The 72,089-nt window shown below is 35.3% G+C and overlaps 1 protein-coding gene and 1 long non-coding RNA gene across 2 annotated transcripts; both read right to left on the bottom strand.

Annotated features, from left to right (window-relative positions):
* Nucleotides 1–19,439: 19,439 nt before the first annotated feature.
* LOC129907292 (uncharacterized) lies at nucleotides 19,440–20,550 on the bottom strand. Its single transcript, XR_008771002.1, has 3 exons — nucleotides 20,323–20,550; nucleotides 20,126–20,266; nucleotides 19,440–20,063 (listed from the first exon to the last, which is right to left on the bottom strand). It is a non-coding gene; the product is annotated as an uncharacterized LOC129907292 (long non-coding RNA).
* A 36,081-nt stretch (nucleotides 20,551–56,631) lies between these two features.
* LOC129913041 (uncharacterized protein K02A2.6-like) lies at nucleotides 56,632–70,552 on the bottom strand. Its single transcript, XM_055991403.1, has 2 exons — nucleotides 64,502–70,552; nucleotides 56,632–64,367 (listed from the first exon to the last, which is right to left on the bottom strand). Exon 2 carries the CDS (start codon nucleotides 63,828–63,830, stop codon nucleotides 62,049–62,051), a length of 1,782 nt encoding a protein of 593 aa, XP_055847378.1. The 5' UTR covers nucleotides 63,831–64,367; nucleotides 64,502–70,552; the 3' UTR covers nucleotides 56,632–62,048.
* Nucleotides 70,553–72,089: the final 1,537 nt, after the last annotated feature.

Below are 72,089 nucleotides of genomic sequence, written 5' to 3'. Positions count from 1 at the left end.
TAATTTTGTTTGGAAAGTTGTTCATTTGCAGAATTTCTCTAATTATTTTTATGTTTTCATTATGAAAATTCGTGTCACTGATGTCGATGACTTTATCTATAAGATTTTTTGCTGTGTTTACTTTGTATTTCATTGGTTGTGTAGACATAAAATTTATTATTCTACCCGATGACATGGGTTTGGTGTACCAATCAAAAATTATTCTGTTGTTTTAACGGATTAGTTTCACATCTAGGAATGGAATCATATTTTCAGTTTCCATTTCAAGCGTGAAATTTAACTTGGTGTGGTACTCATTCAGTGTTTTGAGTATCATGTTCGTTTCTGAGTTTTTGACGACTGCAATTATATCATCTACGTACTTAGCTATGAATTTTATTTTTGTATTGCATTTTAGTAATTTGTCTATTGAATGGTCCAGTACGATATCTGCGATGGTTGGAGAAAGTGGGTTGCCCATAGGCATACCAATTGTCTGATTATAAAACGTATTTTCGTATCTGAAATAATTATTGTCTGTAAAACAAAACTGAAGTATTTTAAAAAAATTTTTTTTTGGTATTTTTCAGTGGGTTCCATGTTGTTGATAGTTTGAAGCTAGAATCGCGGTTGAAGTTTTTGTGTTTTTTTATTTCTATAGCTTCTCTTACTATCCTAGGAACACACAAAATATGTGATCCTGATCACTTACAAGAGGAATTAGAGTACGTAGACATGACTTTAAAAAAGAATGGTTACAGCTCAAAACAAAGAGCATGGAAATCCAAATCAAATGAAGCACAAAACACGCCATTCCAATTAGAAAAGCGAGCTTTTCTTCCCTACATTAAAGAGATTTCGGGTGGAATTGCAAGAATTTTAGGAAAATTCGGGATAAAATCCATTTTTAAACCACCCGCCAAAGTTCGACAGTTCTTAAGAACACCAAAAGACACAATTCCTCTCCAAAATCCTGGAGTTTATTTGGTTCCTTGCAGTTGTGGTTCATCGTATATCGGAGAAACAAAAAGAGCGATCAAAACAAGATTAAATAAACACGTTAAAGCTATTCAAAACAATGCAGTCACAAAATCTGCAATATGTGAACACATTGCTTATAACGATAAACATTTTATTAGGTTTGATAAAGCTAAATCGATTGCCGCAGAAAAGTTTTATGTTCCTAGGATAGTAAGAGAAGCTATAGAAATAAAAAAACACAAAAACTTCAACCGCGATTCTAGCTTCAAACTATCAACAACATGGGACCCACTGATAAGCAAGCTTAAATCAACAAGAACGAACATACAGGTAGCTGACGTCGTGAGCGTTGTGTGTACACAAAACTACACAAGTTCAATTCAAGAGGAACCAAACCCGTCATCACCCACTGCAATAGAAAATGCACCAACAACTACACACAGGTACAACTTGCGTGCGCGATCGAGAACAAACAACAACAATTAACAACATCCATCAAACCCACTGTAATCCCGTGACCACGAAGTTTGCAAGTTCTTCGAAACGTCGGGACGAAGAAATAATTTAATATTTCTTATAAATAAGCGGTGAGTTTCGTTAAATATTTAATTAAAATTAAAATGATTGATACCCGCGAAAATCATAATTTAAAATCTTATAATAAATTTTATGTCTACACGACCAATGAAATATAAAGTAAACACAGCAAAAAATCTTATAGATAAAGTCATCGACATAAGTGACACGAATTTTCATAATGAAAACATAAAAATAATTAGAAAAATTCTGCAAATGAACAACTTTCCAAACAAAACTATAACCGATCTCATCGACAACAAATTACAAAAAAAAAAAAACAAAATAAAAACTATAAAAACAATATCACAAAAAGTAAACCTTGCAACCCTAAATACTTCTCCCTCACATTCATCCCACTCCTTACTGACAGCGCTTCCATCCCAAAGATAATTGAGCGCAGTATATTTCAAGAAAAAGCGCAGTAGATTGCAAAATACCGCAGTAGATTTTTAAATATACAAACAACATTCAAATCACAGAAAAATATTTTACTACAACACAAATTAAACAATTAGCTCAACTTAAAAAAAAAAAAACAAAACAGCTCTATCTTCGGTTCCACGTCATTTCACATCATTTTGTTCGCCCGAAATCTTAACAGGTATTGCGAGTTTCACTTTTCACCAGTAGCCAAAATAAAACTGAACTAAAAGATGTCGGTAACTTCACGAATTACCTGAAAAAGAATTAAAAATACGGCTAGTTTCCCGAACATGAACAACTTTTCGCCCGCAACTCAGAAGTAACAAGTGAAATTCAATTTTTCGTTTGGAATTTTGTTCACGTAAAACTCACGATAGGGCTGCTTTTGAATTGTTCAGTGAATACATTTAGAGTGAGTTAACGTGGCTCAGTATTTAAAATTTTGAAATGGACATGGAGTAGATTTGTTTTGCTGCGCAGTAGATTTTCATTTGGGCTAAAACGCAGTAGATCTACTGCTAAAGGAGTAAGGTGGAAGCCCTGCTTACTGATAACCTCTCCCTCAACCAAACAATAGAAATTGATCGAGAGAAAACAATATTCGCACACAAACCTAACTCCACATTACACACAATATTCACTAATACCAAACCACCCATCAAAATATCCGAGCAACATGACGTGGTGTATGAAATCCCATGCAAAGGAAATTCTAATGAAACTTGTCAACAAATATATATTGGAACAACAAAACGCGCATTGGGAGTGAGATTGTCAGAACATAAAGCTGACATAAGGAAAAAGAAGACAGCTACAGCAATCTCACAACATATGCTAGATCATCAACACAATGCAGATTTTGAAAACGTCAAAATATTAGATAGAGAAAGAAGAATGAACACAAGGTTCACCCTAGAAAGTCTTAGTATCCAACAAAAAATGAGTGTAACGATGAACCACAAAGAGGACATTGATGACATAAGCGCTGTCTACAGTATTGCCATATCATAACCTAATCTTAATAAATATTCTTTAAGTTTGCATTTGTCAATAAGAAGTGTTTTATTTTCTGTAAAGTTTTAAAAGTTTATTTTTAATTTTATTTTATATAAATTGTTCTTCAATGTAATTTATTAACAACAAAAGTAAGTGCAATAGTTATCAAATTGTTTAAATAATTTAAATGTACAAATTATTATTAGTTTTTCATTCATCAAACATTTCATTGTTAATTATTTCTTTACGAACTAATAAATCCCAACCCCCTGATGAAGCCGGAAAAAACCGGAGAAACGTTGGGAAAAAGAATGAATTAGTTTTTTAATTGATTGCATTTTTTCATATCGATCATCAAGCCCAATTATAAATTATCAAAAAGTTTTTTTCTTCACCACTCATTTTTTTTGTATACTAGGCTTAAATGAAAGAGAAACTTGTTTTCATGTTATTGTTGTGGATGGCATTTGAGTTTTTTGTGTATCAGAGAAATTTGTGTAACTACTATGCGGGAAAGTAGGTAGAGGAAACTTCCTACCACCGCCCACCCATTCGTCTAGTGTAGGGTGTCCATCGTATCTCTTTAAAAGAGAGCACTTTCTTTTTACTGCGGCTCTTTTTTTGTTCTCTTTTTTTTTTAACTAAATATTAATTAGAACTGTCATCAAAGAAGACATGTGCCTGCCTTCTTCTTCAGAAGTTTTTGTGTGGACGAAGTTAAAGGGAAACTTGGGAAGCCACCCATACCTCATGGTCGAAACAGAAATCATCATCATCGGGAAGACTCTTGTCGCACCAAAGAACAACATGGTACCTGTACGGATACTTTACATCAAACCGTACCAAATCAAGCTAAAAAAATTAGAAATTGTTGGGCAATGTAAATCTGTGTCCGCAATAACTAATCTCAACGAGGTGGACAAACAGATGATTGTGAACTCGGAGACACTAAAGACTCAAATTCTCAAATCAGACAGCTTGAGTCAACATCAGCTTAATGTTGCTGGAAGGCTTCTTAATGCTGATATCCGCTCTTCACCCAGCGGTCAGTATGGCCGAACATAACTGGTGCAGCATCGAATCGATACAGGAGACGCTAGACCGATACGCCAACCAGCAAGACGTCTCGCCTTGGCCAAACAAGGTGAAGTTAAAGAAATGATATCGACAATGAATAAAGGCGGGCTGACCGAAAATTCCAAAAGCCCTTAGGCATCGCCGGTATTGCTCGTCAAAAAGAAGGATGTAGGCACTCGATTTTGTGTCGACTTCCGCAGGCTGAATGATGTGACAGAGAAAGACAGCTACCCACTGCCAAGAATCAGCGATACTCTAGATGCAATGGAAGGAGCACAATGGCTTTCGGCCTTGGACATGAAGAGTGGCTACTGGTAGTTAGAGATCCATCCAGAAGATCGGGAAAAGACGGCTTTCTCCACAGGAAATGGTCTGTGGCAGTTTAATGTCACGCCGTTAGGGCTATGTAATGCTCCAACTACCTACTTTTGAGCGTTTAATGGAGTGTGTTTTAAATGGATTAACCTGGAAAACTTGATCGTTTACGGTTAAACAGTTTATGACCATTGTGAAAACCTAAAGGCGGTATTCCAGAGGCTACGAGAAGCACATCTGAAGATGAATACAGAGAAATGTGCACTTTTTAAGACCGGGATTAAATAATTGACTTAAAGACTGATGCTGAAAAAGTTGACACTGTCCAAAAGTTGAACAACCCCTCAGGACAAGCATCAACTTCAGAGTTTCCTCTGTTTGGCAAAGTACTATCGACAATTCGTGAAGGATTTTCCAAGAGTCGCCAAAAGCTTGCACCAGCTTACGGAGAAGGGAAAACCCCTTAAATGGTCAGGTGAGTGTGAGAAAAGCTTTCAGGAACTGAAGCTACGGTTATGTAACGGAACCTATTGTGTTCGAATAAGTATACATCTTTTAAAAGGATAACATTTCGAATCTCCCAAAAAGGGGAGGTACTATAACCCTCAAAACAGTAATACCCACGCACTATCAAATATCATTACTTAATTGTTGTTTACTTATTTTCCTTCACTCCTTATACCACCTTTATGGCCCATAGGCTACCGGATCCTATAGGCCAATCCTGGCAGCTGAAGTGGGTGTTCTTGTTACTACGGCTTGGCATGCTTGCTAGTGGTCAAGGCTTAACTCTTCGAAACGGGTGGATTCTTGCCATAGTAACTGAGAACGATTGTTACGTTGTTAATCATGCCGAATTATTGTGAGATATTAACGATATAAAAAAAAAATTGGTTCGAATAAAAAGAAATCGAGACCCAAAATTCATCCAATTGTGAAATAAAAATGGATTACTATTCATGTTTTGATAAAGCGTGAAATGAGAGAGAAAAATGATGACTTGGCAGCCCTGACGAGTGGTAAGGACTTTGTTGTGATAGTCCTTAAAGAAGCAAACCCCCCACGCTATATTTTAATAAAGCGTCCATGGCCATTGCGACCTCGTAATTCGTTTGCAAAGGCCCCCTAAACAATTCCGTGGTGGCCTAAAATTTTGATTTAAGACACCATGATGCATTACCTCTCTCCTAAGAGGTCCTTTAAGTCCGCCACATCCACCCTAAAAATGTCCTTAAAATTCTATTTTAAGTTTTCTTAAAAAAAAATTCGTTTAACGTTTTTCAATAAACTTCTCATAATTAATATCGAAAATTAGAAGGCATTAAATTTCGTAGAACGTTATAAATCATTTTAATAAGAAAATTTTAAATTAAAATAATATGCAAATGCAAAAATAATAAAGAAAAATATTATATTAATAATTGAAATAATTAAAATTATTTTTACAATTTGTGTTTAATTCTAATTAGAAATGGTTTGTGTATGGCTTTTTAATACTGGCAGGGCAGCTGCTTGTGAAATCAATTTATATTGAAGGTTTTGAATGAACAACAACAACTTGTGTGTGTTACCACCAAGTTCATAGGCTGGAGTTATAGCTATTTCACGGGTCGGTCGTTAGTTCAAGCCTCGCTCGGGCAATTTTCAAAATCAATTGAACATAAGTGACTTTGCACCATTGAAAGGAGTCTGATGATCGGGTTGGTCAACGTGAAAAAGCTATAACTCCAGCCTATGAACTTGGTGGTAACACACATAATTTGTTGTTGTTCATTCAAAACCTTCAATGTAATTCTAATTGTTTTTGTTTTTGTAGTGTATGGTTTTATATTGCTTTTAATTTGTCTTATATTTGTTTTATAAAGTGTATCTCATAAAAATCACAAAAAAAAACTAATCGAACCGACGCCAGTGTGACAATTAAATAAAAAAACAACATACATGAATTTTAACAAAAACCAGTTTCTCTTAAAGCCTAAACCTCCCCCTCAATGACTGTGCACATTTTTATGAGTTGGCACTAAGCACAACAACAAAAAATTACCTTAGAAATTAAGTTTTGTATAATTTTTAGGAGAATGGTCTGATTTAGTGTCAAGTGGATTAGCTTCTGTTGCAAGTGGTTCGTAAAGTTTAAAGGAAAAGTTTATTTTTTTTTTATATTAAATATAATATTTGTGATTTTAAACTTAAGTTTTTTTTTATAAAGTGTTGTGATAAAAAATGGGGGTACTTGGAAGCAAAAAATTAGTGGAAAAACTATCTGTTTTATGTGTTCATTAGACAAAAAGTATAATTTTACAATGTTTTTCAAGGTTGAGACCCTTTTTGTATTAAAGCTGTATATATGTGGAATCAAAAAGTGTTTTGTCTTTTTGCGCACAGGTGCGACACACATACAAAATTTTTCGTACTCTAGGATGCCAACCGAATTTGAAAAAAAAAAACAAATTTTTGATATTTGGATTTACAAAATCAAAATTGAGCGCTTCGATGCTGTGTTTTCCTTCGTTATGGATAATTTTAATAATTTTTCATTTTCTGAAGAGGCAGTTAAGTCAATAAAGGGAACCATCAAAACTTTATGTTTGAGGTTTGACGAGAAAATGGCCAAATGTGGTCGTCATAGAGAACGCTTTGAAACCAATAATTGTGATTGGTTAAATGAAATCATTAAACTGCCACAAATTGTTTTAGATGAAATTCCCTTATCATCTATAACATCTTCGTCACAAACCTGCTACCTGCGCAGCAAAACCATTTGAAATGAACATTCAGCCAAACTTTCGCAAAAGAAAGTGGACCAACAAGCAATGTTTTTTTGGTTAAGTCCGCTACACTCTTGGATCCGGTTTATGGAATGTATCCTACACATCGCTTATAGACTAGATGTTAGATGGGAACACGGCCAGAAAATTTTTCAGAGATGAAGAAAAAACTGCTGAAATTACAGGCATCGATATTGAAATCATAAAAATGTTTCACATTATTTTAGAAGCACTTGGGATTCCCTTAAAACATTTGTAAGAGAAACGAGGGAGCTATATATAAGAAACTATAGCTGGTTTTATATGCCAGCAAGTATTCATAAAGTTAAATATTAAAGACCGTTTTTGATGGTGGTACTGTAAAAGCCAAGGTTATGGAAAATAGCCAAAAAATAAAAATCTAATAAGAAAGTAGTTTTCTTATTTTTCAATTTTCTCAAAAACTAGAAGGCATAGGAACCATATGGTTTTTAGTGTTTGATAATGAGTGAATTGAAGCAGTTGGATTTATCAATCAATTTTGTATTGACATACACAGTCTTTAAAAAATAGTGTTCTATGTGTTTTTTAAAACTTTTTTTTTCCAAATTTTGACTTTGAAATTGGTTATTTCAAAAATTATTTATTAAAATAACTTGATTTAAAAATAAGAATTTAGTATAAAATGTTGGCTTTTGAAAAAGTTATCATTCATAACTGTAAGTGTTGCCATCGTTTTTAAATATTTTTTTCTTAATTTTTAAGGCGGGCTGACCGAAAATTCCAAAAGCCCTTAGGCATCGCCGGTATTGCTCGTAAAAAAGAAGGATGTAGGCACTCGATTTTGTGTCGACTTCCGCGGGCTGAATGATGTGACAGAGAAAGACAGCTACCCACTGCCAAGAATCAGCGATACTCTAGATGCAATGGAAGGAGCACAATGGCTTTCGGCCTTGGACATGAAGAGTGGCTACTGGTAGTTAGAGATCCATCCAGAAGATCGGGAAAAGACGGCTTTCTCCACAGGAAATGGTCTGTGGCAGTTTAATGTCACGCCGTTAGGGCTATGTAATGCTCCAACTACCTACTTTTGAGCGTTTAATGGAGTGTGTTTTAAATGGATTAACCTGGAAAACTTGATCGTTTACGGTTAAACAGTTTATGACCATTGTGAAAACCTAAAGGCGGTATTCCAGAGGCTACGAGAAGCACATCTGAAGATGAATACAGAGAAATGTGCACTTTTTAAGACCGGGATTAAATAATTGACTTAAAGACTGATGCTGAAAAAGTTGACACTGTCCAAAAGTTGAACAACCCCTCAGGACAAGCATCAACTTCAGAGTTTCCTCTGTTTGGCAAAGTACTATCGACAATTCGTGAAGGATTTTCCAAGAGTCGCCAAAAGCTTGCACCAGCTTACGGAGAAGGGAAAACCCCTTAAATGGTCAGGTGAGTGTGAGAAAAGCTTTCAGGAACTGAAGCTACGGTTATGTAACGGAACCTATTGTGTTCGAATAAGTATACATCTTTTAAAAGGATAACATTTCGAATCTCCCAAAAAGGGGAGGTACTATAACCCTCAAAACAGTAATACCCACGCACTATCAAATATCATTACTTAATTGTTGTTTACTTATTTTCCTTCACTCCTTATACCACCTTTATGGCCCATAGGCTACCGGATCCTATAGGCCAATCCTGGCAGCTGAAGTGGGTGTTCTTGTTACTACGGCTTGGCATGCTTGCTAGTGGTCAAGGCTTAACTCTTCGAAACGGGTGGATTCTTGCCATAGTAACTGAGAACGATTGTTACGTTGTTAATCATGCCGAATTATTGTGAGATATTAACGATATAAAAAAAAATTGGTTCGAATAAAAAGAAATCGAGACCCAAAATTCATCCAATTGTGAAATAAAAATGGATTACTATTCATGTTTTGATAAAGCGTGAAATGAGAGAGAAAAATGATGACTTGGCAGCCCTGACGAGTGGTAAGGACTTTGTTGTGATAGTCCTTAAAGAAGCAAACCCCCCACGCTATATTTTAATAAAGCGTCCATGGCCATTGCGACCTCGTAATTCGTTTGCAAAGGCCCCCTAAACAATTCCGTGGTGGCCTAAAATTTTGATTTAAGACACCATGATGCATTACCTCTCTCCTAAGAGGTCCTTTAAGTCCGCCACATCCACCCTAAAAATGTCCTTAAAATTCTATTTTAAGTTTTCTTAAAAAAAAAATTCGTTTAACGTTTTTCAATAAACTTCTCATAATTAATATCGAAAATTAGAAGGCATTAAATTTCGTAGAACGTTATAAATCATTTTAATAAGAAAATTTTAAATTAAAATAATATGCAAATGCAAAAATAATAAAGAAAAATATTATATTAATAATTGAAATAATTAAAATTATTTTTACAATTTGTGTTTAATTCTAATTAGAAATGGTTTGTGTATGGCTTTTTAATACTGGCAGGGCAGCTGCTTGTGAAATCAATTTATATTGAAGGTTTTGAATGAACAACAACAACTTGTGTGTGTTACCACCAAGTTCATAGGCTGGAGTTATAGCTATTTCACGGGTCGGTCGTTAGTTCAAGCCTCGCTCGGGCAATTTTCAAAATCAATTGAACATAAGTGACTTTGCACCATTGAAAGGAGTCTGATGATCGGGTTGGTCAACGTGAAAAAGCTATAACTCCAGCCTATGAACTTGGTGGTAACACACATAATTTGTTGTTGTTCATTCAAAACCTTCAATGTAATTCTAATTGTTTTTGTTTTTGTAGTGTATGGTTTTATATTGCTTTTAATTTGTCTTATATTTGTTTTATAAAGTGTATCTCATAAAAATCACAAAAAAAAACTAATCGAACCGACGCCAGTGTGACAATTAAATAAAAAAACAACATACATGAATTTTAACAAAAACCAGTTTCTCTTAAAGCCTAAACCTCCCCCTCAATGACTGTGCACATTTTTATGAGTTGGCACTAAGCACAACAACAAAAAATTACCTTAGAAATTAAGTTTTGTATAATTTTTAGGAGAATGGTCTGATTTAGTGTCAAGTGGATTAGCTTCTGTTGCAAGTGGTTCGTAAAGTTTAAAGGAAAAGTTTATTTTTTTTTTATATTAAATATAATATTTGTGATTTTAAACTTAAGTTTTTTTTTATAAAGTGTTGTGATAAAAAATGGGGGTACTTGGAAGCAAAAAATTAGTGGAAAAACTATCTGTTTTATGTGTTCATTAGACAAAAAGTATAATTTTACAATGTTTTTCAAGGTTGAGACCCTTTTTGTATTAAAGCTGTATATATGTGGAATCAAAAAGTGTTTTGTCTTTTTGCGCACAGGTGCGACACACATACAAAATTTTTCGTACTCTAGGATGCCAACCGAATTTGAAAAAAAAAAACAAATTTTTGATATTTGGATTTACAAAATCAAAATTGAGCGCTTCGATGCTGTGTTTTCCTTCGTTATGGATAATTTTAATAATTTTTCATTTTCTGAAGAGGCAGTTAAGTCAATAAAGGGAACCATCAAAACTTTATGTTTGAGGTTTGACGAGAAAATGGCCAAATGTGGTCGTCATAGAGAACGCTTTGAAACCAATAATTGTGATTGGTTAAATGAAATCATTAAACTGCCACAAATTGTTTTAGATGAAATTCCCTTATCATCTATAACATCTTCGTCACAAACCTGCTACCTGCGCAGCAAAACCATTTGAAATGAACATTCAGCCAAACTTTCGCAAAAGAAAGTGGACCAACAAGCAATGTTTTTTTGGTTAAGTCCGCTACACTCTTGGATCCGGTTTATGGAATGTATCCTACACATCGCTTATAGACTAGATGTTAGATGGGAACACGGCCAGAAAATTTTTCAGAGATGAAGAAAAAACTGCTGAAATTACAGGCATCGATATTGAAATCATAAAAATGTTTCACATTATTTTAGAAGCACTTGGGATTCCCTTAAAACATTTGTAAGAGAAACGAGGGAGCTATATATAAGAAACTATAGCTGGTTTTATATGCCAGCAAGTATTCATAAAGTTAAATATTAAAGACCGTTTTTGATGGTGGTACTGTAAAAGCCAAGGTTATGGAAAATAGCCAAAAAATAAAAATCTAATAAGAAAGTAGTTTTCTTATTTTTCAATTTTCTCAAAAACTAGAAGGCATAGGAACCATATGGTTTTTAGTGTTTGATAATGAGTGAATTGAAGCAGTTGGATTTATCAATCAATTTTGTATTGACATACACAGTCTTTAAAAAATAGTGTTCTATGTGTTTTTTAAAACTTTTTTTTTCCAAATTTTGACTTTGAAATTGGTTATTTCAAAAATTATTTATTAAAATAACTTGATTTAAAAATAAGAATTTAGTATAAAATGTTGGCTTTTGAAAAAGTTATCATTCATAACTGTAAGTGTTGCCATCGTTTTTAAATATTTTTTTCTTAATTTTTAAGGCGGGCTGACCGAAAATTCCAAAAGCCCTTAGGCATCGCCGGTATTGCTCGTAAAAAAGAAGGATGTAGGCACTCGATTTTGTGTCGACTTCCGCGGGCTGAATGATGTGACAGAGAAAGACAGCTACCCACTGCCAAGAATCAGCGATACTCTAGATGCAATGGAAGGAGCACAATGGCTTTCGGCCTTGGACATGAAGAGTGGCTACTGGTAGTTAGAGATCCATCCAGAAGATCGGGAAAAGACGGCTTTCTCCACAGGAAATGGTCTGTGGCAGTTTAATGTCACGCCGTTAGGGCTATGTAATGCTCCAACTACCTACTTTTGAGCTTTTAATGGAGTGTGTTTTAAATGGATTAACCTGGAAAACTTGATTAGTCAATTTATATGATGTCATCGTTTACGGTTAAACAGTTTATGACCATTGTGAAAACCTAAAGGCTGTATTCCAGAGGCTACGAGAAGCACATCTGAAGATGAATACAGAGAAATGTGCACTTTTTAAGACCGAGATTAAATAATTGACTTAAAGACTGATGCTGAAAAAGTTGACACTGTCCAAAAGTTGAACAACCCCTCAGGACAAGCATCAACTTCAGAGTTTCCTCTGTTTGGCAAAATACTATCGACAATTCGTGAAGGATTTTCCAAGAGTCGCCAAAAGCTTGCACCAGCTTACGGAGAAGGGAAAACCCCTTAAATGGTCAGGTGAGTGTGAGAAAAGCTTTCAGGAACTGAAGCTACGGTTATGTAACGGAACCTATTGTGTTCGAATAAGTATACATCTTTTAAAAGGATAACATTTCGAATCTCCCAAAAAGGGGAGGTACTATAACCCTCAAAACAGCAATACCCACGCACTACCAAATATCATTACTTAATTGTTGTTTACTTATTTTCCTTTACTCCTTATACCACCTTTATGGCCCATAGGCTACCGGATCCTATAGGCCAATCCTGGCAGCTGAAGTGGGTGTTCTTGTTACTACGGCTTGGCATGCTTGCTAGTGGTCAAGGCTTAACTCTTCGAAACGGGTGGATTCTTGCCATAGTAACTGAGAACGATTGTTACGTTGTTAATCATGCCGAATTATTGTGAGATATTAACGATATAAAAAAAAAATTGGTTCGAATAAAAAGAAATCGAGACCCAAAATTCATCCAATTGTGAAATAAAAATGGATTACTATTCATGTTTTGATAAAGCGTGAAATGAGAGAGAAAAATGATGACTTGGCAGCCCTGACGAGTGGTAAGGACTTTGTTGTGTTAGTCCTTAAAGAAGCAAACCCCCCACGCTATATTTTAATAAAGCGTCCATGGCCATTGCGACCTCGTAATTCGTTTGCAAAGGCCCCCTAAACAATTCCGTGGTGGCCTAAAATTTTGATTTAAGACACCATGATGCATTACCTCTCTCCTAAGAGGTCCTTTAAGTCCGCCACATCCACCCTAAAAATGTCCTTAAAATTCTATTTTAAGTTTTCTTAAAAAAAAAAATTCGTTTAACGTTTTTCAATAAACTTCTCATAATTAATATCGAAAATAAGAACGCATTAAATTTCGTAGAACGTTATAAATCATTTTAATAAGAAAATTTTAAATTAAAATAATATGCAAATGCAAAAATAATAAAGAAAAATATTATATTAATAATTGAAATAATTAAAATTATTTTTACAATTTGTGTTTAATTCTAATTAGAAATGGTTTGTGTATGGCTTTTTAATACTGGCAGGGCAGCTGCTTGTGAAATCAATTTATATTGAAGGTTTTGAATGAACAACAACAACTTGTGTGTGTTACCAAGTTCATAGGCTGGAGTTATAGCTATTTCACGGGTCGGTCGTTAGTTCAAGCCTCGCTCGGGCAATTTTCAAAATCAATTGAACATAAGTGACTTAGCACCATTGAAAGGAGTCTGATGATCGGGTTGGTCAACGTGAACACACATAATTTGTTGTTGTTCATTCAAAACCTTCAATGTAATTCTAATTGTTTTTGTTTTTGTAGTGTATGGTTTTATATTGCTTTTAATTTGTCTTATATTTGTTTTATAAAGTGTATCTCATAAAAATCACAAAAAAAAACTAATCGAACCGACGCCAGTGTGACAATTAAATAAAAAAACAACATACATGAATTTTAACAAAAACCAGTTTCTCTTAAAGCCTAAACCTCCCCCTCAATGACTGTGCACATTTTTATGAGTTGGCACTAAGCACAACAACAAAAAATTACCTTAGAAATTAAGTTTTGTATAATTTTTAGGAGAATGGTCTGATTTAGTGTCAAGTGGATTAGCTTCTGTTGCAAGTGGTTCGTAAAGTTTAAAGGAAAAGTTTATTTTTTTTTTATATTAAATATAAGGCTCCCGGAAATTACGCCATAGGAAATTACGCCAGATTTTTTTTTTGGAAAAAACGCCAGAATATTTCTTTTGGTTAAAATTGGAAAAAGCACCAGAAAATAATTTGGAAAATACAGCAGAAACATTGGAAATTGTGCCAGACAGCTATGGAAAAAAAGTCGGAAAATGAAATGGAAATTAGGCCAGAAAATATTACATTCTGGCTTAATTTCCACATTTCATTTTGGAAAAAGAACCTGAAAATTAATAAATAATTTCTGGTCTAATTTCCACATTTCATTTTGGAAAAAAGGCCAGAAAAGTTTTTTTCAATTCTAACAAAAAAAATGGATAAAAGTAAGTAAAAATACAACTAGCTGTGATCTGGAATAAGCGATTGTGTACCTACTTACTAGGGGAGGGGATTGGGTCAACAAATTAACGGCCGGGGGGGGGGGGGGCGCGTCGCGGGGCGCGCCGGGGCCAGGCGTTGCACCGCGTCGCGAGTCCGGCTGCGGCGGCGCGCCGCGCGGCGGGGGGGGGGGGGGCGCGTCGCGATACGCGACGCAACCCGCACCCGCCGCAAACCGCCACACCCCGCTGCGCACCGCCGCGCCCCGCACCGCGAAAACCCGCTGCCCGCCGCGCCCCGCACCGCGAAAACCCGCTGCCCAGCGCGCCGCAGCGGGTTCGCGCGGCGCGCAGCTGATGGCAGCCGGACTCGCGACGCGGTGCAACGCCTGGCCCCGGCGCGCCCCGCGACGCGCCCCCCCCCCCCCCCCCCCCCGGCCGTTAATTTGTTGACCCAATCCCCTCCCCTAGTAAGTAGGTACACAATCGCTTATTCCAGATCACAGCTAGTTGTATTTTTACTTACTTTTATCCATTTTTTTTTGTTAGAATTGAAAAAAACATTTCTGGCCAATTTGTTGCATCAAAAAAGAAGTAAAAACAAATGTTTTTTATAATTTTGTCTTTTAATTTGTACCCTACTATACAAAAATTAACATTTTTTAAGAAAAACTTTAACAATAAACTATATTACTTAAAATAAAGTATAAGAAAATTAATAAGATTAACAGATTTTTTTCTGGCTCTTTTTCCAAAGCAAAAAAAGGAAAAAACGCCAGAATTTTTTCTGGCTCTTTTTCCAAAACAGAAAAAGGAAAAAACGCCAGAAACTTTCTGGCTTTTTTTCCAAATTTTTTTTTCTGGTTTTTTTTCCATTTTATAAAATGGAAAAAGCACCAGAATTTTTTTTTGGAAAAAATGCCAGAAAATCGGAAATATTCCCAGAAAAATTTTGCACTTTTTTCCTAGGAAAAAACGCCAGATTTTGTATGAAATTTTTTTTGGCTTTTTTTCCAAAAAAAAATCTGGCGTAATTTCCTATGGCGTAATTTCCGGGAGCCTAAATATAATATTTGTGATTTTAAACTTAAGTTTTTTTTTTATAAAGTGTTGTCATAAAAAATGGGGGTACTTGGAAGCAAAAAATTAGTGGAAAAACTATCTGTTTTATGTGTTCATTAGACAAAAAGTATAATTTTACAATGTTTTTCAAGGTTGAGACCCTTTTTGTATTAAAGCTGTATATATGTGGAATCAAAAAGTGTTTTGTCTTTTTGCGCACAGGTGCGACACACATACAAAATTTTTCGTACTCTAGGATGCCAACCGAATTTGAAAAAAAAAAACAAATTTTTGATATTTGGATTTACAAAATCAAAATTGAGCGCTTCGATGCTGTGTTTTCCTTCGTTATGGACAATTTTAATAATTTTTCATTTTCTGAAGAGGCAGTTAAGTCAGTAAAGGGAACCATCAAAACTTTATGTTTGAGGTTTGACGAGAAAATGGCCAAATGTGGTCGTCATAGAGAACGCTTTGAAACCAATAATTGTGATTGGTTAAATGAAATCATTAAACTGCCACAAATTGTTTTAGATGAAATTCCCTTATCATCTATAACATCTTCGTCACAAACCTGCTACCTGCGCAGCAAAACCATTTGAAATGAACATTCAGCCAAACTTTCGCAAAAGAAAGTGGACCAACAAGCAATGTTTTTTTGGTTAAGTCCGCTACACTCTTGGATCCGGTTTATGGAATGTATCCTACACATCGCTTATAGACTAGATGTTAGATGGGAACACGGAAAGAAAATTTTTCAGAGATGAAGAAAAAACTGCTGAAATTACAGGCATCGATATTGAAATCATAAAAATGTTTCACATTATTTTAGAAGCACTTGGGATTCCCTTAAAACATTTGTAAGAGAAACGAGGGAGCTATATATCAGAAACTATAGCTGGTTTTATATGCCAGCAAGTATTCATAAAGTTAAATATTAAAGACCGTTTTTGATGGTGGCACTGTAAAAGCCAAGGTTATGGAAAATAGCCAAAAAATAAAAATCTAATAAGAAAGTAGTTTTCTTATTTTTCAATTTTCTCAAAAACTAGAAGGCATAGGAACCATATGGTTTTTAGTGTTTGATAATGAGTGAATTGAAGCAGTTGGATTTATCAATCAATTTTGTATTGACATACACAGTCTTTAAAAAATAGTGTTCTATGTGTTTTTTAAAACTTTTTTTTCCAAATTTTGACTTTGAAATTGGTTATTTCAAAAATTATTTATTAAAATAACTTGATTTAAAAATAAGAATTTAGTATAAAATGTTGGCTTTTGAAAAAGTTATCATTCATAACTGTAAGTGTTGCCATCGTTTTTAAATATTTTTTTCTTAATTTTAAGTAATTTTTTAGAAAATTGCCCCTCCCTCTTAAATGGGGGGAAATTGACTCCCTCTCTTGTAGTAAAAAATGCTTGTATTTACCTCCTCTACAAGAATTCGTTACAATTCTTCACCTTATGAGTTATCGTACTTTTGCCCAAAAATGACCCCCATTAAACCTCTTTTGGTTAAAAATACGAAAGCATATTAACAAAATCGTTGTTTAATTTGATTTTGTATATATACTCGTATGATATAAATTTCTAAAAAAAAATCCTCGAAAAGTTATAATCTGTGAGCGTTATTAATTAAATCCCGCTAAATGTGCGAATTGTCACACTGTGACGTCGCGTCGTATGCAGTGTGTGTCTATTCATGACTTTTAAATTCTAACGATATTATCCTATGATTTGTTATTTTTACCAAATTTTTTAGCCTTATTTAAGGCAAACCACACACGAAATTTATATTTGAATATAAAAGTCCAGTCTCAAAAATAAAAAAAAAATTCAAGCCTCGAAGTATGTATGCTTTAAAAATGTAGTATGCGAAAAAGCTTACTATAGGTAGCTTTTTTTTAAATTTTGAATATCAAATTAAGGTTGGTGTATTTACTAAGCAATTTTCGATAATCAAATTAATTTAAATATATTCTTATAAGAATTGACTTACCGAGCTTTACTGCTTACTAGAACTTTTATTTCCTTTCAAGCAAGAAAACGGAGTTCAGAAAAGACACTCCGACCGCGAAAGACGGGGTTGCACTCACACACTTGCAACTTTTTGTATATGAACACAAAGTCGAAGGAGAAATCGTGGTGAAAAAAAACAATACATATAAAATCGGCTCTGCGGTGATTCTAATTTCCATACTAATTTGAGCCGCCTTCGGACCACTTTCTGCCTCGAAGTCGGACCTGTTTGCTTGAAGGGTTATGTAGAATTTGTTCGCCGTCGAGGAGGTGCACCGCTTCGATGAGATGGATGATTTTATGTTTTTTTTGTAATGTTTTGCTCGTTTGTTTTGTAGTTTGTTGGTTTGTTATATTTTAATAAAATTACCTATTAAAATAGAATTAAATTTGAAATAAAATTCGATATCGAAATATTATATTGCTTCAAAAAATATTAATAAAATCTTTATCCTTTTTTTTTTTTATTTTTGATTGGTTTAGATTATTGTTTTTGCATGTATTTTTGCTTTTGTTCAATTTTGAGTAGTTCTTTAATTTTGTATGATAGTTTGTAAGCTTTATGTTGCAATGATATTCTAGATCAAATTTTAATTTAGTTGTTTAAGTTTTATAACTAGTTTGTAAGTTTTAGTTTATATTGATTGTATTAATTCTAGTTAAATTTTAATATGGTTCTTTAAATAATTTTGTATGCTAGTGTGTGAGCTTTAGATTCTTAGACGGTACTTTATAATATTCTAGCTCAATTTTTTTTTTATTTAGATATTTAAGTCTTAAAATTAGTATGTAAGTTTTCGTTTCTTAGGTTGTAGTTTATGATATTTAGTTCAATTTTTAATTTAGGCAATTAAGTTTCAAAGCTAGTTTGTAAGTTTTAAATTAATTGATTGTTTTAATATAATTATAGTTTTGGTTTTTTTTAAAGGGGTAATAACAATTTGTAAACACAAAATCGAGTGTCATTTTGTAGCCACGAAATCGTTTCACTATTTTCATCAGTGTATAATACAAACGACAAACATTATTTTCTTTTGGAGTTTGTTTAAGTATATCAATAGGTAACAGAATAGGCTAACGTTAAAATTTATTATGATGTGAAATTTTGTAAATGGCGGCGTAGTTCAGGATGATCGCAAAATTTAATGATTTTATGGTCTTTTTTTCATCGAATTTTGTGTTTGCCTAAAAATAAATATTTCAAAAAAATCCTCCTTCACTGGAAAACAGTATTGTTAAGCTCCACACAAAATTTCAGCCCAATCGGTTAAAAACTGTAGGAGCTAGTTGGTCGCCCGATGGGAGCACAGGATTTTGCGATCATCCTGAACTACGCCGCCATTTACAAAATTGCACATCATTACAAATTTTAACATTAGCCTATTCTGTTACCAATTGATATACTTAAACAAACTAAACAAACTCCAAAAGAAAATAATATTTTTCCTTTGTATTATACACTGATGAAAATGATGAAACGATTTCGTGGCTACAAACTGTAATTGCCCCTTAAGTATATTACTAGACTATGTATTTTTGTTGATAAAAAAATTGTTTTCGACTACCTAAGTGTACTTAGGTTTTAATATTTTTGTTCTGTGGTGTTTTGTAGCTTGTAATTTCTATATTGTTGGGTTTTAAATAGAAAACGTGTTGCATGAATCTGATGTAGTTGTTTGGTAAATTTAATGTTAAATTTAAGTGTGATTTATAGGATGTTGCATGGATTTGTTGTTGTCGGGCTTCGGTGCATAAGGCTAATGTTGTCGTGCACTTTCGCTTTTGCACTTTTGGTGCTTAAGGATGCTGCTAGTCGATTGGGTCATATAAAAATTTATATACCTAAATAATTTAAAATAACGATACAGTTATAAAATAACATTTTTATTATTTGTGTTTAGTGAGAGAAGTTAAAAAGAGGTGCATTAGATTTAGTAAAAATTACCCAGCAAACGCAGAACTACAGAAAAAACCGGTGAAATATGTACGTAAAAGAAGTACTTCTTTTACACTGAAAAAAGATAGGAGCTCGGGAAAAAACTCAGTTATATACTTTCTGTATATAAGAATACGTGAAGAAGCTATCTCTTTCTCGCATGCAAGATGAAATAAATTTCCCCTCCATTAAAAGTACAGAAAAATGTACTTCAAAAGTACATCAGCGAAGCACATCTGGAAGTGCTTCTGATGTACATTTGCCAGTACTTTTTTAGCTACAGAATAATCACTGAAACTTCGAATCTGGAAGTACGTAATTATGTGGTGAAATTTGTACGTAAAAGAAGTAGTTAGTTCCTAGTGAATCTAAACCTTTTGAAACTACACATGAAATTACAAATAAACTCTGAAGTTGAAACTTTGGTTAGAGATTTAGATTTATTCAGTCGAATTATATAACATCAAAACATACGTCTTGTGTGACACTTTACTTAAGACCACTATGAGAAATGTTGGCGTTGAATTTCTCTAAAATCATATCAATCCACACAACAGTTGAGGGGAACAAAATGCATGCCTAGCAATGTGTTTGTAATACGAACGTGCACATCTTGATTGTCACTCGAACGGACTGCATCCAATACTGTGGCGAGCAAGGAGTCTCTGCATCATTTTTATACTCGATATAGAATTGTTGAATGTTGTTTTTTTTTGGATTAGAGCGAACACATCAACAAGTGGTCGGAGATTGCAGACCTGAGAAAAAAAAATAATACCATGAGCTTCACAAAGCGCAGAAGGAAATCTTATTAACTTACACTACAAAGTCTGTGGAATGTGGATCACACTCATGTATTGAAGTCTCTATTAAACATGAGATTCATTTCACTCGTTCTGGATGGCGTGGAGGAACCTTTTGAACTGTAAACTCAGTCATTGATGTCTGGAATTGATCTCCACTAGAAGACAGAAAAATCAACAACTATATAATTTATCAATTTTAAAATAAACATACCTTTATTTTCCAAATCAATTGGTGGTGGTTTTTGTGTCATTTTTTTATGATTTTTTTTTTTCTAAATGCACAAGTCTGAGGCTGTGCATTTTGATGGTGAAAATGGTGGTGGAATTTATGTGGCGTGCCGAAGAATTTGTGCGGTAGATTGTTTTTTTTTAAATAGTTTTCACAAATAAGATCGAGAAGATTATTTATTTTTTTAAGTTAAATTGTTCTATTTATCTATCAAATAGAGCACAGAAATGTTTTTTTTTTTTTAACTAATATGTTGCTGTGGCTATCAAGGCTTCACTAGAAAATATAAAATGCAGGAAAAGTCAAATCAATGGCGCGCCGCCATTACAAAAGAGACAAAACTTTGTGCATTGCATACATCGCGCTCTTTTCCTCCCATTTACCAAAGAGTTTATTTTTTTTTTTCAGGAGAAACAAAACTAAATTAAATTAAATTTTGAGAAAAACGAGAAATTCGGAAATTTTCTGCACAGTTTGTGAGGTCCACAGAACACTTATTGCAAAAAACTAATTTGCTAATGAAAGATTGACATTTAATCTAAAACATGGTCTAGCCACATTTTTACTTTTTAAATTTAGTTCATACCTTATATTAATATTTCAATAACAGTTTTTGCAAAATAGCCGAAAACAACTTTTTCCTTGTATAGTTTATGAGAAACTGAAGTGGAAAACACATATGATAGATATGTCAATTTAAAGGTAATGATTAAAATTAGAACATGGTCTGAGCGGATTTTTCATTTTTGGCCCTATTTTTGAATAATCATTTCATGAAAAACATCAAAATTGCTCATTTTCTCATGCATTTTTAAATGTGTAGTTGTATGAAAAAAGCAATATAATTTTCCCCAAATGCCAAAATACCTTCTTTTAATTGATCCAACAAAAAAAAAATAATCAAAAAGCTACTTATAATTGCAAAATAACACAATTAATAAAACTCTATTTTTTTATCAAAAGTCGTTACTTTCTGTTAACGGCTAATTTTAGTTCATCGATTTACCATCAGGGTTGTTTTTTCGAAGATACCCCATTTTTTTTGAAGTTGGAACATAAACAAGTTGGAAGTAAGAAGATACAAAAAAAGGAGTATGACGATAGAAAAATGTGCGGATCTGCGGATGTTAGACAGAGAAATGAATGTAGGTACATAGATCTTTATATGGATATGGTGTTTATGGACGAAAACTGGTTTGGAATATAATATTTTCATAAAAAAGTGTTGTTTGTACCAATTTATTTAGAAATAAAAAAACTTGTTTTCATGTTGTTGTCGTGGATGACATTTTAGTTGTTTGTGTATCTGAGAAATTTTTTTGCTTTGTTTGTGTAATGAAATTCACAGTTTCTTATGTGAAGGATTGAAGAAGGATTGCTTTTTATGTACTTGTTGACTTTTGGGTTGGTAAAAAAAAAGTATGAGGATTGAAAAAAATATGGAATGCGAAATTAGAGTGGTAATTTTGTAGATACCATGCCGCGGACCGCCGCGCCAATACGCTAGTGTGGGTATATGGTAACTACCTTCCTAACTCATTGAGAGAAAAACCCATAAACAAAAATTACCAAGACTGGAAACTCTGGTGAATGTCGTGAACCTATAAACAAAAAATACCAAGACTGGAAACTCTGGTGAATGTCGTGAACCTATCGTTGTGTTCGTGTTAAATGTGTGGTGAATGTCGTGAATCTATAAATGTGTGCGTGTTAACGTCATTTACAAACGTGGTGGCTTTCACATATATTCACAGACAGCACTGTACACAAAAGGGTTTCGGGGGGAAACCAGTCTTGGTATTTTTTGTTTATGGAAAAACCCATGTCTGTCACAGCTTTGAATGAGATTGCACATCACACCAAACAGACAAAAAAAGAAAAACAGAAAATATTTGAATTCATTCATTTTCTTCTGTGGGTTTCCTAATTGGAATTCCACGAGGAATTCGAAGATCAAAAAAAAATTCAGGGAGAAGCGAATTATTGTAAAATTTTGAAAAAAATAATTGTTCCAGAAATCATCGTCTCGTTTTATTTCCTCCACATATTGCGGTCGCAGCAGTGATCAGTAAATTGTGTCAATATCAGTTTGTAACACTACTGCAAAACAAAAAAACATAATTATAATAATTTCAGTAAGCGAAAGAGTTAGGTTTATTAGTATTATACGGAAACATAAAAGAAAAACTATTTCCTTATCTCATACCTACATAAAATCATTCAGTGTTCTTTTACATATTTAGTCCCAGAACAAGACTGCAAATAAAAAAAAGAAAACAAAAAAGTACCTACTTATCTAAAATCATTCGCATCCGCATGCAATAATAAATGAAAATATTAGTTGAAGAGAGGTATGGAAGGTATTTAAAAACTGTAAATGAACTTATTCAATAGTTCAAGTTATTCAGTTTCTAATTATACTTACCAACCTAGATATTAAATAATGAAAAAAAACCCTACAATTAAGAAACACCTAAAATTGAAAACATGTCCATACCTACCTGGCTCCCTTACCTACCACAGCATTGTCCTAAAACCTAACCGCATTCTAGTTAGAGTGTTCGAGATAAAATTGCAAAAAAAATTACTCAACTGTTATTACTTCATAACGAAGAAAAAGACAAAAAAAAAAAACATGACAAAAAGTGCTTCGCGCACCACATTATAAAACCAAAATCATTTGTTTATTTCGTGTTGTTGTAATCTCTTTTGTATTCGTGAATAAATGTGAAAAACACACATAGTGTAGCCACGGTGTTTTTACGCACACCTAAGCAAAAATGTATATTTTTTCACGCATACTTATCCAAAAATGTCTAAAGCAGCTTGTAGGCAAACCAGTATGACGTCAGAAGTTTCTCATCTCTTTTGGGTATATCTGACCAAAATATATACATAATGTATCCTTTTTTCCCAAAAACAAAACGAATACATACACTTGAATTCCTATACCCAGACGAAAAGATGTGTAACAATAAAAACGGCACACTTTGGTGTGGGCACCGCTTCTTCTTCTTCACAAAAAGTAAATCGTGCAAACGAACAAAAAAAAAACTGGTTGTGCGAGCTCTACACGTATGTGTATCTATTTCTTTTCTTCTTTCTGTTTCTTTTTTTCTTGTATCCCTAACAATCGAACGATGTTCGTTCGAAGTTTAAACATGTTCTTAGGTCTGAGTTTTTTCTATTTCATTTTTATTCGAAGATACGAATCTTCGAATCTGAGTTCGAACTTTTGTCCGGAGGCCTCTTAAGCTTAAATCCAGTATATAAGCGAAATAAATGTATCCATTTATTCAAAGAGTGTAGTACCTATGTACAAAATTTCGTTATTTTTTTGTTTCAAATTATAAAATTAAACAATTTCAGTTTATTGTTAAATTTCAAAGTGAAGTATAATTAGCTCATTCCAAAAAACTTGGATTATTTAAAATTTTTGTGTTTAAGAATTGCCAATTTCAATTACAACTCAATAGATAGAATGTACCTATCAATTTTCCGCTACAAAATTTCAGCGCGAGAAAAAGTCCATTTTTCAATATTTTATATATAAAATTGACGAAATAATTTTTTATATAAAGCCTGAGAATGGTTAAAATTTGTTTCTTCAAAAAAATTTCTTGCTCGCAATTTATATCAATCGACTTATAACTCTTTGCACCAATTTAAACTAGAGACGACGCTGAATATTCGGACATTTTTAAATTCGATTACGGTAAGCAGAGCAATCTTAAACTTTTAACTACGAATTCCTCTCCTAAAAAATACTTTAAAAGGATATTGGCAAGTTTTTCGCTTTGACACAGGGTTCTAACGCCTCATAAAACATGGATTTTCCTGAAATACGAGCAATCTTAAAAACAAAGTCCAAAAAATGCCTTAAAATGTGTTTTACTAATTTGGCATATTTTGGACTTTTTTTTTTAAACTTTTGATTTTTTTTAAAGAATATGAATCTATAAATCCTAAATCTAAGATCTGACACCTTTTTGTTATGAATTTAGCTCAATTTCTAGCTTATATACTGTTTTGAAAATGAAAATTCTATTTTAACGCCCATTCTTTCGGCCATTTTGGAGCCGCCATTTTGAATAAAAAAAAGTTGGCAGCTTTTTCTTATTCTCTATACTATTGTAATGTTTTATTCCGGGTTCACAATAAAACTTATTTAATTTCCACTTATATTTCCGTTCAAATAAGAACACACTTTATTTCAACTCAATTTACTTTTATTATTCGCTCAAACAAACACACTTTTAAATCACTTTATTTACTACTAACAATTCGCAACACTTTATTTCACTTTGTACTGTACTCTTTCACTTTCAAGATTAAACTGTGTCCGGTCGGTGTCTACGCTGCCTTTTATACCGGAATCTCGAGACTCGAGAACGTCCTCGAAGGCTCTCGTCCCTGTCTCTCGAAACTTCCTTTCCAGGAAGGCTTCCAGTCTAGTGGGATATTTTGAGATGTGTTCAGTGTGGGATATTTTGAGATGTGTTCAGTGAGATATGTTCAGTGGGATATTTTTAGATGTGTTCAGTGAGATATTTTTCTTAATTACTAAAGGTCCGTTCACATTTCTACCTTTGCAGTAGTAGGTAGTGTGTTCAGACTTTTATCTTAAAAGTAGTTCAGTAATTCATCGTTACATTGCCCCCCTCTTAGGATTGTTCGTCCCGAACAACTCCATTGCTTCTATCACCATTATAACGATGTAAACGGTCACAATGAACTACCTTTAGTTTGCCTCTTACCCCTCTTTGTATACGGTAAACCACGTCGTTAATTCTGGTTATTACTGTGTAAGGGCCTTCCCAGTTTTGTTGTAGCTTCGGTGATAGTCCCTTTTGTCGGTGGGGATTGTAAAACCACACAAGTTCTCCTTCTTGAAACCCTGTTGCTGTCGCTCGTGCGTCATATCTTGTTTTCATCCTGTCACTAGACGCTTTTATATTTGTCCTTGTCCGTTGGTGAATGTCAGCCAGTGTTCCTTTCAGTTTATCTACGTACTCATCCATTTCATGTGGCTCGTTTGGAACACTTCCAAATTTTATCTCACTTGGCAGACGTATTGTTGAGCCAAATAGGACTTCCGATGGTGTATGTCCAGTAGAACTATGTGTTGCACTTCTATAAGCCATCAAGAATAATGGAATATGTCGGTCCCAGTCTCGTTGATTATCATTGACTACTTTTGACAGGTGTTCCTTTAGTGTCCTGTTAAATCGCTCAACCATCCCATCAGATTGTGGATGAAGCGGTGTTGTTCGCGTCTTCTTGATGCCAAGGAGTGAGCAAACCTCTTGAAAAATCTTAGATTCGAAGTTCCTTCCTTGGTCGGAATGAAGTTCCATGGGTACTCCGAACCTGCTCACCCAATGAAAGACAATCTTATCCACAACTGTTTTGGTTTCCTGGTTTGGAATGGCAAATGCCTCAGGCCATTTGCTGAAGTAGTCCATCACTACAAGGATGTATCGATTTCCGTTGTTGGTTTCGGGAAAAGGACCTGCTACGTCTATTGCAATTCTCTCAAAAGGTGCACCCACATTGTACTGCTGCATCTTGCTTTGGATTTTTCTAGCTGGTCCTTTGCTAGCGGCACAAGTATCACATTTTCGGCACCACTTTTCAACGTCTTCTCTCATACGTAACCAGTAGAATTGCTGTCGTAGCTTTTCCAGCGTCTTGTTGATGCCTAAATGGCCTCCAGAAGTTCCACCGTGCATCTCTCGGAGAACATCATTTACCTTTGACTGAGGTACGACTAGCTGCATTACATAGGATTTACCATCTGCGGATTCCCACTTACGCCTGAGTAGCCCTTCTTGCACATGAAGTGAGTCCCATTGTGCCCAATATGCTTTTAAAGTGGGGCTTCGGTCGGAGATGTCGGCCCATTCTGGTTTCTCTTGATGTTCCTTCCATGCAAGGATGGGTTCGATGTCCGAATCTTCCTGTTGGGCCATTCTGAGTTCTTCATTACTCCAGCCGCAAATGGGATCAGCTCTCGTTCTTCTAACAGCGACAACTTCCTTTTCTTCTAGTCGTGTGCAATGTTTGCAGTCTTGCTTGCACGGGCGTCGAGATAATGCGTCTGCATTTGAATGCAGTTTTCCTCTTCGATGTTGAATCTGACATTGATACGTCTGAAGTATCTCGATCCATCTTGCTACTTGACCCTCTGGATTTTTGAAGTTCAAAAGCCAATTTAGTGCACCATGATCTGTGCGAAGAAGGAACTTCTGTCCATAGATGTACTTATGGAAGTGCTTTGTTGCCAATACTAGAGCTAGAAGTTCCCTTCTGGTCACGCAATAGTTTCTTTCTTGTTTCGAGAGTACCTTGCTGAAATAGGCAACGACCTTTTCTTCTCCGTCATGAACTTGCGATAAAACAGCACCAACTCCAACATTACTTGCATCTGCGTCAATGATGAATTGTTTGCCTGGAGTCGGATAGGCCAGCACAGGAGCTTCACATAACCGCAGCTTCAGTTCCTGAAAGCTTTTCTCACACTCACCTGACCATTTAAAGGGTTTACCCTTCTCCGTAAGTTGGTGCAAGCTTTTGGCGATTCTCGCAAAATCCTTCACAAATCGTCGATAGTACGTTGCCAGACCGAGGAAACTCCGAAGTTGATGCTTGTCCTGAGGGGTTGGCCAGTTCTTCACAGTGTCAACCTTTTCAGGATCAGTCTTCACTCCTTGGGATGAGATGATATGCCCCAAATATTTAACCTCGGTCTTGAAAAGTGCACATTTCTTTGGATTCAACTTAAGATGTGCTTCTCGTAGCCTTTGGAATACAGCCTTTAGGTTTTCACAATGGTCATCAAATGTTTTCCCGTAAACGATGACATCATCCAAATAGACTAGGCAAGATTTCCAGGTTAATCCATTTAAAACGCACTCCATTAAGCGCTCAAAAGTAGCTGGGGCATTGCATAGCCCAAACGGCATGACATTAAACTGCCACAGACCATTTCCTGTGGAGAAAGCCGTCTTCTCCCGATCTTCTGGATGGATTTCCACCTGCCAGTAGCCACTCTTCAAATCCAAAGTCGAAAACCATTGTGCTCCTTCCATTGCATCTAGAGTATCACTGATTCTTGGCAGTGGGTAGCTGTCTTTCTTCGTCACATCATTCAGCCTGCGATAGTCGACACAAAATCGAGTGCTTCCATCCTTCTTTTTGACGAGAACTACCGGTGATGCCCAAGGGCTTTTGGAATTTTCGATTAGCCCGTCTTTCTTCATTGTTGTTATCATTTCTTCAACTTCACCTTGTTTGGCCAAGGGGAGACGTCTTGCTGGTTGACGAATCGGCCTAGCATCTCCTGTATCGATTCGATGCTGCACCAGTTGTGTTCGGCCGTATTGCCCGCTGGGTGAAGAGAAGATATCAGCATACTCATGAAGAAGCCTTCCCGCAACATTAAGCTGATGTTGACTCAGGTTGTCTGAATTGAGAATTTGTTTCTTTAGTTTCTCCGAGTTCATAGTCATCTGTGTATCCACCTCGTTGATCTTAGTTATTGCGGCCACAGATTCACATTGCCCAACAACTTCTCCTTTCTTAAGCTTGATTGGGTACGGTTTGATGTTAAGTATCCGTACAGGTACCATGTTGTTCTTTGGTGCCACAAGAGTCTTCCCGATGATGATGTTTTGGGAACTTTGCTCAACTTCTGGTTCAACCATGAGGTATCGATGGCTTCCAAAGTTCCCCTTTAACTTGGTCCACACAAAAACTTCTGAAGAAGGAGGCAGGCACATGTCTTCTTTGATGACAGTTCTAATTGTTGTCGAGTTTTCGTTGCCATAGACCATTGGAATCTCTACATTTCTGTATTTCAGGACTTGATTACCTATATCCAAAATGATTCCATGCTCCTTCATGAAGTCGATTCCAATGATGCACTCGTCACATATATCTGCCACCAAAAACACATGTGAAAACTCTAGTTCTGCCATACGGATCGTAAGACGAACTTCACCGTACACCCTTGCTGCTTCTCCTGTGGCTGTCTTCAGACGGTAGCTGTTGGTGTTATGTAGCCATGTCATCTTCACCAAGTCTCTTCGTACAATAGAGGCGGTGGCACCGGTGTCAATTGTAGCCACGTGTTGTTTGTTGTTTATGGTCGCCTCCACTGTCAGACTTTTGTTGTCTCGTTTAGTCTGTGAGACTTGAATTGTGGTTCTGGGGCCATCGATACCAGAAACCAGCTTCTGCCCCTCGAAGTTGGTCCTTACTCGTTTCCCGAATGGGAAACAAGATGAGCATGAGTGTTAGTTGTATCGCTTACCTGTTGTTGGGCAATATTCCTGTTTCCACAGTGTTCGCAAGCAGTTCTTCTTGGTGGCAATCTGCACTGCCGCTGGAGATGTCCTGTCTTGTTACAGTTCCAGCATCGAGCAGCTCCGTCTCGCTGGTTTCTTTGGAACGCGAGTTTTTGACAAGAGCATTCCTCCACTGCAACTTCTCTTACCCGATGAACGCCTTGAGAAGCCTGTTCTGCTGCTTCCATAGTCAGTGCAAACGCTAATGCTTCAGGAAGGGAACGTTTTCCAGCTGTTCGAATTGCTCGCTGAAGATTTATATCAGATACAGCACGTACAAAGGCTTCTGTCGCAAACTGATTGATAATGTCGTCTCCTGCTGTCGGATATGCCAGATGAGCCAACCTTTCAATATCTGCTTGAAGTTGTTGCAGAGTTTCTCCTCTTTTCTGGACTCTTGTATTGAGTTGGACGCGGAAGACTTCCTGCATATGGCCATCTCCAAAGCGTTTTTCAATGACCTGGACAAGAGCGTCAAAGTTACCATTCTTTTCTGGTGGTAACGTTTGTAACAACTCAGCAGCAGGACCTCTAAGAGCAAGAGTCAGCGCTATACATTTGTCTTCGTCATCCCAGCCATTTGTTGTGGCAGCTGCCTCAAACTGTTTCTTGTAGATCGACCAAGAACTTTGTCCATCAAAGGTTGGTGGATGCATTTCCTTCTTCTTTAAATACTCACCAGAACTTTCTCGCACCTTAATTTTTCGAACCTTGTCAAGTTCTTCGGTAAAACTTTGCATTTTCACTTCCATTCCTTTCAATTTGTCATCGAATTTTATTTCTACTTTTTCGAGTTTTTCTTCAACTTTCTCGAACTTTTCTTGAGATTGTTTTTCAACACCTTTGATTCCAATTTTTCGAGAAGATTCTGTTGTTCACTCTTTTGCTCGGTACGTTGTGCCTCAATTTTTTCGAGAACACTACTCTGTTGTTTTTCTAATTGTTCTCTCTGTTCCTTGCGTTGTGTCTCAATTTGTTCAAGAAGATTTTTCTGTTCATCCTTCTGTTCATTACGTTGTGCTTCAATTTGTTCAAGAAGATTTTTCTCGAACTTAGCAAGGAGAGCAGACATCACGGACGACATATCGGAAGCGGAACCAGTACTTACTTGTTCTTCTGGCATTTCAATTTCGAATTGAAATGTGTCCAAATTTTCGTTTATCTGGGTTAAGTGATCCTGCAGACGAATAATGAGGTCATTTTTCGATCCAGCAGTAGGAAGACCTCGCTTAGTTAATTCCGCCTTCAGCTCAGTCAAACTTAACTGATTTAATGTCTTACCCATTTTAACTTTTTAAAACGCGAGCACTTTTACTTATTTCAAAATGTTTTAAACTTTGTTTATTTTTAAAACACACGCGCACTTTTTACTTTATTCGCGAAATTATCTGATTCGCACAAATAAATAAGTTTTATTCCACTTTTCTGACACCAATGTAATGTTTTATTCCGGGTTCACAATAAAACTTATTTAATTTCCACTTATATTTCCGTTCAAATAAGAACACACTTTATTTCAACTCAATTTACTTTTATTATTCGCTCAAACAAACACACTTTTAAATCACTTTATTTACTACTAACAATTCGCAACACTTTATTTCACTTTGTACTGTACTCTTTCACTTTCAAGATTAAACTGTGTCCGGTCGGTGTCTACGCTGCCTTTTATACCGGAATCTCGAGACTCGAGAACGTCCTCGAAGGCTCTCGTCCCTGTCTCTCGAAACTTCCTTTCCAGGAAGGCTTCCAGTCTAGTGGGATATTTTGAGATGTGTTCAGTGTGGGATATTTTGAGATGTGTTCAGTGAGATATGTTCAGTGGGATATTTTTAGATGTGTTCAGTGAGATATTTTTCTTAATTACTAAAGGTCCGTTCACATTTCTACCTTTGCAGTAGTAGGTAGTGTGTTCAGACTTTTATCTTAAAAGTAGTTCAGTAATTCATCGTTACACTATTATCATTCAGTGTATAACTTTTCGTCCAGAAATGGCCGTGCAAATGAATTTTGACGCCAAAAACGACCAATGGCACCACTGTGCGCCCGTGCAAGCAAGACTGCAAGCATTGCACACGTCAAGTGGAAAAGGAAGTTGTCGCTGTTAGATGAACGAGAGCTGATCCTCTTTGCGGTTGGAGTAATAAAGAACTCACGATGGATTCGGACATCGAACCTATCCTTGCATGGAAGGAACATCAAGCATTTTGGACACAATGGGACTCGCTTCATGTGCAAGAAGGGCTACTCTGGCCTAAGTGGGAATCCGCAGATGGTAAATCCTATGTAATGCAGCTAGTCGTACCTCCAGCTGATAGCTACAGCTATAAGGTTTAAGTCTGCAAAGTTTCAAATTTTTGGAACAAATAGTTTGGCTGGAATATAAAATTGATCGGAAAAGGTTCAAAACCCTATGTTATTCCCATAAGAAACTTTAACCTCTTGGAGGTACGGGTTAGAATTAAGTTAGAGACTTGAAACTTGGGGAATATTTTTTTAAATTTATTTACAACCATATGATTCCTTGGGAGCATAATAAATCTGGAAAAAATTCCAGGTGATAGCTAACAACTATAGATTTAATTCTGCAAAGTTTTAAATTTTGGGAACAAATAGTTTGGTTGGAATATAAAATTGATCGGAAAAGGTCCCAAACCCCATGTTATTCCCATAAGAAACTTCAACCTCTTGGAGGCATGGATTATAATTAAGTTATAGAGACTTCAAACTTGGGGAATATTTTTTTAAATTTATTTCCAACCATATGAGCCTTTGGGAGCACCTGAAAGTAGGGTAGCCAACCGTACTCTAAAAAAGAGTATTGTACTCTATTTCACGTATGTCCGTATGTGTACTCTATAGTCTATAACTCTGATAGAGTACGCCAAAATACTCTTTTTTTTACTTAAGGCTAAGTGTACCGCCACATAAACATCTTAACATTTACAAATTGATGGATAATATTTATATTTCTAAAGATAATTGAATGAAAAGGAAAACGAGGCTTAAAATATTCCACATTATAATTTCTAAATTTGAACAATTGTAATTTAGAGATTACAAAACACTAAAATTTTGGTCGTTGTTTTAGTATGACCTGCTTGTTTTGTTTGTTTCTTAGTCGGACCTAAAATTTAATTTTTTTTTTTTATTCTATTCTTTAATGGACTCAGCTCCGCCTCAGGCGGAGCTAAGTCCGACTTTGGCTCAGAAACGGGTCCGAAGGCGGCTCAAATTAGTATGGAAATTATAATCACCGCGGAGCCGATTTTATATGCATTGGTTTTTTCACCACGATTTCTCCTTCGACTTTGTGTTCATACACAAAAAGTTGCAAGTGTATGAGTGCAACACCGTTTTTCTCATTCGGAGTGTCTTTTCTGAACTCCGTTTTCTTGCTTGAAGGGAGAATATGTGAAATAGACAGGCACATCACACCAACATCAATCAGTTTAGAAGCCCGAAGATGGAATGTTAATTCTGAAACGCGTTGCCATTTAATTTTAAATAAAGTTGTATAATAAAAACACTGAGTTATATTTATTTATTTCATTTGAAATACGGGATGCTGAGATCAGTGGTTGACTCAACGAATATAATAAAAATAGACGAGATTTCGACAACCAATATTCAACCTCGAATAATGAGGAAGATATTTTTGAGCAACGAAAGCATGAAAATCTCAGCAATATTTTATTCCAAGGGCAGAGATGACATTAGATGAACAGCTGCTTGCATTAAGGGGGTGCTGTTCATTCAAGCAATACATTTCCAGAAAACCTGCCAAATATGGTGTGGAAGCATTTGCACTTGTGTACGTTCACTATCCATATACATACATACAATTTGGAGATTTATCTGGGCAAACAGCCTGAAGCATGGTATAAAAACCATAAACAAAAAATACCAAGACTGGAAACTCGGCGGTCAACTGACGTTTGCCTACAAGCTGCGAGGTGTGGTGAATGTCGTGAACCTATCGTTGTGTTCGTGTCCGATGTGTGGTGAATGTGTGGTGAATGTCGTGAATCCATAAATGTGTGCGTGTTAACTCCATTTACCAACGTGGTGGCTTTCACATATATTCACAGACAGCACTGTACACAAAAGGGTTTTGGGGGGGAAAGACGTACGAAAGTTTCCAGTCTTGGTATTTTTTGTTTATGATAAGAACTATCAAATGAAAGAAAAAGAAGATGGTTTCCTAAGCTTTTGACAGCTGCCCAATTGAAATTGTTGTTGTTAACAAATTTGTCTTGGAAATTGTTTTTGCTTTTGACTTTTCCAAATTAAACGTCAAAAACTTATTACTCCATTTTGTAAAATGGCGACTCTAATGATAATACCTTCTCTTATACCATGAGCCTGAAGGAGCTTTCAAACTAAATTATGAGCGTGCTGAGGTAATGAAGAGACTAACACGTCCTACCGAAACATAACTATGGAAGACCAAACTACTGTGGTTGCTTTGCTACTGTAAGAGTGTAAGGGAAGATAAAATAGAACTCCAAAATTGTATTGTATTGTATTGTATTTGTTTTATTCATTCATTTTAAACTTAAAACTATATAACAATTTTATAGATAATTAAAAATAAATTGAATAATAGTGTTCATTCATTAACTTTAACTTTAGTGGTGAATGAAACATCAAGATTTAACATTCAAATAATATCTGATGTGGGGTGACAATCAGTTTATTTAATTATTTATAAGTAGGAAAAAAAGAAGAAGAAATATAGAACTATAAATTAACAATTCAAAAATAAAAATGTAAGGAGAAGAGAAAAAGAAGAAATATAGAACTATAGATTCACAATTGAATTTTAAAATATAAAATATATAATAATACTTATCAATACGTTAATAATATGCAAAATGCTGCTGATGAAAATAATAATCTAAATAAAAGATTCAACATTCTCATAGCTTAAAGTCAACAACCAGTCTTTTAAATTTTTAGTGAAATACGAAAAACGAAGCGTTTCTCTAATACATAAGGGCAGTTTATTAAAAATATTAGGAGCTATATATGTATAAAAGTGTGAAAAATGAGTTCTGCGTGCAAAAGGTACATTTACTATGCTCATATTATTTATACATAGGTTGTACATTTGAGAATTTCTGCTAGGTATATTACCGCTCTGTTTGAAAAACTCTCTTAAAACTTTAAAAATATACAAATGCCTCATTGGTAGAATTCGCAATTCCTTAAATAAAGGCCAACTTTCAAAAAACCTATTTTTATTACAAATAATACGTACTAAATGCTTCTGGGCTAATAATAAGGGTCTAAAAGTATTAAAATACGAACCCCCCCAACTTGTGATTCCATATTGTAGTTTTGACTGAGCAAGACCATAATAAATAGCAGTTAAGACTTTTTGAGAGCAAAAAGGCTTTATTAAATACATTTTACGTGTGACCAACAACATATAAGATTTAATCAATTGGGTATGATATTTCCAATTAAGGTTGAAATCAATAATGACGTCTAGATACTTAATCTGGTCAACTGATTCAATTTTGAAACAATTTTCAGTGCATTGCAGGTTGGAACTATAATTACTTCTACCACATTTATGAATGGGTATTGAAAACTGTTTACAGTCGTGAGCGTGAAACCATAGATTATAATCAAAAAGACTGTTTCCAGATATCTTAAAGCACATCAATTTAGTTTTTTCACTAATAACTAATCTATGTGAAGTAAACTATAGCCTTAAATTTTCTAAATCTTCCTCTATCTTAGAGACACAATCAAATATAGTTTCGAATTGATATGTTAAAGCAATATCGTCCGCAAATGCACTTGAAGTACCATTTAACTTGAGTTTGAAAACAGAATTGATGTAAATTAAAAAGAACAAAGGGCCAAGTACGGTTCCTTGTGGAACACCATTTGTTAAAACTCTAGGTTCACTTAAGATTCCATTAACAATTACTCTTTGTTTTCTATTTTTTAAATACGAACGCAACCATTCAAAAATGTTACCACGAAGACCAGCATTATGGAGTTTATTTAGTAAAATGTCGTGGTTCACCAGGTCAAAAGCTTTTGTCATATCTATAAATAGACCCATTGTTGATTTGTTATTATTTAAACTTCCATAAAGCTGACTGCATACCCTTAAAATTGCATCCTCCGTTGACAAACCTGCTCTAAACCCAAATTGATTGTTGCAAAAAAATTTAAATTTGTCTAAAAAGGACACAATGCGAACCTTCACTAATTTTTCAAAAATTTTAGAAAAGGTGGAAAGAAGTGAAATTGGCCTATAATTTGAAATATTTTTACTATTTCCTTTTTTAAAAAGAGGAATAACTTCAGCACATTTAAGATGGTCAGGAAAACAACCTATTTCAACACTTTTATTAAATAGGGAGGCAAATACATCAACAATAAACCAGGCAACATTTTTTAACAAAATACTTGAAACACCATCACTTGTGCACGAATTTTTATTTTTTAGAGAAGAAATAACGTGGAAAACTTCTCTCGAAGTTATCGGGTCAAAAACAAAGCTGTTTGATTGTATGTTTTCTACAAAATTTTCCAAAGAAATGGAACAATTGCAGTTTTTAAATTTTTCGACATCTGGTTTCAATTTTTCCGAAATATTTGTAAAATAATCATTAAATATATTAGAAATTCTATATGAGTCTGATTCAGTAATACCCTCAACTTCAATAGCATCAATCTTAACACAATTTCTCTCTTTTCCTAAAATTCTGTCAACAACTCTCCATTCTTCTCGTACATTACCTTCAGCTCTAGCAAACAAATCAGCGTAGTAGTTGTTGCGAGTATCGTCGATTTTTTTATTAATAGTTTTGCACAAGTTTTCATAGTGTTTCTTAAGTTGTACATTATTAAAGTGTCTTTTACATTTCCAACCCAACTTATTTTTTTTCCTTATCTTATGAAGAAGGTTATTGGTCATCCAAGGCTTTAAATGTTTTTTACTACCCGATATCTTTTTTTGAAACGTACATGATTTAATGTGTTCTTGAAAAATTTTCAAAAATATTTCAAATGCAGTTGAAGGATTACTTTCCGAGTAAACTGTCTCCCATAGTTCAAGAGTTAAATATTCGTTTAATAACGTATAATAAACACAATATTTCACTGACTCAGATGCGGGTTTGACGATTTCAGGACGGTTGACGTTAGAAGAGTAATTTAAGGAAGTCATACAATGATCAGTAAGCTTTGCATCGTAAACTTTACCGCTGAAAATATTTTTATTATTTTTATAAAGTCTTACAAAAATATGATCAATACAACTTTGAGAAGAATCGGTCAAACGGGTTGGTTCGTTTACTAAACTCTTAAGACCATTTGAAGCCATAGTAAACAAATAGCTTTCAGTATATGAGTATATCTGTCTAATTCATTTAGAATATCTATATTCAAATCTCCTAAAACAATTTAATTTTTGGCTGTTATTACACTAAGAATTTTGCTAAATTCATCAATGAAATCACTTTTAGGAAAATCGTGCAGTCTATAAATGCACAAAAAAACATACTCAATATTTTCAAACACAAACGATAGTTTTACTACATCAGCGCTAGATATTATGATACAAGAGCAATTGCACACATAACTATCTTTCACATATACAGCTACACCTCCAGCTGAATTAGACTCATTACAATTACCAAAAAGAGTATAACCCGGTATATTAAACATATTTAGTTCATTTTCATATATCCAAATTTCACTCAAGACTATTACAACAGGTAAATTCATCAACGAATCAAGATGAGCTAAGAAAACTGAAAAATTTTTTCTCATGCTACGTATATTTTGATGTAAACAAAAACAATATTCTACAGAACTAATTTCGACTGGGTATTCACATGCATTAGAATTTGAAAGTGGGATAGAGCTAAATACATTCATAATTTAATAAAATCAGCAGCACAATTTATTCTTACAAAATTATCCCCCTCTTTCTTCCGCATGCAAACAGTCCCATTTCTCGTCCACACATATTTATACCCTTTTGTTGTCTTCATCGATGTTGCAGTATTAATTAGTTTTCTTGTTTCGTGAGTCAGGCACTCATTTATGTACATCAGTTCCGATCTTGCTTCTGCATTGATAAGGTTCGTTGTTAAATGCTCTCTTTGTTCTCTCTTAGCTTTCAATATTTTCTCTTTGCATAGATGAGACACGAGTTTAACGTGAAGAATATTTTTTGTGCTAGTTGCACTGCCTTTTGTTGGTGGTTTCGCTAACTTAATTTTTTTTAAGTAGCGCTGTTCAATGTCACCTTCATTTAAGTTCAGTTGCAAACCTTCACGAAAAACTTTGAGAGCTACATCAGTGTACGGAATGTCTGGTTTGATGGCATGAACCTTGAATATCTCAATACTGTTTATGAGTAGCTGTTGCTCCAGGTTGTTGACCTTAGTCTCAAGACAGTTGATTTTCCTTTCACATTCTTCATTTTTGATAATAAGTGCGTTGATTTGCTTCTTTAGGTTCTCTTCAATTGATACAACTTTGCATAGATCATCTCCAAAGTTATTGGTGTTGTTGCAGCATCAGATCGCTCAGATGTTGTGTTAGATGAAGGCAAAGTTATCAGTTGTGGCGTAGCAGCAGACGATGGTGGGGGTGGTGGTGGTGGTGGCGGTGGCGATGACGATGACGATGGCGGTGGCGATGATGACGCAGGTTCGACACTAGATTTGCTTGTGGTGTTTGATGGTCTATAGAAAGACTCTCTCCGTTGGTTGGAACACGGTTGGCACCACCAGATTGATTTGCTTTTTTTCATGGATTCAAGATCGATGGCAGTGATATTGACACACTTTCCATGAAAAACAATGCCACAATCTCCACACCCAATTTTAAGGTCTGATCTATCAACCTTGGATTGACAGATTTTGCACGACATTTTATTGTAAAATATAAATTTTAAATAAACTTATTTCTTGAACAAATAAAGCTCTTGACACGAGTGTACCCCACAACGACACGTCTCGAACTCGAACTGTAACAAAAGAGTTACAAGCAGCCAAAGGGCCTCCTATATACATTTATTTGGTTTTCACAGCTCGTGTACATTGGCAAAACCAAATAAAGTGGTACTTGATGCATAAAAATGAGGCAATAGATGACAACACAGGATAGAAAACGAAAGTCTGAATTAAGACTGGGTTCCCTTTTTCAGCGAAGTCAGATCTCATGTTAAAGCTTTTGTGTGTATTAGTAAATGTGTTTCGCTCTCTCGCCTTCTCTGGGTTTTTCCTCTCAGGATGTGGGTTATAGTTTTCATCATAAACAAAAAATGCCAAGACTGGAAACTCGGCGGTCAACTGACGTTTGCCTACAAGCTGCGAGGTGTGGTGAATGTCGTGAGCCTATCGTTGTGTTCGTGTCCAATGTGTGGTGAATGTCGTGAATCTATAAATGTGTCCGTGTTAACGTCATTTACCAACGTGGTGGCAATCACATATTTTCACAAACAGCACTGTACACAAAAGGGTTTTAGGGGGAAAGACGTACGAAAGTTTCCAGCTTTGGTATTTTTTGTTTATGGTTTTCATTTTCATTCATTGTCTCTTTGTGAGATCGCCATCGCACCCATAAACAAAAAATACCAAGACTGGAAACTTTCGTACGCCTTTCCCCCCAAAACCCTTTTGTGTACAGTGTTGTCTGTGAATATATGTGAAAGCCACCACGTTGGTAAATGACGTTAACACGCACACATTGTCTAGCACACGCGCGTGCCGGCTGACATGAAAATGTATTTACATACAATATATACAGTCGTCGGCATAATTATTTTGACTAATTTACAATTCTCGATCTGATAAGATTAATTTCTTACGGTTAAACTTTATATAGGTAAAGTTAGTGTTTATTTATTAAGTACATTGACTTAATATATATGGACTGCTAGAAGCATATTCAGGTTGGTTCCACTTGTTTCTTCGCGATACTAGCGCCCTAAAAAAAAGCGGAGAATAAGTGCAACATTTTTGACGAAGTGCGAAAGGATCAAATATAGAAAAACAGACAAAGCACTACCTTTTAACGACAGATGTCATTCACTAAAAGTTTCCTCTTTTCGCCGTCTAAGGTTATACCGCTAGTAGAGCTAGAAAGATGTGGAATCATTTTTTTTTCAATTTTTGTATGGAAAAGTCAAACGACTAGCAGTCCATATATATTAGGTCAATGATTAAGTATATAGTGAATCTCATGGCGGTCAAAGTAAGTCATATGAGTGAAATTTGGCTTTCAGGCAGCTTTTTTTGTATTAGAAGTGCTATTTTTTGAGCGGCATAAGTATTTTGACCAGCATTCTTTTTCAATTTTGGTAAGGTAAAGAAATACCTTTTGCTTATTTTAAGCATGTATCAAACTGTTGAACATGTAAAGGCTCAGATTCATAAAAAAAAATGGAAACATTTCGCAAATAAATATTGAAATTAAGGCATTTATTGTTACAAGTTAAAATTCACGTTACATGTTAAACAAATCAATGGAGAACTGATTTGTTTGCGTCAAATTATGTCTTAGCTAATAAAAAAAACACAAGAGTGCGAGTACTGAGTAGAATCAGCCATGAATCTGTACAAAACAAAAAAATACACAAAAAAACACCATTTTTTTTTGCGTAGTTCACTTTGAATCCCAGATTGAACCCTTATATCTTGGAGCTGGAAATGAAATCCCTAGGGAAGAATTCCTCCTCAGAAAGCAAAGATTCCCAGGAGACTAAGGAAACACAATTTTGGGACTTATTCAGCAAGAAAAGCACTAGTTAACCTCTTGAAAGTATGTTGAAAACTATGAAATTCGCAAAAAAGAACGTTGGTTAGATTTTTTTTTTCTTGAACAAAGTTTTCTAGACCGCATCCGAACAAAATTCACTCTTGGTGATTTATGGAGTGCAGAAAAACTTTCATCGGTACATTAAACCTTAATCCAGAAAAAATTAGGCTTGTGCACATGTGCACAAAAACATGTCAAATGTCAATACACATTTTTACACACAAACAAGTGCATACTTACCAATGTACCCACATATCTAATCCTTTACCTATATCCCCGCACGAGCGATGTGAATATTCCACAATGCAAAGAATTTCGCTGACAAAAAAAAAAACCTAAAAGTGTCAACTCGCACGCGCGAGTGCGAAATGAATTGTTAGGAAAAACCCAAGAGTCAACAAGAACAAAACAACCCTTTTTGAGAACCAAAGATAATGATTTTGCAAAAAATATCTATTATCTACCTACTCTCTGCAGCATCTTCATAATTTCATGAATGATTTCGGCCTGTCTGAGTGAGGAAATAGGAAACAAAAAAAAAAGTATTAGGTATGTAAACTAGGCTTGTGTAGTTCGCGAACGAACTAGTTCATCTTGGTGAACTAGTGAATTTAGTTCACTTACTTAGTTCAATTTAGTTCGCGAATAGCGAAAAAGATTTGTTTCAACAAACTAAGCAGCAACCTAAAACAGTCGTAATATGACATCACAAAATAGCTTGCGCTTACCTTACATTATCATTTTTTTTTATATAATTTTTGGGTGAAAGGAAGTCCCATCTGTATAGGGAATTTTCAAATTTGGTCCTGGTCTCCTTGTCTTATACGACGACTGCGCCCTTTTAACCCGACAGAAGTTTAAAGAAGGGATGCAGTAACCAAAGTGCATATGAAATTGCATCCAATTCTTTGTTGAGCTGTACCTCAAGATTTAGATGTAAAACATCTTCTTCAAGCACCCCTTACTCTTATTTCTGAGCAAGAACAAAAAATCAAGTAGCATCTTGGTTTTTGCATTACTATGATTTCCATTTAAGGAAAGCAAAACGTACTTCTTCTAGACTTTTGTCAGGAACCAGAAAGCTCAACAAGTATATGACCGAAATTAAGAATTTTTATAGAAAAAAAAATATGTACATATCTGTTATTTTTAGGTTGTATTTGTTTTATTATGTAGAATGCGTTAATTTAACATTAATTTGGATATAGTTTTTGCAAACTAAGGCGAGGCGCACACATGCGATTTTAGTCGCGCGATTATTCAGTCGCAAAAATGGATCATAAGGATTTCAATGACTGTGAACACACATGCTTCTCGCGATTAAAAATTTGAAAATTGTGTCTACAATCAATGAAATTCTTGTCATCTAATTTGCGACTGAATAATCGCGCGATCGAAATCGTATGCGTGCGCCTAGCCTAATTTTGTTTTTTAATTCTTACAAAACCGGAGTGATCAAAATAAATTGAACTTAAATGAACTAGTTCAGAACTAGTTCATTAGTGTGATTTGAACTAAAGTGATCGATCACTCAAATGAACTAAAGTGCCCAACTCTAATGTAAACACAAACAAAAAAAAAAAAAAACAATATATAACGAGAAAATGAGAAATAGAAAAGAACAGAAAGAAAGAGTTCACAGCGCCAGCGGAGTGGCATTCTTTTGAACTAAATTTGTTTGTGTGCGTGATTAATGGAATTTCCAAAGTAAAAAAAGCTAAAATAGACACTTTTTCAACATTTTATATTAAAAATACTGTGAGCAAAAATGTATATATTTTTGTTTTTTTTGAAACTGATTTGAAATATAATGAAAAAAAAAATAATAAAAATAAATTTTGGATGCTTTGACTGCCCCTTCCTCAAAAACAGAATGCAAATATTGGTTTATTAAAATCAAATTTTTAGGCTAGGCGCACTGGCTGCATGAACAACTTTATTAACTTCTCACCACGACTAAAATGCTAAAAAAGTGCATTTTGACACTTTTCCTTCAAATTAACCGTTCAAACTAACTTCAAATTAAATTTTAAAAATTTTATTGGATTCTCCTAATTCCACTTTATTATTTTCTTTTTGTTTCATCTAAAAACACTAATAAATGATAAAGTTATTCTAAGAAGAGTGAGTAAAAACATTAAATTAAAACAAATTGACGAAGCTTTTTTTCTAAAAAAAAATCTGTTACACCTACTGCATGAAAACACATTTGATCATTATAAAATAAAACAAAATAAAAAGTTTATAAACAACGGTGCCCCAAATAAAATTCTGATTCAATCTAAATTTGCAGGAAAAAAATCAATTTCGACTTATAAAAATCGCAAAAGAAATGTTTCTAAAGTTGCAAAAATTTAAAATTGATGCAAAAATGTGCATACCTTTCAAAAAAGTAAGTTTCATAAGATTATCTCATAAACTGTAAAAGTTATACAACAATTAGTCAACCATCTTCCATTAAAATGCTATGGAAACCCCCCTTAATCACGTACTACAACCGCACAAATAAACCACGTGGACAGAATGTTTTCGCTCCATGACTTCCCTAGTTATTCAAGACGATTGCCTGTAAATGCGTTTCAGAACTTACTCATTATGAGTGCTCTAAATGCTCTACGTATATACCAACAAAAAATTTCAAAACATTGCTCGCCGGGAATGTCTCATTTCCGTTTCCATAGCAAGGATGAAACCATAGAATACAACGCTAATCATTGCCAAAGGCTCTAGCTTTCAAGATAATAGACTTTCTGGAAATTCCTCAAGCAAATATTCTGCCACCAAGCTCAGCACCACCACGAAGTGAAGTAGTTCTTTGGGTCCCTGCTATGAAGGCGGAATAGTAGGCAAGAAAAGAAATTGCCAATTATGGTCCGCTTGTCAAAAGGGCGTTTGCCCGACCCTTCCAGATGAATATGTTCATCATGCCTAGAAACCAATAACACTGGTCAGCAAAATTTAACTTTTTTTTGCCACAAGAACCAAAATATACTTTTCTAGTAGTTTTTGAGGTGCTGAATCCGAATCTGAAGTCAGAAAAATTTGATTGGCCTTCGTTTTTGAAATATTACCGTTAGAAAATGTCAAAAAACGTAATTTTGGCTGTTTTCGAGGTTCTGTTTTTATGTGGGTTAATTCATTAAAAACAAATTTGTAACGGTTATTATAAGAACATATATTCTTCTTTCAAAAACTGTTTAAATTTTCCCGATATCTCTTTTATTGCTCGAGATATCTTAAGTTTCATTTAATAAGTCAAAGAGAAACTAAACTTAATCTAAAGTTTAAGTCACTGGTCACAGGATTTTTGCCACAAGAACCAAAATATACATACTTTTTTGAAGGTTTTTGAGTTGCTGAACTCAAATCCGCAATCGGAAAAATTCTATTAGCCTCCGTTCTTGAAATATAACCGTTATAAAAAAAAAACCTTTTTTGCATTTCATAACGGTAATATTTAAAGAACGAAGGCTAATAGAATTTTTCTGATTGTGGATTCGAGTTCAGCAACCCAAAAACCTTCAGAAAAGTATATTTTGATTCTTGTGGCAAAAAAAGTGTAATTTGGTTGGCCAGTGTTGTTCCTGATTCAAAGACCGCTACTTAAATTTTAAATATCTCGGGCTATAAAAGAGATATCGGAAAGATTAAAACATTTTTTGAAAGAATAAAACTAGCTCTTAAAAGCACCGTTACAAATTTATTCACAATTAATTACTCCACATAAAAACATAACCTCGAAAACAGCCAAAATTACGTTTTTTGACATTTTCTAACGGTTATATTTCAAAAACGAAGGCCAATCAAATTTTTCTGACTTTAGACTGGATTTAGCACCCCAAAAACTACTAGAAAAGTATATTTTGGTTCTTGTTGCAAAAACCTTGTTGACCAGTGTAGTTAGTTTGGAGATTTTCGTTTTTTTTAGAATAAACCTGAATTTGAAACTAAAGTTCATTTTTTCTCCAAGAAGGCTGATTTTTTTAATTTTTTAATGTATTCTTACTAATCCGCGTACGTTTAAACAGGTATATAGTACAACCGTTTTATATTTTAAACTAGTTTTGATGAAACTCTCAACAAATCATGGCGTTATAGTTTTATATTTAATTTGTGCACAAAAAAAATATAATTTAAAAAAAAAAAATAAATAAAACAACCGTATTGTCATTCAGAAGCTCTTCTTTCAACTCCTTAGAAAAGTTTATTTATTTTGTTTATTTTTCCCCATTTATTGTATCCATTATTTCAAAAGCAAGCATTGAAAAATGTTCATGAATTTGTTTCCTCATTTTGTTGACGCTTATGTTTTTCCACATTACCCATATGTAGGGGGAAGGTGGGAAACTTGAACCACTTTTTGTTAAATTGTTCATTAGAATTATTCATCTCAGCCACATGTTGGATGCATCTTCTTAAAGAGTCTTTTATCTACTTCAAGATTAGTCTCATAAACTTTATATATGCCCAAGGGATGTTTGCCTAGTTACAAATGAGTGGTAACAAATTTTTTGCTCAAGTCTCATTTCTTGTTAAAACTTCTTTTTATAATATATTTGAAGTATTTTGAATAAACACAAAAACTCTTTTTAAGGCTGAGTAGACCACGTAAAAATCGGGTTATCGTTTACAAATCGGTGAATAACTTTTACATTTTTAAAGATAATTGAATGAAATAAATTTTATTATTTAGATAATAAACAAAGCTAAATATCTTCATCCCCACAATTTCCAAATTTGTGCACTTGTAATTAAGAGAGAACAAAACATGATAAAATTTTCGTTCTTTTAGAACGACCTGAAAGACATTGGTTTGTTTCTTAGTTAGACTAAAATTTTTATTTTTTTTATTTCTATTTTGGATTGAGGTTGAATCAAACTACGGAGTAAAACTATTTTGAAAAACTAAAAATGTATTTTTCATAGAAAAAAATTAATCGAAACTGAAGCTATTTTTCCTTATGTTACAATGTTTGAACATGTATAACTTCTGCAATTATTGATAAAATTCATCGAAATAAAAAGAAATAAGTACCTCAACTCAAATACTAACACATTGATTAGTTTAAGAAATTTATATTAAGTTTTAAGGTCTTAAACAACAAAAAAACACTAAAAAGTCATTTTTTCTTAACTTTTTTAAAAAAAAGTGGTTTAATTTCTTTGTTTTTCAAAGTATGATTTTGATTTTTATTTTATTTAAAAGCTTAGTTTATGGACTAAGGAGTAAAACTATATTTTGTTGGAAAATATTATTTTGTAACCCTCCAATCGCTTTTTAAGTAGTCCCAAAAACAATAAACTGTACTATGAAACCAGAATTTTTAGATTTTTTGTTATATTTTTTTTAATTTTTTTTCATTATTTTTTCTATCAATATCAAGTTAGAAAATAAGAATTGCTATAATAGTTTTCTTACAATTAATTTTTGAAAAAGAGCCTACTTTTCATTTTTTCCTCAGAAATTCATGGAATGCGTATGTATTGGAATTTGTAGTTCAAACAAATTCCGCTGGCGCTAGTTGTATCTCTCTCTTTATTATCTTCTATTTTGTTTCTACATGATCTCTCGCACTCGCTCTGTCGAGTGGTTGTTTGGTGGTATAAAGAATAAGATGAACTTAGGTATCTGCATTCTACATATTGTTTGTACATAGGTTTTTCCATAAAAAAGGATTGGCGCCAGGCTAAGTGCATGCAAAGTGTTGTCGTATTTTTTCGCGAAAATGAGAGGATACAGGAAATGGATCTCTCGCACGTTTGCAATGTATGGTATCTGGTGTTGCGTGGTAGGTATATGGAATAGGATAAACGAGTTTTTTTTTGTATTCTTGTTTTTTTTTTTTTAACTGGTTTATTTATCTCTTTCATAAATTTATGATGTTGCATGTAAGGTATTCTTCTGAGCAACTGTATGGATATATTTTTTTCTATGAAAACAAAATTTGGAAAGACAGGCAGTCTGTTGCGCAAAGCAAAACCGCAATATACACTTGCAAGGCTTGCAACCCTTTTTTTTGCTATTTCCTTGATGCTGATTTTTTTTTTCTACCTAAATAGACTTTAATTTTATGACTTTGGTTCTCTCGAAAGGGAAAGAGAATGCAAATAAAGATACCGAGAGAGAACTGAGTTGAGATGACGTTGAACGTGAGAGATGTATGGCGAAGAAAGGTCACTAATACATACAAACTCATTTACATAAAGTCTGAGTTCGTCATTCGGGGACACCCACTCTTAATATTTATTAAAAAAAAATATATAAATAAATAAATCAATAAAAACTCAAAAAATAAATATTTTTCATAGTAAGTACCTACATAATATAAAAAAGTATACAAAACAAAAAAAAATAACTTAAAGAACATAACATAACTAACACAACTAAATTAATAACGTATTTTTTTATATTTCATTAAAAAATTAATCACTAGCATTTTATTGCCATAATATGATCAAGTCTCCCCTAAGAAAATGGTTCAAGTTTCCAACTTACGTTTTTTCACAATTAATAACACAGCCACACAAAAAAATATAAAAGTTCTGACCTCAAAAGTTCTGATAACCTCAAAAAATGTCACAAAAACAAAAAATTTTTTCTCTGATCTGGATGTGCGAATATGTTAATCATATAGTTTTTGGATCTCTGAATCCAGATTCGGAGTCAATTTCGCCCTATCACGTCAGGTTTCTGAGATATCCTCAAAAAAATGTCAAAACCAAAAAAACAAAAGTTCTTATCTGGAGTTGCGACTAGGTTTTTCATATAGTTTTTGGGTCGCTAAAACCAAAAGTAGTGGAGGACTTAATTTAATTTTGGGGCACTTAATTAGCACTTAATTAGAACTAAAAGATCCAATAACAAAACATATGTTCTGCTGACCTTACTCTGCTAACTTGAGAGACATTAATTTTAGTTAGTTTTCGTTCAATAATCTGTAATGAGACATTACATAAGCCTACACCACATACTCCATACATCACGTGAGTCATACTGATAAGCCTGTGTGATGTGGAAGATCGCATTACAACGACAGTATACAGATAACAAAAGACCAACAACATAAGAGAAACTCAAAGTGAAACAAAACATTGTGGTGGATTTTTTCTGTGTCTTACAATTCACATCCAGTTACTACAAAAATAATCATAAGACACCGGATAAAATCCAGTACAAATCGAGTCGTGCTTGAGTTGGAAAAGTACCAATCAGGTGTACAGAGTGCTTCTCCGCTTTTTGAAAGAACTAGGTTCCAGAAGTGGATTACCAGGTTCTAAAATTAGTGACGTCTGCTATCTCAGACTGTAGTTTATAGTGACGTCTGCTATCTCAGATTGTAATTTATAGTGACGTCTGCTATCTCAGACTGTAGTTTATAGTGACGTCTGCTAACTCAGATTGTAATTTATAGTGACGTCTGCTATCTCAGACTGTAGTTTATAGTGACGTCTGCTATCTCAGATTGTAATTTATAGTGACGTCTGCTATCTCAGACTGTAGTTTATAGTGACTTCTGCTATCTCAGATTGTAATTTATAGTGACGTCTGCTATCTCAGACTGTAGTTTATAGTGACGTCTGCTATCTCAGACTGTAATTTATAGTGACGTCTGCTATCTCAGATTGTAGTTTATAGTGACGTCTGCTATCTCAGACTGTAATTTATAGTGGACACTGCTACCCCAGTCAAAACTAGGATTAAGTTTATGAACTTGAATTATATAATGTATATGGATTAAAATTGTATTAAGGAAATTGTATAATGTTAAGATTCGAAAATGAAATATTGTAAAACATAAATATTGTAAAACATAAAACCTTTGTAAAAACATTGTAAAACACTTAATATAAAAGGAAACAAATAAAGTGAGCCTCAAAAGCTAAAGTTTGTTGCTTCTTTAGTTAAACCCTGGATCCGACGAGTATACCCCAGCCTATGACAAAAAGCTCCTCACAAAATGGCGCCCGAGCAGGGACTTCATTGAGGTTGATTCACCTGTTCCTTCACCGACCGACCGACCGTTCTTGAAGAATCATCGCTCATTGATGTCCAACCTGACAAAACGTTCCAGACGTTCCAGTTTACCAATAAGGCGAAGCCTACCGTTAATAACCAGTTCCAGTTTTAATAACTATTCACCGTTTTCTACCGAATCCAGCAACCAGACCCGAACCCAGTCCAGTTACCAGACCAGAAACCCGACCATCAAGAACAAGTTCATTGAACGTTCCAAACGCTCCCGTATACCAGTAAGGCTAAGCCTTCCGTCAATAATACTCCGTCCAGCCGAAAATTTTATTTATCAAAACGAAAATATGCCACCGAAAATAACAAACGGAAACGACCAAGACCAAAGAGACTCCGACCAAGATCCCTCCATCATGGAGAAAACCGATGAACAAATGGATCAATGCATTGGAGGAATTTACCTGTTGAGAAAACCAGAGCTTATCGAGAAGATGGCTGCCAACAACTTAGACACCATTGGTACCGTAGCCATCCTAAGGCAGCGATTCAGTGCTTTCATTAGGAGTTCCCGTACCAGCCGTCTATCACACAGTCTTTGTGAAGAATTATCACAGAAAAGCCAAGAGGATGATGAGACACCTCCACCGAATACTCCAAGGCCTGCCGACGCCGGTGTTCAAGAGGAACTAGAAGCACTCAATCACCGAACATATCACAGTGATCAAATGCTGAATGCATCCAGTCAGCCATATACCCGGATTAACAGAGATGCGGAAGTAATGAATATCGTACGTAAATGGGGATTACGATTTGATGCATCAGGAAAAGCTCTAGAATTTATGGAGCGCATCGAAGAATTGATAGCATGTTACTCACTCCCATCAGACCAGATTCTTAAAACTCTCCCAGACATTTTTCGTGGTACAGCCCTTGAATGGCTACGCATACACAGGGACCAGTTCCAGACCTGGGAAGAGTTCAGACAATCATTCCTCCGCTATTTTCTGCCCACCCGTTTTGTCCATAAACTAGAGGATGAAATTATGCGAAAAAGGCAAGAGCCACGGGAAACGGTCAAGGAGTTTATACGAAGTATGGAATACCTTATCCGACAACACCCCAAAATGAAAATAGCAGAAAATGTGGACCGAATCTACGATAGTCTAAGGATAGAGTATAGGCTACACATCCGCCGTAGAGACTTCGAAACACTCCAAGAATTGACAGAACTGGCAGAAGAACTTGAATTTGTTCGGTCAGAAGAACGAAGCCAGAAACAAACTGTCACCACCAATATTCAAAAAGCGCCATGGCGAAATCCTAGACCAGTTGCAAATAATAATACGAATCCCAGAACCCAGAACAATCCAGTGGCATTTGATCGACTCACACATTGCTGGCATTGTAAGCAACGAGGGCATCAGAAACAGAATTGCAATCGACCATTCAGACTCTTTTGCAGTTTCTGTGGAGAGGATGGGCGATTGACTAAAGACTGTCCGTGCCATCGCCAAAGAAGTACTCCACAGAATTTTAACAACGCCGCCATGAGTGCGAGTGTGTCAAGATCAGAAAATCAAAATTTTAAATCTTCGAGCATGAAACACAAATCTGTCAAGCAACCTTGTTCATTGGCCAACCAACACAATCGTTGGTGGTCCCGGTATCATAAAAAGAGGACACACAAGATCCCTAATCAGAACCATTGTTCCGAACCGCCTAATCTAGCAGCCACAAAATCTTGGAACGATCCCAGGTATTTTGTCCCCATAAAAATTGGTTGGCAAACCTTCAGTGCCCTCATTGACACTGGCTCTACCAGGACTTTCGTTGGATCAGCCATCCGAGAGAAACTAAAGAGCCTTAATATTCCAGTCAGGTATGAGCGTGTTGACATAAAATTAGCCAATGGAAATCCCGTAGTGACCAGGGAACACTATAGAATTTCATTCCGAATGGGAACGACACCGGTTTGTGGCGAGGTTACTTTCTTAAAAGATCTAGCCCAAGACGCCATCATAGGTGTTGACTTCTTGGAACAAGCAAACTTCTCTATAACAATGGCAGGAAGATCGCTCACAAATCCTGAAACGGAACCCCAGATTTGTAGCTTAGGAAACAGTGATTGTTTGTCTTACACTGAAAGACGTGTACTACAGAATTTTCTGGACAATGAGCTTCCGAAAATTGAACAGATTCATGGACCATCAAATACCACCGAGCATCGTATCCGATTGACCACGGACCAACCTTTCAAGCAAAGGTATTATCCTCGGAATCCAGCAATTCAAAGAGTCATCAATGAAGAAATTGACCAGCTGCTTAGAGATAACAAAATTGAGCCATCCAACAGCCCGTATAGTTCCCCAATTGTTTTGGTTAAGAAAAAGGACGCGTCTTGGAGACTCTGCGTGGATTTTAGACAACTCAACGAGATCTCAGTCAAAGATGCCTACCCCCTCCCATTGATACATGCTATACTCGATAAGCTTAGAGAAGCTAAATACATATTAACTATTGACTTAAAACAAGGATATTGGCAAATTCCTTTAGCAAAAGAATCCCGTCCTTATACCGCGTTCACAGTTCCAGGTCGTGGATTATTCCAATGGAAAGTCATGCCATTTGGATTACATTCCGCTCCTGCTACATTTCAGAGAACCCTCGATCAGATCATCGGAGCAGATATGGAAAGTTATGCTTTTGCATACTTGGATGATATTATCATCATCAGTAAAACATTCGATGAACACATCTAACACTTACAAGAAGTATTTCGAAGGTTAAGAGGAGCAAATTTGAAAATTAATCCCGACAAGTGTGAATTCGGTAAAAAGGAATTGAAATATCTTGGTCATGTTGTCAGTCAAGAAGAAATACATACAGACCCGGACAAAATCTCAGCAGTAAGAGAACTAAAGGCACCCTCCAACGTTAAGGAATTGCGTAGAATCCTGGGCATAACGTCCTGGTATCGCAGGTTCATTCAAGATTTTTCGACCATAACCGCACCTTTTGAAAAAGAATAAATCCTGGAGTTGGAACAAGGAACAAGAAATGGCTTTCAATCACCTAAAAAGAAAATTAACCGAAGCACCCGTACTAAACTGTCCCAACTTTGACCAACCGTTCATCCTTCAAATAGATGCCAGCCAAGATGGCTTGGGTGTAGTACTATCTCAAAAAGAAGGTGAACATGAAAAAGTTATCGCTTATGCAAGTAGAACCTTAACCGAACTTGAGAAAAAATATGCTGTGACCGAACAAGAATGTCTAGCTATCCTTTGGGGCATTCAGAAGATGAGGCCCTACTTGGAAGGTTATCACTTTACGGTGATCACTGATCATCAGGCACTCAAATGGCTACATTCATTGGAGAACCCATCGGGAAGACTGGCACGCTGGGCGATCCAACTCCAACAGTACGACTTCACGATCCAATACCGAAAGGGATCAATGAATGTCGTAGCCGATGCTCTGTCCAGAGATCCACTCCCAATACAAACAGCAGATTTTTTAGCCGCCAGCATAGATGTAACACCCGACTGGGTACTACGACAACAACAACTTATTGTAAAAAACCCGAGCACACAGAGAGAAAATAAGGCATGTACCACCTTATTTCTGGTACATTTAACTATAATGTAAAGTCAATATAGGGATGACTCCCCAATAAGATCAAATTTACCTTACAGTTCTAGTAAATTCGTAGCTTCTGATTTACTTTACAGTAAAGCCTTTTTTATTATGAATTTCAAACAAAAATTACTAGAAGTAAGGTACATATTTTACCTTACTGTAAGGCTGAAAATACTTCTTTTTAAAGTAACTTGAACTGGTGTGGAAGGTAAATAATGTATGAGGAAATAATGTCAATTTCATATTATTAATGTTAGTTTCCTAAAGAAATTATTGTAACGCATGAATCTACCAATATTATAACAAAATAAAAGTATTAATAATAACAATTATTGAAAAACATAACTTAGGTAACACGTACTTGTCCCTCCAAACCATTTAGTATGAAGCAAGTGAGCCAGTTATGTTTTTCAATAATTTCCAATATCACTTTTATTTTATTACAATATTGGTAGATTCATGCATTACAATTTCCTACAGGAAACTATTATTAATAATATGAAATTACCTTAATTTGTTAAGAATATCCCAGCCGCAATTACGGAGAAAACGATGCTTAAGATAAGACAGAAAATAGCTACTGAAAGAAAAAATTATATTTTCCAAAAGAAAAAAAAAACACATCATGATGTAAAATTCTGGTGTTAGACTTCGTTCCAGTAAATCGAAGATATAATCCTCTTTTATTGAGTCCTTGAAATAGTGCTCCTCCATTAGGCATTTCATGTTAAAACTCGTCGACATGAAAAGAATCATTTCCATTGGAGGCTTCAAAGAAAACAATTATTGTTTGTTTTTGTTAATAGTTTAATTTATTAATAATTTTTCAACTACAAATTATAAAAACAAATGGAAAACACATTTGCACTTACTTTTTCTAGAATTATTCAACACTCAACTATGTTAAAAAAAAAGCACACAAAGGGAAAGCGAAATGGCGCACTTTTCAATGTCACCATGAGTTTTTTTTGTATCTAGGACACTGTACTGTAAGGTAAAACTTGCAAAATCCACCCAGAAACACCTAAATACTTTTTACTAAATTTTAAAGTAAAAATAGTGATACAATTTTTTAGTTGAAAATATATTTTACCTTACATAAAGAAAATATTACTACAGGTAAAGTTTGTACTACTTTATTCTGTTCACCATAATTTTCTTGTCAAAATTACTTTACGGAGCCAAGAAATATTCAATACGTAAGGTAAATTTTACTTAAAATCTAGGGCTTTTTACTTTAATTTCCTTACTAGTCATATGGAGTATAAAATACTAGATTCATTTTTCTCCGTGCAGATTCCCTGAATATAAACTTGAAGGAGATAAATTGTATAAACGTTTCCCAAACAAAAACCCGGTTACAAACCAAGAGTATGAGTGGAAATTATGTGTAACAAAACAAATGCAGCCCGAGATTTTAAAAGAAAACCATGACGTTGTCACAGCAGGACATTTGGGAATCACAAAAACCCTAACGAGAATATCAAGACTATACTATTGGCCAGGTATGGCACGAGACATAAGAAAGTACGTGCGTCGATGCAAAGTTTGCAATCAATACAAATGTTCTCAACAGAAACCCAGTGGTGAAATGCATACCATGAAAGTGACAGAACCTTGGGAGGTGGTCTGCATTGATTTCGTTGGCCCATTGCCCAGATCCGTGAAGGGTAATACGATGATGTTGGTAATGACCGACAAATTTACAAAATGGGTAGAAGCCGTACCCCTTCGAGCTGCTACAACCAAAGGTGTAATACAGTCATTAAGAGAAAGAATTCTCTACCGATTTGGTGTTCCAAAAACATTAATATCAGACAATGGTACACAATTCACAAGTCATCAATTTCTCAATTTTTTGAACGAGGTGGGTATTGAGCAACGACTTACGGCACCATACACACCACAACAGAGAGAGTTAACCGAGTGATAAAAACGATGATCGCACAATATGTGCAAGAAAATCATCGCAGCTGGGATGAACATATACCCGAACTCACTTTCGCCATCAACACAAGCCAACACACCACAACCGGTTTTTCCCCTGCCCTACTCAATTTTGGAAGAGAATTACGAATACCAAATCAACCAGACAACCCGCTCAACACCACCACATCTGCGGAACCCCTCTCTATCAGAAACGAACGAATGAAAACATTATACCAAATGGTGCAACAAAATGAGAAAAGAGCATCCGAAAATCAGGGGAAATATTATAATTTACGTCGAAGGAAATGGCAACCCAGCATTGGCGAAAGAGTTTATAAAAAAAAACAGAGTGCTTTCGTCAGGGGTAAATTATTTTGCGGAGAAACTAGCACCGAAATACGACGGCCCATAAAGGTAGTAAAGTTTGTGTCGCCCGTCATCGTCATACTACATAAAGAGAGCGAACAAAAGAAAAAAGGAAAAATAACGGAATATCGAGCACACATACAAGATCTAAAATCGTTTGAAAGTGACGACGTAAACCTCATTCAGTCGTCAACCATGAATGCGAGCAGTCGTAAAATCATTCAGTCGTCAACCATGAATGCGAGCGGTGGTAAAATCAGTCAATCGCCAACCATGAATGCGAGCAGTCGACAAAAAAGACGTGTAACAAAAAAAAAGAATAATACAGTCAAGCCACCGCCATGGGAAAGACAACGCACGGCACCAGCAAAAATGAGACCACCGCCAAAGGAAAAAATTGAAATTCTTGCAGTTCAAGAAATTACGCCCCCGATTCCCATTTCAGTAAAAATGGAACAAATTAGAAGGATGAGAGAGCTGGCAGCCGAAAGATGGGCTACAACGCATCAAACAACATCAGACCCGACACTAGACCAGACACCAAATGAAACAAATCATCGGCAAAAATACACAAGTCCCCCACGAACAAGCAAGAGACTGGACACACCACCAACGCCAGGAAAAAATCTAGAACTGGAAGTGGAATCAACGGATCAGTCAATGGTGGACCAGGATGTGCTGATCATCGAGTCCGAAAAGGGAAATTAAGCCAATGGAAATGGATACAGAAGCAGGAGAACAACATCAGCAGGAGAACGAAATCAGCCCTGAGGATCCCTTTAAAGGGATAAACATTAAAAGGCACCCTTTATACGATGCTACCAGACAAAGGCAAAGGTTCTACATAAAAAGACCATTTGGGAAAATAATGGTTCATATAAAAAAGGGAATAGCAAGGCTTAATTTCAAGCAAAAAATCAAAACAATAAACTTGAACTAAAAAAAAAAAAAAAAAAATAAGAAATAGAAAGACAAAATTAACCTAATTAATTTTTGTATACACGAAGTATTTAATGAAAAAGTTATTTTGTTTAAGTTTTTTTACATGAATTATTTATTTTTGTTTATTGATTTTGTTTAATTATTTTATAAGAAAATAAAGTTTCAGTTTAAAATAAAATATAATAAATTGAAAAAGTCTCTTATGTTTATTTTACTTTTATTTAAGCATAACCCAGATACCAGCACATGACCAGACCTTTAGTTTTCTATCTACCGCGCCTCTTGCGGGTAGCACCGATGGACATCGCTGGACGGGTCCATAACCCCTATTCCCAGAATCATCATCCTATCGCGCCCTTTTGCGGATAGCTCCGATGGACATCGAGGGATGGCTTAGGCCAAAAACACCAGACTGATAAATCTACCGCGCCATTTGCGGGTAGCACCGAGGGACAACGTTGGATAATATCCCACTTGACCACCTACAAAAGCATTTATTGTTTCAAGGACGAGAAGGTTCTCGTCTCTGAAAGAACGAGGGGAGTGTAATGAGACATTACATAAGCCTACACCACATACTCCATACATCACGTGAGTCATACTGATAAGCCTGTGTGATGTGGACGATCGCATTGCAACGACAGTATACAGATAACAAAAGACCAACAACATAAGAGAAACTCAAAGTGAAACAAAACATTGTGGTGGATTTTTTCTGTGTCTTACAATTCACATCCAGTTACTACAAAAATAAACATAAGACACCGGATAAAATCCAGTACAAATCGAGTCGTGCTTGAGTTGGAAAAGTACCAATCAGGTGTACAGAGTGCTTCTCCGCTTTTTGAAAGAACTAGGTTCCAGAAGTGGATTGCCAGGTTCTAAAATTAGTGACGTCTGCTATCTCAGACTGTAGTTTATAGTGACGTCTGCTATCTCAGATTGTAATTTATAGTGACGTCTGCTATCTCAGTTTGTAATTTATAGTGACGTCTGCTATCTCAGATTGTAATTTATAGTGACGTCTGCTATCTCAGATTGTAATTTATAGTGACGTCTGCTATCTCAGACTGTAGTTTATAGTGACGTCTGCTATCTCAGATTGTAATCTATAGTGACGTCTGCTATCTCAGATTGTAATTTATAGTGATGTCTGCTATCTCAGACTGTAGTTTATAGTGACGTCTGCTATCTCAGACTGTAATTTATAGTGACGTCTGCTATCTCAGATTGTAGTTTATAGTGACGTCTGCTATCTCAGACTGTAATTTATAGTGGACACTGCTACCCCAGTCAAAACTAGGATTAAGTTTATGAACTTGAATTATATAATGTATATGGATTAAAATTGTATTAAGGAAATTGTATAATGTTAAGATTCGAAAATGAAATATTGTAAAACATAAATATTGTAAAACATAAAACCTTTGTAAAAACATTGTAAAACACTGAATATAAAAGGAAACAAATAAAGTGAGCCTCAAAAGCTAAAGTTTGTTGCTTCTTTAGTTAAACCCTGGATCCGACGAGTATACCCCAGCCTATGACAAAAAGCTCCTCACAAATCTTATCAGAATTCATTTAAAACCTTAATCTGAAATGTGCAAAATATTAACATTTCAATGCAAGTATACCTTTCTATGGTGACGTGAAATAACGCCCTACGAAATAAGACCCCATTTGAAATGCGGCTTTATTTCCATGGAAAAACCGAAATAACGCCCGACGGGCCTTATTTCAGTTGCAATATAGAAATAAGACCCCATTCGAGATAGAAATAAGGCCGCATTTCTGGAGGAAGCGAAATCTTGCTTCGTGTTCATAGTACCTATAAGTGATAAGTGAGAAGAATATGGGAGGGGGATGCGGCTTTCTTATGGGACATTACTTCACTAAGAGTAGGAAATAATTTCACTTTTTTTGGGAATTTAGTTCTCGCTGAATGTAAGAACAACAATTTTTTTTTTTTGAACGAAATTCATCTTTGGGTGAAGTGGGAGGTGGAAAATAATTTTTCTTTTTAGTACTGTATCTTATTAGATGAGGTGTCTTTGGCACATATTTTTTTACAAAAGTCTGCACTGAAAAATGAAAATGGGAAATCGCGGGTCTTCACAAAGTTTTTGCTTTTTTGTACAAACTTTTAAGAAATAAGTAAAATCAAGAATACATTTAGGAAATTCAAAATAAATAAAATTGAGTTATATACTTACTCGTAGTAACATAAGTAGATTCAATTTAATTCCAATGTTCAAATGCGAAGCGGAAAAAAATTTTTTTCCGCTTCGCATTTGAACATTGGAATTAAATTGAATCTACTTATGTTACTACGAGTAAGTATATAACTCAATTTTATTTATTTTGAATTTCCTAAATGTATTTTTGTTCTTCAAGTTGAAGGGAGAAATATTTTGACACACATTTGGATAAACTTATTTCCCACCATAAATGATGGAATATAACGGAGAAGTAGAATTATTAAGCACAACAGATAAAATTTTTAAGTTAGTTCCCTGCACCGATTCAAGGTGGGTGTTGGGTTGGGTGTGAGCATATTTTCTTCAAAATTTTAAAGTTTCTAGGAAACTAAAAGAAATATTGAATTCACTCAACCTAGCCTCCACCCAAATCCTATAATATGCCCTAGGAAGGGGGAAAGGCGTTGTAGGGGGCTGCATCCCCGCTTATTCATCTGACGTTTATACCCTCTGAACTTCAAATAACAATTAAATTTTTTTTTAAAGAATGAAGTTTGGAAGTTCAGATGTTCTTGTTTTCTACTTCCAAGTAGAAAAAACGAAATAAGGCCCGACGGGCCTAATTTCGTTGTTGAAATGGAAATAAGGCCGCAAGCATTGTCAGGGCCTTATTTCCATTACAAATGGAAATAAGGGCCGATGCGGCCTTATTTCGTAGGGCGTTATTTCACGTCACCCCTTTCTATATGCCAAACGAATTTTCCTTTTTTTTTTTTTGCTAAGTGTTTTGAGAAAATTTTAACGGTACCTAATCTATAAAAATCCACAAAATACACCAATTTAAAGGTAGTGGACCATGCCCTTTACTGGTGGGCATACATCGGCAATCCAGAGGTTTATGTTAAAACAGTTCCTTCCCTTTTGATATTTCTGAATAAATTTTATCGATAACACAACAATTATAGTACTAGTACTACTATTTTCTATCGAGACAAAAGTAATCTCCGGATAATTATCTGGAGTTTTCATCTATATAATTATTTGGCGAAAATCAAGCAAAGTTAGGAAATTAACAAAATTTTTAGCTTGTGATCGCGTAATATTAAAAAAAAAAAACTATTTAAACTGCAAGAGATCACAATAGTTTACAAAAATAAAATTAAAAAAAAAGTAATCTGCTTCGTCAAATTTTATTTTATTTAATTCTAATGCATTTCCAGTACAACTTCGCCTCATCATCAGCAATACACAATTTAATTTAACAATGAGAAAGAGAATCAAAACAAACAATAAAACAAATTTTATTATAAATGTCATTATAGATAAATCTTAATGAATATAATGTATTCATTTTGAAAAAGGAGGACATTTAAAAGCTTAAGAGGACAGTGAGACAAAAAAATGAAAAGGAGGACTGTCCTCCCGTTTTCCCCCTAACATTTTCGGCTTGATTTTGAGACTTGAAATATTATTGAGGCAAGGCATACAAAAATTTCAAAAGTAGGTATTGAAATATTATTGAGGCATACACAAATTTTAAAAATGATGAATTCACGGATTGTTTTGGGACACACAAAAATTTATAAAATTGATTTTTTCACATATTTAGATACGCGTTTTTATTTAACTATATTTTTTAATTTAAAAAAAGTTAACATCTATGTATTGAAATACATTTGTGATGCAATAGGTAAGGTTTACAAGAATTAAAATTTCTGTACAAATAGTTTTGTCGTTTCATTTATAGGAAAGCTTTAATTTGATTTTCCGACGAATACCACTAACAGGCGACTAATACTCAACTGAAGCAAACTATATTCTTTTTTTAAAGGGAGACCAATTCTCCTGTTTTTATCAAGCAGCCAATCCTTCTGCCTTTCTTATAAATAAGTTGTCAAAAGGTGTGTCTTACATTAAAAAAAATATTCCCTTTCCAATTACTAGATAAAAAACGTCAGGTTAGTATTACTAGGGGATGAGTCAATTTTATCCTTTTTTTGTAACAGTTGAGAATATATAATACGAGTTCAGTTTAGTGAACTATGTATTCAAACACGGTAATATTGTCAGCAGGCACGTAGCCAGGGGTGGGGAGGGACTTGGTGGGCTGAAGCCTTAGCGAAACGATTTTCAAAATATACAAATTTTAATAATGTCTTTTTTTTTAAGGACTAAATATTAGATTTAGAAGCAAATTCGTTTTGAATTTTCTTTTAAGGTGTAGTAGGTAAGTAGGCGGGGGCTCATGCCAAATTTCAATTTTTTAAAATTTATTTTGATACATAGTTAGTACCTGATAGGTTGAAAACTAAAATTGATGTCAACTGGAGCTGCTGTGGGGCTTTTAGGAGAGAAAAAATTTCAAAGTAGATAGAAATAACAAAATTAGCAAAACTCGTATCATTTTGGCAGACCAAGGCTTTATTTGCCTTGAATTGTTTTTATGTAATGATTTGAAATTGTCGTTTGTGTAATTTATTTACTAAAAGTATCCTATTTTAGAAATATTGGTGCAAAAAAAAAAAATGTAACCGAAAAGGAAAAAAATGTTTATCAGTTGAAAAGGTCACTGCAAGTTTGCTTGAGTAGTGTAAAATTTCTATTGTAAAATTATTTTACATATTCAAAAAAGACAACAATACGAAGGCAGGATATTTCATGAAATTTCATCAAATGAAATCCGTTATATGTATAATAATCCTTCGAGCTTCCAGCTGCAGCCAATCCTCAATTATTGTTTTAGCCTTCATTCCTGTGAACCGACTTTATTGCTTACTTTTTAAAATTGTTTTACAAAATTCAGAAAAAACAAAAATGAATTGGTTAGAGTTGCCTGTTTTCGGCCGTCTCCAGTTTCCGGCCACCTTTCGGAAAATCGTTATAACTAGAGATTTCAAGAGATTTCATAGGGTTTATTCCTGGTCAACAAAATTTAACTTTTTTTTTGCCTCAAGAACCAAAATATACTTTTCTAGTAGTTTTTGAGGTGCTGATTCCGAACATTTTCAATCCCCTTTTACCGAACTAATTTACTCCTTAAATCACCAATAACACTGGTCAACAAGGTTTTTGCCACAGGAACCAAAATATACTTTTCTAGTAGTTTTTAGGGTGCTAAATCCAGTCTGAAGTCAGAAAAATTTGATTGGCCTCCGTCTTTGAAATATTGCCGTTATAAAATGCTAAAAAACGTCATTTTGGCTGTTTTCGAGGTTCTGTTTTTATGTGGGGTAGTTCATTTTAAGCAAATTTGTAACGGTTAATATAAGAACAGATATTCTTCTTTCAAAAACTGTTTAAATTTTCCCGATATCTCTTTTATTGCTCGAGATATCTTAAGTTTCATTTAATAAGCCAAAGAGAAACTAAACTTAATCTAAAGTTTAAGTCACTGGTCACAAAATTTTTGCCACAAGAACCAAAATATACTTTTCTGAAGGTTTTTGAGTTGCTGAACTCAAATCCCCTATCGGAAAAATTCTATTAGCCTCCGTTCTTGAAATATAACCTTTATAAAAGAGACCTTTTTTGCATTTTATAACGGTAATATTTCAAGAACGAAGGCCAATAGAATTTTTCTGATTGCAGATTCGAGTTCAGCAACCCAAAAATCTTCAGAAAAGTATATTTTAATTTTTGTGGCAAAAAAAGTTAAATTTCGTTGGCCAGTGTTGTTTGTGATTCAAAGACCTCTACTTAAATTTTAAATATCTCGGGCAATAAAAGAGATATCGGAAAGATTTAAACATTTTTTGAAAGAATAAAAATAGCTCTCATAGGCACCGTTACAAATTTATTCATAATGAATTACTCCACATAAAAACATAACCTCGAAAACAGCCAAAATTACGTTTTTTGACATTTTCTAACGGTTATATTTCAAAAACGAAGGCCAATCAAATTTTTCTGACTTTAGACTGGATTTAGCACCCTAAAAACTACTAGAAAAGTATATTTTGGTTCTTGTGGCAAAAACCTTGTTGACCAGTGTTATTGGTGATTTAAGGAGTAAATTAGTTCGGTAAAAGGGGATTGAAAATGTTGTAGCATTATTGCGGCTTGAACGTACTGGGCAGTGAATGTTTAATTTGCTCAAAAGAAATCGACAATCTATTTTCCCACACATGATTTTATATAAAAATAGTTCATCTAAAAGGCATCTGCGTTGAAACAAAGAAATCATTTTGAGCCGGTTAAGCCTTTCATTATAAGTCGAGTGTTGCCTTAACACTTTGTATTCTAAATATCTGGTAAATTTCTTTTGTTTTTTTTTTTCAATTTTATCGGAGATCGGAGTATGTTTTTAAATAGGGTTCCAAACAGAAGATGCGTATTCAAGAGTGCTTCGAACCAGTGAATTAAACAGCGTTATAAATGTTTGTGGGTTTTTAAAAAATTTCCCTGTTCGAAAAATAAAACCTATGTTTTTTGCGGCCTTGTTTGTTATAAAATTGTAGTGTTTATCAAATAAAAGTTTGGAATCAAACACAACTCCAAGATCCTTTTGTTCATATACTCTGGACAATTCAATACCGTCTAATATATAGTTAAAAACTTTAGGATCTCTTTGACGGGAAAAAGACATCGTTTTACATTTTTTTGTATTCAATGGAAGAGAATTTAATTCACACCATTGTGACAGCTCATCTAGATCTTTTTTAAGCAGAATACAGTCTCTTACACAGGAAATAGTCCTGTACAGCTTCAGATCATTTGCAAATAGCAGCCCTGAAGATGAGAGATTTTCCATAATATCATTTATATATAATGAAAATAAGTGGGCCCAAAACAGAACCCTGCGGTACTCCTTGTAGTATGTGGCCGGTCCGTCCTTCTCGGTATCTCACATTCAAGTGTTTTCTTATTTCATGGACAGTGTTGCCACTTTGCTGCAATTGCAGTAGATCTACTGCATTTCTTGCAAAAAATAAATCTACTGCCACTTAATCAAATTTACTGCACTTCTTCAAATCAAATTCCAAGCGTTTTAAGGAAATAAGAAACCATTTCCTTTGTAATAAGTAGTATTGAAATGTACAAAATCTGCTCTTAACTCAAAACCAGCTCTAAAAATCTGCAAAACACCAAGATTAACACTGATTAAAGTGCTTTTGGTCCAACAGATAGAGCCTGGATTTGTGAAAAAAACTGGTTGTAATAAGAAAAGTATTCTGACTGTTAGTTCAACATTTTGATTGTTAAATAAAATCTACTGCGAATTTTTTTAATCTACTGCATTTTTTTTATGGATCTACTGCGAAAATTTTGTTTGGAAGTGGCAACACTGTTCATGGATTCCGTGGTTGATGCAAACATATAATATGTAGAATGTAATTAACCGGCCGGCGTTGCCAGGTACTCGCATAAAATTACATTAATCATAGAATGCTATTTGGCTAGATACTACATCACTTTCTTGTTTTCAAAACAAAACAAACTATTTTTTTTTTTTTTTTTTAATATATTTTTTTTTTTTCAGAAAATATCAAGACATAACCTAATTCCAATTGAAAGTATTCAGTCAGTGAAGTCTTCAACGAAACAAGTGTATCGAATTGGCTTTTTGATTATGCGTCCTGTTTGTCTCGGTTCAATGTCAACATCGGAGGCTGCAGTCGCCTCTGTTGCATCAAATTGAGAATCCGTTTCGTCACTATTGTTGCTGTTGATTTTCTGCAAATGAGAGATGTTGCGTCGATATTTTTTTCCCGAATCAAGGGATTCAATCAACACATCTCCACCCTTCTTATCAATTACTTTGTAAGTGGAGGGCTCAAAAACAGGCGAGAGTTTATTTACTCTACACATTAATTTTGCCAACACTTCATCACCTACTTCAATGTCGCTTTCTTTGGCGTGACGTCGCTTGTCGGAATACTGCTTTCCTTTCTCTTTCATCTCTTTATCTCTGTCAGCTACTTCTTCGTCGATTTCCATTGGTGCCTGAATGTTCGGGAGCTTGTCACGTATGTTGTGACCAAACAACATTTCTGCAGGCGATCTCAATGTTGTTGAGTGCGGAGTAGCGCGATACATTAGCAAAAAATAGTTTAAATCCTCCATCCAATTTCTGCCTGTATTTTGGCTGATAATTAGACGCTTCAATATAGTTCGGTTCTGTCTCTCAACTTCCCCGTTCTGCTGCGGCCAGTATGGAATTGTACTGTTCAAGTGGAAGTTGTGTACTTTACAGAAATCCTTCATTTCCGCACAGTCAAACTGGGGTCCATTATCAGCCGTGATCGATATAGGCAGTTCAAATCTCGCAAATATGACTTGTAATCGCTTTATGGTTTCAGCTGCATCAATTTTCTTCATTATCTCGATTTCAACATAACGACTGTAGTAATCGACCACCACCAGCAAATTATGGCCAGATGGCAGTGGTCCCATAAAATCTATTGCAACATGCTGCCATGGTTCGCTAGGCAATTCTCTTCTTTTCATTGGTTCAGGTGGAGCCGGAGCTGCAACCAACATGCACCCACGGCAATTCTTAACGTATGCATCAACTTGTACATCTATCTTTGGCCACCAAACTTTAGAACGAAGACGTTGTTTCATTTGTGTCATGCCTGGATGGCCTTCATGAGCCAGGTCAAGAGTTTGTTTTCTCAAGCTTTCAGGCATAACGATTCTGTTTCCCCGAACAAGAATATCACCAGCAAAGCACAATTCTGTAGCAAAAACTTTGAACGGCGCAGCCTCATCCGCCCATAGATTTTGATTCAAACTTATTTTTACCGCTTGTATCACAGCGTCCACCTCTGATTGGCATTTAATTTCCTCCAACTTCAATGCAACTGGAACGGCTTGAGATACCACCCAATTTACATAGTGTTCAGCATGGTCGTCAAATGTATGTCTAGGATCTTTTTCCATCACCGCTAGCCTTGAAATTGGGTCAGCAATATTTGATTTGCCAGGTCGATAGATTACTTTATATTTGTAAGATTGCAATCGCAATACCCATCGTTCGTTGCGTGCACACGGCCGTGAATTATTTCCGAAGATAATTTCCAATGGCTTATGATCCGTGATCAATTCGAATTCTCTTCCATATAAATAATAATGAAACCGCTCAGTTCCCCAAACCAATGCAAGAGGATCTTTTTCGGTTTGTGCATATCGTTTTTCAATGTCAGAAAGGCTTTTGCTTGCATATGAAATAACTCTGGGATCGCTTTCTTTCAACTGGATTAATACCGCTCCCAACCCAATCGGACTTGCGTCGACGATCAACTGTGTGCGATCTTTCACGTCAAAATAGCCTAACATCAATTCGTTTGACATGCACATTTTAAGCTTAAGAATTGCATCAAGTTGTTCAACGTCCTAGAAAAATCTTTGTTCCTTCTTAGTTAATAATCGAAGAGGACCAGATATAGTTGCCAGATTAGGAATAAATTTTCCAATATAATTCACAAGGCCAAGGAAGCTTCTGACTTCCTCTCCCGTCACTGGTTCTCTGCAATTCCGAATAGCCTCTAGCTTATCTGCGTCCGGTGTGATTCCCTTTGCCGACAGAACATGCCCAAGAAATCGTATTTCATGGACCCCGTAAAGACATTTTTCATTATTCAGTGTGACTTCGTTTACCTTTAGAGCATTTTGTACAAATGCCAAACGACTATCATGTTCCTTCTGATCTACACCGAAAACAATAATGTCATCGATGAAGTTAAAACATCCATCACACCCACTGAGAATTTGCTCCATTAGCTTTTGGAAAAGTTCTGGAGCACACGTAATGCCAAACATCAGTCGGGTGTAGCGAAACAAGCCTTTGCGTGTGATGAATGTCGTAATCTCTCGTAACTTTTCTGATAGTGCAACCTGTAATTACATATAATATATCAAACTTATTTTTACAACCCAACATATATGAAAACTAAAAAAATTTGTTTAATTAATTTTATTCAAAACTTTTTTTTTTTTTTTTTATTACAATGGTTAAGATTTTACTGCACCTGATGAAATGCGTTCTCAATGTCCAAACGACTGAAAACTGTTGCGTTGCCCAACTGTGGCAAGAAGTCTTCGATTGTTGGAAGTGGATGGTTTTCTCTCTCCACAGCACAGTTTGCTCGACGCATGTCGATGCATATTCGGATGTCATCCCCTTTCGGAACAGCAACAACCGGTTGAACCCATTTTGATTGTTGATTAACTTTTTCTATAACTCCTTGCCTCAATAAATTTGTTATCTTTTCGTCTACTGCTTTTTCTAAAGCAACTGGAATCCGATGGTGGGGTTGGACAACTGGATGCACATCGGTTTTGATTGGGATATCGAGAACGATACCTTTGATTGTTCCCAATCGCTCATTCTTGATAGAGTCAATTTTGCAAACATCACTCCCAATCTGAAGAATACCCATGGCCTTGGCTGTATCTAGTCCTATTAGCAAACTTCCGTTACCTTTAATGACATAGAAATCACTTGTTTTGGTTTGGTCTTTTATTTTGATATCGCTCGTAAATACACCGAGCTGAGGCAATTCGTGTCCTCCATAGACCATAGGCCTTAAACACTTTCTCGGTTTCCTTTTTTGGTTTGCCACTACAACACCTTTTGATTTTAAATCTTCCCAAATTGTCTGGCTCAACAAATTATATTTTGAGCCCGAGTCAATAATTCCACGAACTTTGACCCCACCAATTTGACACAATATATCACTACCATCATCTGCAGTGGTCACATTGAAAACATATTCATGAGAGGAAATGTGCTTCACAGTATTTTCAGTTTTCCCGATTACATCGTGCTGCTCTTTTGACATTGCCATTTTCTTGGCAATCGGTTGTTTTGGATCGTCCTTCTAGTCAATCTGACGGATCCGTTTGGTTGATCGGCACTTTTTGGCAAAATGGTCTCGCCCACCACACTTTGCACAAGAATTCCCTTTTGCTGGACATTTGGGATCACTTGCGAAATGACCATTGTAACCGCACCGATTGCACTCAAGCTTTTTAGTATCGTTCAATTGACTTTGGTTTACCCACGGTTTTGTTTGAATTTGGTGAACGTCTTCAACCTGGGCCTTTGGTGTTGGTTCGCCAGGGAACGATTTCTCCTGCTCGCTTACGGTCTCAAATATTTTTGCTGTCCGCAAAATTTTACCCAAACTGGATCTCCTCGTTTGAGAAGCTCACGACGTAAAGCGGTAGATTTGCAATTTTCTATAATTTGATCTTTTATATTTTCTTCGAATTTGTCCCCGAAGGCACAACGATCACCTTGCATTCGCAAGCGGATCGAAAATAGTGATGGGTAGGACACGAATTTAAAATGAGTTTGTATGAGGTACTCATTTTTCGAAATGAGGTGGTACATTGTCCCACCTCAAATGTCCCATGGGACAAACCAATTTTAGTGGACAATTTCGATTACAAAAAAAAAAAAAATTAAAAATAACAATAACAAACCTCATTCAATTTTCAACTCTTTCTTATTCTTCTTTTTCTTTTTTTTCTTTCTTTTCTTTCTTATCTTTTTTTTTTCTTTCTTTTCTTTCCTTTCTTTCTTTTCATTCTTCTCTTTTTCATATTTTTATTATTGGTTTCATTTTAGTACATTGTCGTATGTCCTCCTCGTTTTCTTTAAAAAAAAAAAAACAAACGTCACGTCCTCCTCCTCATTACTTCTAATTTTCTCCCCTCAAAATACGTACCTACTTCGAATGTCCCATAACACAAAACCTCATACATTTATTTATTTTTCATTTTAAAACATTGGTACTCTTTACTCTTCATGCATTTCTTCATACACATACATTATGTACACACATTTCGTGGCGCGGTACATTCATGATTTTCCTTTTCCTCATACACTCAATTTCATTCCTCATCTGCTCATCATCATGAGAAGAGACAGAGAGAAATACGAATAAGTTTTTTTCTGGAGACGAAAGAGTAAAGAGATATTTTTTAGTTTTTGTGGTGAGGTGTGAGGTAATTCATTTTTTTGCTTTGAGGTGATGGGACATTTCAGAGTGGTGTATGGGACATTTGCACAATTGTTTTCCCGTCCGACTACTCAATCTCGTGTGCAGAATCCAAAGTTCGTTCAGTCTCATTTCGTGGAAACTACTACAAGTTGTCCAAAGTGCAAAGCAGATCATTCATTGAACCAATACCCACATTTTCTTTCGCTTGACACCATTACACGTCGTTCTTTTGTTAAAGAAAATTCAAAGGCTCTAAATACCAAAAATTCAATATGATTTAATTGTCTTCGTTCTGGTTGTTCTTCGCAGAAATGCCATTCCAAATTTCGTTGCCCAACTTGTCACGCGCGTCATCACTCACTGGTTCACCCACAATCTCCGAAAACGCTCTCTCCAGATCATGTGTAACTCTTCGTCTTCTTTTCCTGGTACTTCCTCGACCAATCCTATATCGCCGAATTCTCTTAGCACAACAACTTCGCCAATCTCGCTTTGCTCATAGGTAGCTTAGTGCCAGTTGTACAAACGTGGGTCACCTCGGTTCAGGAACCTAACCCACCGATTTCGGGGGATTAGCTGCGGGTCAACTTAGGTTCAAGCATGAATGTGACTATTGCTAGACTCGTGATCTGAAGTTTCTTTCGTAACTGAGCAAACGGTTCAGAGATTAGGATTGGTTCGCAAGAAAGCACAAATACCCATCACAGGTATCGCAGCAACACCAGCAGGTGTTACAAATGGAATCGTTAGCCTCAAACTTCATTCTCGCTATACACAGGACTAACTTCTTTATTGCCGACGTCGTTTTCTAAAACCTCAATCGTTCGGTTCGTATACCTACGTTGGCTGATCCGCAGTTTAATATTCCTGGTCACATTGATGTGCTCATCGGTGCTGATAAATTATTCAGCATAATCAATGGTGCTGCAGAACGTGGTGCAAGGAATGCCTGATCTTGCGCCAACAATTTTCGGCTGGGTTGTCTGTGGAAACATAGATACCATTAACACTGAAGGTGTCAATTCATTCCACATATCATTAAACATTTCAACTTCGTTTGACCTCGAGCGTTTTTGGCGTCTAGAAGAAGTCAACTTTAAGTATACTCTGTCAATTGACGATCAACTTGCAGAAGACATATTTGCAAGAAATCTATCTCGTTTGTCTGATGGTAGGTACATGGTTCACTTACCGTTTAAATCCGAAAAGGCTATAGATTTTGGCAATAGCCTCAATGTCGCGTTAAATCGTTTCTATTCTACTGAACGTCGCATCGCATCTAGTCAGTATTTAAAGGATAAATACATAAGCTTTATAGAAGAGTATTTGAGCCTAGGTCATATGGAAGAAATCCCTGATAATGAGGTAAATACGAATTATAGCAAATGTTTTTACTTGCCGCACCATGCCGTTTTTAAAGATGATAGCAGCACAACAATAGTCATGTTCAAAAATAATATTTATCAATTCTTTATATTTAATAAAAGATGTATTTTAATCACACCAGGAATCTAAGTAGGTAATTTGACAATAATTAATTTGAAGCGAACGACGAAGGAAAAAAAACATTCGAATAGATAATGGGTTGAACAATTTATTAGCGAATATTACAAGAAGTTGTTACCTCGGTGGTTGATTATCGAAAGAGAAAGATTTTAGTTCAAGATAATTGACAACTGCAAAATTATTTGCATATGTAATTGTGTAAGTCAGCTATTACACGAAACCTCAAGAGGCGCACCTCTTTTCAAAACTAATGAGTGCAAAAGAGAAAAAAGATAAAACAAAAATTATCCGACCGGAGAGTCGTGGGTCGAAATTCTGAGACTCTTTTTTGACGTTTCTTTTTCCACTTTTTCTTTTTTCAACATTCCGTTTAATTTCTTTTTACTTCTTGGTGCAATACAACAACAAATTTTTAATCAAAGGAGAAATCACAAATTTGAGTCCTCGACTCAAGAGGCATCGTCTTATAGTACGCGCCTCACAGAATGATTACACTGGTTAACAAAATTAAACTTTTTTTTGTTGCCGGAACAAAAATATACTTTTCTAAAGGTTTTCGGTGTGCTGAACTCGAATCCGAAGTAAAAAAAAATTGATCAGCTCCCGTTTTTGAAATATTGCCGTTAGAAAATCCTACTTCGGACCTTATTCTTTTATATAAGCAATAACAAAAAGTTCTTGAAAGAAGGAAAATGGTTCTTATAGAAATCGTTACTAAATATCTTCTAACAATTTTCCTTATATTAAAGAATAAGGTCCGAAGTAGTCAAAAAACATGTTTTTGCATTTTCTAACGGTAATATTGCAAAAAACGGGAGCTGATCAATTTTTTCTGACTTCGGATTCAAGTTCAGCATATCGAAAACCTTCGGTGTTTCGGCAACAAAACCCTTGTTAACCAGTGTTATCAAAAGAAAATTCGAAAAAAGAGTCAAGCCTCTTGAGGCTCCGTGTAATAGCTGACTAAGTAACAAATAACAAAAAAGGGAATAGAAACGTTAATATTAGCATCAATGCAAATAAAAAAAATTAGGCATAGGCCGTTAGGTAAACATTTGATTTTGCAAATTGTGCCAAGTGGCACATATAGCAAAAATATTTTGAATTAAAGCAAATTGATAAATTAATGAATTCAAACAATAATAAACAGTAATTTAACGATGAATATAAAACATCTAGCCGGTCCTGAAAGAACCAGTTCTTTCAGAAAAAGGTAATGGTGAGATTTTAACGATTGGTCTGACATAGTCTCCAGTTTGGTTTGTGTGGTAATAGTGGCAACTTGTACTCGTGTATCTTTGCTTGGATGGACATCCTTCACTCGTTCAAGTACCCATTTAGCTGGTGGAAGATTTGAATCTTTTAACATGACTCAATCGCCAGGTTTGAGATCGGGTTTGACACCTTGCCATATTGGACGTTGTTGCAACGAATTTAAATATTCAGAATGCCACTGTTTCCAAAAACCTTGTTTGAGAGACTGTAAAAGAGACCAATTAGTAAAAATGTTTTGATCAGAGACAAAAGGATGCATTGGATCCATATCCGATGTTGGCCACATAGGTCGAAAATTTAAAAGTGCCTCGATTTGTGTGAGCAGCGTAAACATCTCCTCATAGGTCAGCCGATGATCCTTGATTACTCGATTCAAGTGAAGTTTTGTAGATTTCACCCCCGCCTCCCACAGTCCACCAAAGTGAAGTGGAGAAGGGGGGATAAATTTCCTTTTCCACGAAATTTTGTCTTTGGAAAGATGATCAATGATGATATCGTTGTGCTGCTGACTCAGAAGTAGCTGGAACATTTCGTTGAGACACCGATTAGCTACATGGAAATTTGTTCCATTATCGCTCCAAATTTCCGACGGTTTACCACGATCAAATGCAGCGATAAAGGCGTTTGAAGAGAGGTCACTAACCAACTCTATATGTATAGCCTTTGACCCTCTTTGTTGAGAAACAAATGAATAGCGCGATGTAGGCCTTGGTAAATTTAGGGTTTCGTCCTCGAGCTAGACGTAATGTTAGAGGACGCGCGTGGTCATATATTTTCATATTATCATATTTATTTATTTCAAAATTGCTTACAATGTAGGACATAAGTCTTATAAAGTATTGAAAGCCTTTAAATTATATATTGTAACGATGAATTACTGAACTACTTTTAAGATAAAAGCCTGAACACACTACCTACTACTGCAAAGGTAGAAATGTGAACGGACCTTTAGTAATTAAGAAAATATTCCACTGAACACATCTCAAAATATCCCACTGAACACATCTAAAAATATCCCACTGAACACATCTAAAAATATCCCACTAGACTGGAAGTATGAAGTGCCCCTTCCTGGAAAGGAAGTTTCGAGAGGCAGGGACGAGAGCCTTCGAGGACGTTCTCGAGTCTCGAGATTCCGGTATAAAAGGGCAACGTAGACACCGACCGGATACAGTTTAACCTTGAAAGTGAAAGAGTACAGTACAAAGTGAAATAAAGTGTTGCGAATTGTTAGTAGTAAATAAAGTGATTTAAAAGTGTGTTTGTTTGAGCGAATAATAAAAGTAAATTGAGTTGAAATAAAAAGTGTTCTTATTTGAACGGAAATATAAGTGGAAATTAAATAAGTTTTATTGTGAACCCGGAATAAAACATTACATTGGTGTCAGAAAAGTGGAATAAAACTTATTTATTTGTGCGAATCAGATAATTTCGCGAATAAAATAAAAAGTGCGCGTGTGTTTTAACAATAAAACATTTTGAAATAAGTAAAAGTGCTCACTTAAAAAAGTTAAAATGGGTAAGACATTAAATCAGTTAAGTTTGACTGAGCTGAAGGCGGAATAAACTAAACGTGGTCTTCCTACTGCTGGATCGAAAAATGACCTCATTATTCGCCTGCAGGATTATTTAACCCAGAAAAGCGAAGATTTGGATACATTTCAATTCGAAGTTGAAATGGTAGAAGAACGAGTAAGTACTAGTTCCGATATGTCATCCATGATGGCTGTTCTCCTTGCAAAATTTGAAGAACAGAAAGATCAAATGGAACAGCAACGTAAAGAACAAAAGGATGAACAGAAGAATCTTCTCGAACAAATAGAGAAACAACGTACCGAGCAAAGGAGTGAACAACAGAGTGTTCTCGAACAAATGGAAAAACAACGTACCGAGCAAAGGAGTGAACAACAGAGTGTTCTCGAACAAATGGAAAAACAACGTACCGAACAAAAGAGTGAACAACAGAATCTTCTCGAAAAATTAGATGAACAGAAAAACATCATCCAAGGTAAGCTTGACGCGATCGAGAACAAGTTCGTTGCTATTGATGCTTCCATCAAATGCGTTGAAAAGCAATCTCAAGAAAAGTTCGAGAAAGTTGAAGAAAAACTCGAGAAAGTAGAAGGAAAGTTCGAGAAAGTGGATGACAAATTTGAAAAAATGGAAGTTAAAATGCAAAGTATTACTGAGGAACTTGACAAGGTTCGGAAAATTAAGATCCGAGAAAGTTCTGGTGAGTACCCAAAGAAGAAGGAAATGCATCCACCAACATTTGATGGACAAAGTTCTTGGTCGATCTACAAGAAACAGTTTGAGGCAGCTGCAACAACAAATGGCTGGGATGACGAATACAAATGTATAGCGCTGACTCTTGCTCTTAGAGGTCCTGCTGCTGAGTTGTTACAAACTTTACCACCAGAAAAGAATGGTAACTTTGACGCTCTTGTCCAGGTCATTGAAAAACGCTTTGGAGATGGCCATATGCAGGAAGTCTTCCGCGTCCAACTCAATACAAGAGTCCAGAAAAGAGGAGAAACTCTGCAACAACTCCAAGCAGATATTGAAAGGTTAGCTCATCTGGCATATCCGACAGCAGGAGACGACATTATCAATCAGTTTGCGACAAAAGCCTTTGTACGTGCTGTATCTGATATAAATCTTCAGCGAGCAATTCAAACAGCTGGAAAACGTTCCCTTCCTGAAGCATTAGCGTTTGCACTGACTATGGAAGCAGCAGAACAGGCTTCTCAAGGCGTTCATCGGGTAAGAGAAGTTGCAGTGGAAGAATGCTCTTGTCAAAAACTCGCATTCCAAAGAAACCAGAGGG

Source organism: Episyrphus balteatus, chromosome 1 (assembly GCF_945859705.1).
Source record: "Episyrphus balteatus chromosome 1, idEpiBalt1.1, whole genome shotgun sequence".
Lineage (NCBI taxonomy): Eukaryota > Metazoa > Arthropoda > Insecta > Diptera > Syrphidae > Episyrphus > Episyrphus balteatus.
This window is presented reverse-complemented; position numbering and strand designations above follow the sequence as displayed.

What these genes read in the sequence shown, in the direction of transcription:
- LOC129913041 (XM_055991403.1), bottom strand. Translation starts at nt 63,830, where the DNA reads ATGTGCATGTCAAACGAATTGATGTTAGGCTATTTTGACGTGAAAGAT.